Below are 72,089 nucleotides of genomic sequence, written 5' to 3'. Positions count from 1 at the left end.
TGTGTGTGTGTGTGTGTGTGTGTGTATATGTGTATGTATTGCCTGTATGTCCCTTGAGCACAATACTTCTTCCTTTCGCCTTCCTTATGTTCATTCCCTAGCTCTCTCCACCTCCTCTTCCATGACCATTTTTTAATATTATTTTTATTGCATTTCTGCTTTATTGGACATTATAGCTGAATATAATAAGCAAAGGGAGTGATAAAAGATAAGAAACAGGCTGAGACAGAGTAAAAGTGGAGAAAGAAGGAGCAAGAAGGTAACAAGATGTAACGGCATGCAGCACTGAAGCAAAGCATGATGAAAATCTTTTTTTTATTATTTTGATGTGCATTTGCTCTCTTTAAGGGGCAAATTTTATTCTTCTCTTCCCCCAGAAGTCAGGCTCAGCAGCCCTTGAGCTGATTGCAGCTTGTGCAGGTCAGCATCTCTAACAGCCACACTTCAAATATCTCTTTTTTCTGACCATGAAGCTGTGTTATTAAAGGCAGAGAAGTCAGAGAGCTCCCATCAAGCTCCAAAGCCGACTCCAGCTTGGAGAAGCTCTGTGGAGAACTGAGTATGTTATCTCGGCAAGCAGCAGCTGAGTTGGGGATAGGTCATGGTTTAAGGATTTAAAAATTGAATAACACAGTCATAACCTATGGTAGTCCTAACAGCTGAAAGATTTATTGGCCCCCTCATTCCAGAAGTATATAAGCAAACATTTACACTATTATCTTAAACTTTACATGCCCAAGAATATATAGATATGTGATCATTGAACATCTTATTCCCAAACCATGGTCATTAATGTACATCCTCCACTCCTTTGGCAAAGCTTTCCACAGGATTTGAGAACCTGGCTGCAGGGATTTTCTTCTGTTGGGAAACCAGGCTCACAGTCGCTTCCCAACTCATGCCAAAGGTGTTTTAAATGGGTTGAGGTCAGTCAGGCTTTTTCTCACCAAGCTTTAAAAACCATTTCTTTATGGATCTCACTGCTCGCATCGGGGCATTGTTGTGTTTAAACAGGACGAAGCTTTCTAAACCCAGAAAAAAGATCTGGGTCTTAAGCTGCCAGATGCTCCACCATGTTCACTTATTATATGCTAAATTTTTCTGTCATCTGGTGTTGGGCAGGCAGATCGCAGTAATTTTATCAAAGCTGTTTTTTTGTTTTTTTTTTTGGTTAAAACAGCAGCTGTGAGTTGTGAGCTGTGTGAATCTGTGGGTTGTAGAGCCAAAACAATGAGCAAAAGAGGCTGAAAAGGTGTGTAGAGCTGAGGGCATATAGTCTCTGAGTTTGAGGGAATTCCTATACATTAGTCTTAGCCTTTAAGTATACATAAAAAACAATGCACTGAATTATCTATTGTTTTTATTTGGATTTGTACATCATCCATATTATCCTTGAGCAACAAATATACACCAGTGAATACAAGAAAAAAAAAACACTGTACTGTGGTATTTTACTGCAATAGGATTATAGTAAATATTTTTTCATTGTACCACCTTCTACCAAATCTTATTCCTTTTCCTTCATAGGAGATGGATGGAAGCCTTTGGAATGAAGGATTTTATAGTGCGATGAAAAGATAGACTGGATAGCGGAAGGGACTGAGGGGTGGCAAGGTGCTAGAGAAGAGCCAGAAGGGACATACTGTATGATAGCAAGAGAAAGGACAGAAAGATACATTGTTATAGTTATGGAGGAGATGTCTCTGGGAAAAACTGCAGAGAAGTATAGAGAGACAATCGAATAGAAACAGAAGGGCACATGACATATTGATATAGTCTTGGAGAAGTGTCAAGAGAGAAAAGATTGTTCTGAAAAAGGACAAAAGCTAATGGAAAGAGGAAGAAGAGGTCAAGATAAAACTGAGATGTATCAAATACAAAAACCCATCAAACCAAGACAAATGACACAACAAACTTTATCTGTACTTTCTTGTGAAATCTGCTGGCAGCAGAACATTCGCGACTACCCAGGACTTACTAGCATTAAGCTTGGTTGCTGATTGGACAATAAATTTAACAATTAAACAGGACGTACATGCACCATGTTCTCTGAAGACCATGCTGCATCTGTTTTTGATGCAATTTACGGTCCAGCAACAGCAGATTGACAGGCATCATGGGATATATGTGAAGTATACAAAGAAAGATCATTAAGTCAGAAAGCCATTTTGAAGAAGAAAGAACAGGTTAAAATGCTATTGGTTGATGGAGAGCAGGGATGCTGCATGTATGAGCAGAGAATAAAATGAATGTATGCATGTAATATATGCACGGGGTATGTGTGGGAATGCATGATTGCGTTCTTAGCATTAAACGAAGAATAGTTAAGTTGTAAATATTCTTCCTGCATGCCCCTGTACATAAACACATATTCACAAATAGACAAATGAGTGTAGAGGACATTAGAGTGTCCTGGTTTGTCCTCTATAGAAAACCAACAGATCATAAAGAGAGAAAACAAGGTATGTTTACTGTATTATTGCTGAGTGCAAGATATCGTTAATAGTAAAATTGAAATAATAACCAAAACAAAAATTTGAAATATTGAAATATTTTCAATAAGGTCTTTATTATATTCAGCCACTTCAGATTTAGCAAGTTGCATATTTATAGGACATATTATACAGTTAGCACAATGCCCTTTTGTTTCCAAAAAGTTATCTACAAAAACCTCCTAAAAAATTCTTTGCAAAATCCAAATTGAGAAAAACCTTATATTATTATTATTTTTATTATGCTGACAGTTAAGCTGACTTATAACAGGCCTATAGTTCTTGGTGGAGGATGTGTCTAGGGGGATGGAAAGTATATTTGGGACCTGAGAATTAAGGTGTAAAAAGACTGAAAAAAAGCCAAGAAAACCAGAACAAAAGCACGGTATAAACGAACAAGGCAGTGAATGACCTGTTACAGAAAAAGAAGAATGATGGTGATATCCTCAAAAATGTTCTCAAACATGAAAATATCACTTCCAATTTTGCTCCACCTTCTTTTCAATTTTCTGACCCATTTCCAATTGTTCTGTCTCCCTGTGGCATCCAAATGAGATAGAAGCGAGTAAGGGGAGAAATAAGGTGTGAAGAGAGCTGTTTAACTCGACTGCTCCAATCTGTCTTAATGGGCTTAGAAACTGACTGGTTGACTAACTTGATAGTTGGCAGCAAATGTCTGCATGCTTTTAAGCCAGATGTTGGTGTGATTGATTTGCTAAGAGACTTGCGCCATAGGTTGGCTCTCAGCCTGTGTGTGGGTGATCTTGTTTGTTAGCCTCTTTTTTCCCAGTCCCATCCCCCTAAAGAACAGTTCATGTATATATAGATATATATCTATATATAACTTTTTTTTCCTTGCTGTGTACTGGTGAGAATAAAAGAGGAGCAAGGGATCATGGTTGGATGTGCGAAATTGAACATGAATGACTTTCTGCAGAGTGGCTACTTGCACACTGGGGAGAGAAGAGGAAGCCAACTGTGGACATACAGATACACACCCATGCACACCCATATAGAGCTAGTGGTGCTGAGGTGACCCTACACAATAAGGAAGCTAACACACATGTGCAGGTGCACACACTGCACCCTCAGACCTGATGTGACATCTGATGAAATTTAACAGTAATTTGCATTTACAGGGTGCACATACAGCATTAAGTATCATTATTCAGATTCAAATATATTTGTCTGTACAAGTTGATGACAGCATGACTGTGGGACATTAGGGCTGCTCTAAGCATGAGCAATGTTATTAACACAAAAACAACAAGTTAAACACTATTATTAGAATAGTTTTTGATTAGTAACGTCTTTGTTCACCTCAGCCCCAGTGTGACCAGTAACTATCCTGACAGATAAAAATCCAGGTGTCTGATAGAAAATAAAACCATAAGAGAAAAACATGAATCTATGAAATCTTAAAATATCCACAGGAATCTCTCCGGCAAGGCTGAAGACTAGATCGACGCTTTTTGCACACAAAATGTCAAGAATGTCATCTTTCTAGATAAGACACAGTGAGACCACCGGGCACGGCTGCTGCTGCCGCCTAGACTCAGGTGTATCCATCATGCTGTTCATCTACATAAATACCTGCAGCCTTTCATAGTCGGCCCCTGGGTTTCTGCTGCTGTTTATCTGTTGAGGTACCTCTGTCTCAATGTAATGTATTGCTGCTTGAATACCGTTTTTGTCTGTATAATACTTCCATCAGCGGCTGTTTATCTGCTGAGACATTCACCTCTGCAACAAAAAGGAGCTCAATAGGTTGATGCAGGAGCTGGGTCTGAATGGAGTTTATTTTTTATTTCAGCTGTGAAATAATAAGCTCCAAAATGTGATACTTTATTCAGATGATCTGTCAGCTAGTGCGAGCATACATTTTCATAACTATGCTTTATGAATAAATTTGCTGTTATGATATTGTCAGTGATATCCTCTATTAAAAAGAAATCAGAGCCTTGGGTTGTATCTTAATACTGCATCATTTCAGTGTAGACTTCAGGGTTACCAGAGCCTAACCTTTTAAACAATGAAAAAAAATATAGTTTTATTTCTCATTTACTTCCACTGGAAAAATAATATTCTTCAGCTGAATATACTGTAACTTAAGTACACATTCTGCTTTAGTAATTGTTCTTAAATCACATACTATTATTTATTTCTTAGTGTTTCACATTTGCAAATAGCGGATTTAACATATTTTGACGATCATCATCCTCTTATGCCTCTACCCGTTTCTTCTCTTCCATGTCACTATTGTGAAGGAGTTTAAGAAGAAATGGGAAAAGTTAGGGCAGAGAAGCCATAAAAAAAAAAACAGATGTAAAGATATTTTGAGAGAAGGGGAGTACTCTGAATTAAGCAAGCAGGAGAGGGGAGGAGAAGTGTGATGGACTGGAGTCCAGAGAGCAAAGAAAAATGAAGATGAAGAAGTTCAGGCATGTGTTTCAGTCCTGAGCCACCCCACACTCACACCCCCTGCATAATTTACACTCCCTGGGCAGGAGGAAAGGCAGTAAGTTCAGATACTGGAGATATAGTTTTTTTTTTTCTTATGTGTCTGCGAGGGCTCACAGGTGCAGTATGCATGTAGAAGTGTCTGTATGTCCATTTAACATTTGGTAAAACAAAAATAGGGACCACTTCTCTAATTTGAACAGGAACATTGTAAAGAAAAACTTTTTTCAGTCTAAATTGCTTTGTTGACCACCACCTTTAACCTCTGTCCTCTCCATTTCTCTTTCTTACCCTCTTTTCCTCCCTCTATATATATTCCTCCTCAGTTTTCTTATGTTCTTATGCCAGGTGACATTCCTCTCCCCCACTCTCCTCATCATTTACTCAAAGCCTCTGCTCTGCTGTCACTTCTAATCTCCTCTCTCCTCCCCTCTGTTCCTATATTAACCTCCCTCTTCAACCCTTTCCCTCTATCTTCCTGTGTTTCACACTATTTTCACCTCAGGCACTTCTTCTTTTTTTCTGTTTTTTCCCGTCTTCCTCTTCAGTAGATAACGGGATAGTCTTCTCTTCTGGAGACATTCGATGAGCAAATGAGACTGTGGTGTCAGCAGGACACTAACCATATGCCAGTACAACAATGCTGCAATGCCATTTATACACACTATAAAGTGCTGAGCTGTGATTATAGCAGTATGCTAATAAAACAGAGCTGGCAGAATTGCTCTATCGGAGAGGGCATAGAGAAGGGATAAAATGACCCAATAATTACAAGGGATATGAGAGTGTGTGTATGTGTGTGTGTGTGAGGAAGGCGTGTGTGCTGAACATGTGTGATTGAGGGACTAAATATGTGTGTGGGCCTTCATACATGTCAGTGCGGTTTTGAGAGTGTGTGTGACGAAGTGATCACATGTGTCTGTGTGTATTTCCGTGGTTTGGTGTGGGAGCCAGGTCTGTAAAGAGCCTCTCATCTGCTGCCCAGAGTTAGTCAATAACTGGCACCTTCTCTTGATAACGTGCTCAGTTAAAAAGTTTTAATTTACTCTCTCACCTTTTGCCTTTGTGCACACGGTGCTGTCGCGTTCTGTCACTCTGCATCTGGTTTCAATCAGTCTTTTTTTATGTCCTAACCATTGTCCATCTCTTCTTCTCATTCACACTTAGTCAAAATTATTATATCATTTTATTACATATAACCATCTCTTTTTACACACATATGTTCGGGTCTTGTTTTTGTAGTTTTGGACATCAGTTCTGTTGGTTACTACAACGCTGTTTTGCTGAAATCTGGGAAAACAGTAATGCATAAGGCAACAATGTATGATGACCAACCAGACAAGCCAACAGTCGAACCAAAATATATAAAAGCACTTTATTTCTGCCCCAACAGCAGCTAAAATGTGGTTATTGTTTATTGCATTGGAAAACAGTGGCCGATATGGTTGGTCAAAAATGTTTTCAATTGTTTCTTTTCAAAATTAGTTTGATGAAGCTGGAGATTTGTTTGTGCACATGCCCCATTGTATTGTCTTGAGAGTGTTCCTAGATGTCAGTAGTTGATTTAGTGAGCACTATGTCATAATAACTATCAGAAATAAATATAAAAAGTTATCTTTTTTATAATTTGTTATCTACTGCTTGCTTAATGCTGTTACCCTTAGCTCACCCAATTGCTATCTGCTGTTCTTACCCCTAAAGCCAAGTCTTTACCCTTAGATATTCTTGTGATGACCAGCCAAAATGTCCTCACTTTCAAAAAATGCCTTCTCGGTAAGGTCCTTGCAAAGACAGAAGTACAAGAACACACACACACATACAAATACCACAGACCCATTACTGAGTCATGCTCACTCCTATCATTAACTCTGAAAACTGTGATCAAACAAGTGTTTCACTAATGATCTGCACAGTTTTTCTCAACCACTATCATATGTGCACACCAGATTTACGCTCAGACCACAGCTGAATTCACTCCTCTGTGTAATCCATCACTTTCTGGATGTATGTTTGGACCCAAACGTCACACAGGTGTTATGCACAACAAAAACCCCAGTACAACGAAGTGCAATTAAGCACAATCCAATTTTATACTATTGTCTGCAACTGCTATTTATATGAATATACATTCACACACACACACACACATATATACTGTATATATAGCATAGTTAGTGTATGTATGTACATGAGAGAAACTAGTTGGAAAAATAAAACAGAACAAACACAACATGTTTCAGTGTTAGAAATGTGTTGTTATGCTGCATAGGAATTTGTATTTTTTTTGCACTCTATCCACACTGGTTTGATGATAAAAGAAATCTCTTGACTCAGCATTGGTATGACAAATGCTAGTGCACAATAGCTTCATGTCATTTTTTTTATTTTATACCAATATATGACAGAGACACACACACAACAGCAGTACCTCTCACATGGAGTTATAGTGTGACAGTGAAACTGCCACCTCTGTTCAGCACACTGATGTCATTTTAAAAATGATACTTTAAGTTGGACCTGAAACTTTTATTTCCCAAGTATGTGGCACCTTACTGAATAGGCTCACAGGCTGAACTGCCTGACACATTTGAGGAAAAAGGATGTCATATTTCCTACCATATCTTTGTGTCTGGTTGAGGGAACCATGGCTGTGTGTCTTATTTTGACCCTAATTTGTTAAAGATACATAGCAAGGAAGTGTTTGAAATGAAGTCATACTATTATGTCCTTAAAAATAGGAGATTTATGTTGATTCAGCTGCTGCGTAATTCAGACAGAGACTTGCATCATGAAAGATTTATGGCAGCACATGTTCGACTGCTGGAGTTGTTGTAAAGACCATGAACAGATTCAGAAAGTACCGACATGGTATTAAATAAGATATGGAAATACACAAATTCACAAGCAGGATGAGCCACTGAAAGAATTCTTAACAAAAATAGATCAGGTGGCAGTGGCAGATGTTACCATCAGTAGGGAGAGCACCAAACAATTGCTGTCACTCAGGTAGAAATAATTAGCAACTTACACCAGCAGGGAGTAAGAGTGAGAGCTTAACCTTTATTTTTACAATGAAGACCTCCTCACTGAGTTTTTTGCTGTAACTGCTGATTGACACACAGAAGGAACATGAACTGGAGGCACCAGAGACAAAATATGAGTGGCGGCGGTGGTCGAGCATACTATGTAGAATAAAATAAATGAAATGAGAGAAAACCTTCATTTGCTGGTAGTTTCATGCAGGCTATGTTCCAAAGCAGAGATAAATAACCATTATCATCAACACTTGTTAGTGTGGAGATGGGTGCTCTGAAGTAAATAACAGGATAACTCTGTGTTGTTTCTTCATGTGTGAAAATTGTGTTCCAAATGCGCTGTTGTTTTTTTTTTTTTTGCTCCGATGCGGATCTAATTTGCCTAATTTTCATGGTTCTTTAGATGTGGTGGAAATGCAAACGGAAATGCGCACCAGGGACTGAGATTAGTTCCTCTGGTTCCATAGTTTATTTCTTTGTCACAAATTAGTTTATCAAATTGGCTGTGGGTTTTCACATAATGCAAATCAAAACTGTAAATCTTAAATCAATTATAGTCTGGATGAGATTTGAGTGAGATGCAGCACTTCACAGCTACCCCCAAAATGAGCTCTAAGTGTCGGCATTTATTATAGCATTAAATAGTAAGATAGATAGTTTTGTTGATTATAAAAAAAATATTAGCAAGCAGAAATATCAACAGGTGGCCCGGTGGTGGAGTGGTTACACACCACCCAGAAGGTTCTGGATTTTAACCCCCATTTGGCCTGGGGCCATTCTGTGGGTTTTCTCCCACAGTCCAGACACATGCAGATTAGGGTAACTGGTAACTCTGAATTGTCCTAAGGTGTCAGTGAGAATTTTTCTCTCTTTGTTTGTCAGCCCTGTGACAGACTGGCAACCTGTTCTACCTCTCTCCTGAATTGGCTGGGATTGGCTCCAACCCTGTAAGTGATATAAATGATGGATGAATTGGAACACATTAACTATGAGAACTACTTTACGTCGCTATGGTCCACAGGACCTTCTGAAAATCTGATCCAACTCTTTGCTGAGCCTAAAATCAAACCCCCAGCCTACACCCTAAAATTGTCTGTAAAATAATGCACCACTTATGAAAACATCATTCATTCAAAGGTGTTACACAGAGCTAGTTTTCATTTGAATTTAAGAGCACATAAAGGTAGTATTGGTTAGTGCCCCTTGAGTGTCTCTGCCGTTAGAGGTGAAGACCCCGAGGCAGAGTCAGGGCACCAGTGAGTTTAGAGCTTCTAACTGCTGCTATAACTGCTAGTGAAAGAATTTCCCTGCTCACCGTGTAGTAATCACAGCTCCGAGTTGGATAAACAACCTGGGAAAAAAAAAAAAGATACATAGATGAAAAATGTCAGCTGCATTATCTGAAGTTTCATGCAACAAAACTGGCGATGCTATTTTTGTCTTTACAGCTTCTCTGCCTCTGGGGAAAATGTGCTTTAAGTTAAATTCCAGTCATTTGCTACTGTAAATCCGTCTGCAGAGTTTAAACATGTGCTTTAATAACAAGATCTCATCAAACTACTAATAAACTATTATCATTGTGAGTTATATTTGATTTAGGTAGTGTTTCCATAACATCTGGCTCAGGTTTGCTCTGAAACACTGTAGGTTTGTGTCAGGTTTGTGAAGTATCTCTTCATTTGTCATTTGCTGCAGAGGTAAAGGGAAGGAAAAAGACAAATATACATGCAACAAATAACAATGTTATTAATATCTTTTCATTTGACTTTTAGGTAACACTGCACATAGTTAAGAAAAAAAATTGGATTAACCCATACACAGGGAAAACTTTTTATATCTGAGCTTGTTATGTTTTGCAGCACAAGGACAAGGATCCATCTGTGTGCAGATAACAGGCCTTGAAAAGAAAATTATAATCAGTCTCAAGGGAGAAAAGAGGGCACTGCTCATGCATAGCAGCCAAATATCCTCATTTATAAAGAGTCGATTAAATATCTCAGAAGCAAAGTGGTTTCCCAGTCTCCTCACTGGTGATTAGTTTGAGGAATCTCTGTCTCCAAGCTGCCTAAGTCTCGTTCCCTCACTTTTCTCCACCCACTTATGTCATTCAGTCCATCTCACTTCTTCTTTTCATGTCATTTTTTTAATACCTTCATACCTTAAGTCTCCTCCCCAGCTTCTCTTTTCCTTGATTTTTTTTTCTTACCCTTTCCAAATTGTTTTTCACCTTTGCATTTCCATCCTTTTCAGCTCCTCCAACCTCTGTCAATTTAGTAGCTGAATCAATACTTGTTAATGTAGTTTTACCCTACAGCAGCTTCAAAACACACACACACATGCTTGTACTTCTATCTTTGTGAGGATACCCATTGACATAATGCATTCCCTGGACCCTTACTTAACCATCACTTAAATGCCTAACCCCAACCTTTGCCCTAACCCTAACGTAAACATAATTCTACCCCCAACCTTAAAACCAAGTCTTAACCCTCAAAAGGGAGTCTGAAAAAGTGAGGGACAATCAAAATGTCTTCACTTTGTCAAAATGTCCTCATTCTGACAGAATGATGCTCAACATGGTCCCCACAAAGATATAAGTACACACTGCAGAGTTTTTTTTATACGAACTGATTAGCTATATTAATGTCAAGGCCATTCACTAAATGCCCAAAACCAGGAACTGGACTGGTCAATACCCAGCGGCCTGGTCCTAATTGGTTGGCCTAGGAAAAAGAGCACTGGGACTTACTACTTCATTAAGAAGCAGTGAGATGCCAAGATTGGACCCACAATCACAGTCACAGAGTGTGTGTGTGTGTGTGTGTGCGTGCGTGCGCGTGTGTGCGTGTGTGCGTGTGTGAGCCTGCCCTGCTCTATTCAGCTCATTTCTGCCCTGCCAATAAATCCATACTTACACAGAGGCCTTGATATTTAATATCCTCACCCTGGAACACAGTGCTTCACATTTGGCTTCCATGAAAGTCATAGAACAGTCTTTTTTAACTCAAGCCAGCTTTTTAAATAAAGAACTAACATAAATTGAAAATAAAATAAAATGGATAACTTCCTTTTTTGGTGGAAAAACTAAGGACAGATACACAGATAGATGACTGTTTACACAGCTCTCTTATTAACTACTAAAATATGATGTAATCGAACTGACCTTTCCCAAATCCCTCAGCAGGTAAGCTTTCACACTGCACTGACAGTGCCTTATTCTTTTACCTCTGTCACTCATTTCCTTCCATCATCCCATCTACTCTATACCCTCTGTTCCTCTAGCTCCACTTTGTTTCTGTCTTTATCTCCAGCAAGACCTCAACCCCCCAGCACCTCCCTCACACTGTCATTCAAATGAGAGCATAAGTACTTCTTTATGTGAATGGACCCACTGAGTCAGAATTCACAAACCACACAGTCTAGAACAAGAAGTACCATTTTGACAGGCAGTGCCACAGCAGTTTTGGCACTATGAATGGGCCTACGCATATCTGTGTTAGGCACCTGTGTAGTTTTCCTTAGTGTGTGTGTGTGTGTGTGTGTGTAGTCGTCGTGGATGTTCATGCAAAGTAAGTGTATGTGTGTGTGGATGTAAAGGGTGTAGATATGTGAATCCACTCAGTAATGCCCTCTGTGTGTGTGCTTCATGTTTGCTCAGGTTTATTTGTGTGCTGAGGAGATAGGTGAAGGCAAGTAACAGCTGGAAAAAATAAACAGTGAGCTGTGATGTAATCACAATGACTACATACCAGCTTTTCTTGACAGAATTGTATTGAAAATATCACACAAACACACACTATACTAATTTGTAAAGATTCCACAAACACAGTTTTTTTGGTATTAGCTTGATGAATATTATTAAATTTAACCTACAAATAACAGACTATTTAATGTTTAGGTAAAGTAAATTAAATACATTGCATAGATGTTACTCTATTATTGCCAGTTGCTGAAAATATATCATACCTAATTAAAAGATAAAACTAATTTAAATACTATTACAGAAAGTGTACTGCTATATCAATAATTATATTATGGATGGGGACAACTGAAGTGTCTATTGGATAGTCTTTGAAAACAAAATTAATAAATAAGCAGTTGGGAAGAACTTAATATCTATTGAAATAAACTTTTGTCAACTCTCTTTACAGCTTTTAAACTCTAGGTTTGATATCCTGAACACTTGCAGGCATCTGATCAGGAAAGAGGCATTAATTACTATTTACTGTAGTAATTTTATTAAATGCTGTAATGACACACTCCAGTTTTCCTCTTGTTGGGTAGGACATAAAATAAACTTTTAATAATGGCCCACAATAGCTGCACAAACATCCATCCATCCATCCATCCATCCATCCATCCATCCATCCATCCATTCTCTATACCTGCTTATTCCTAACCAGGTTCACAGGGATCAGCTGGAGCCTATCCCAGCTCTCTTTGGGTGAAAGGCAGGGGTCCACCCTGGACAGGTCACCAGTCCATCACAGGGCCACATAGAGACAAACAGCCTATGGACAGTTTAGAGTCACCAATCAACCTGACATACATGTTTTTGGAAAATATGTAAAACACATTTTACCTCTTGCTCCTTTTGGCAGCAACACAAAGTACTAACAGGAAGGTTCTGTAAACTCCCTTTGAACTACCTCTACAGCTAGAGACTGAACTATTCTTATTCACTTCTTGCCAGCAGTTAGATTACTAGCTCAATTCTGCTCTCATGTCAGTACTGCTATGAAAGTCTCACGTTGGTGTCTTCTCAACGTGATCAATTTACTGATCTCTGATGGGATTTCTGGGAATTTCAAAATGCAAATTGTTACCTCTTTCTGCCATTTTAAACCACCCTTCAAATTGGAGTTTTAATCTTCTTTATTGCCCCTCTAAGCCTTGAGTCATCCAAATTCATGTCCATTCCACTGTGAAATGCTCAGTTAAAACTCTGCTCACAACAGCAGACTAATTTGGCTCATGATGAGAATGTACAGGATGATGAATCTAGGTGATGAATACCATATGCAGTCACTTTGTAATGCTGAGACATCACATAATATCTATCTATTATTAGCTATGACAATCTGAGTCTTAGGGTTTTCCTTATTTCATTCAATTGTTTACACCATTTTGATTTCCAAAATAAAAGCACAAATAATTGTGCCTCCCTTGGTTTTAATAATTTAACTACTGACTAATGTGTATTTGTAGTTGTGCAAAAAAAGAAGAGAAATTAGGCCGAGATATTAAACTTAAAAATTCAAACACAAGTGAAGAAAGAGGTAGACAAATTTATTACTGTTTAAGAGAAAGATCCTTCTTTCATGCTGTGATTGTATGTAAGCACTAAGTATTTTCATGAGGTTCATATACACATACAAACAGTAACTGAACCTTTCCTCTGGTGGTGACTATGAAATCCAGTAAATCTTGCATGGTGGTAGACATGGAGGCAGACACCACAAACGTGACTATGTATAGATGAAGGGAGATGGGTCTGTGTGTGTGTGTGTGAGTGTGTGTGTGTGTGTGTGTGTGTGTGAGAGAGACGGAATGACGTGACAGATTGATAGAAAGAAAGGAAGCGTATCTGTGTGCATGTGAGGTTAGGTGTCATGTTCCAAATGTGCATATATTGTACACACAATTGGGTGAGTTCACACTTTAGCTTATTCTTTCCCACATTAGATATTTCCATAACACATACTAATCAGTGTGAAAAGGAGGAATCAGCACAGACTTGCAGCTTATTATCAAGACAGCCAATTGTAAACAGCTAACTCAATTTACAGACTGCCCTCTGGAATCAACTTTGAAATACCATGCTTGTGGTACCGTGTGTGTATGTGTTTGCATGTTGGCAGTGGAGAATTATTTCCAACATTTTTAATGCACATGCTTCTTTTCTTTTTTTTCTTCAAAAAAGGGAGGTAGTTACTCTGACTAAGCTGTTGCTTTGTTTACAACCTATATGATGGTCTGACTGGTTGATTATCTATTGATTTATTTATTTTTTCCTGTTCGACTTTGGTGTGATGCTGTTACTGTGTACCCAATTACTGTTGTAAGTAGAAGGTTGTTATAACTAATTGAAACAGTGAACAAAACTATTGTAATAAAACCCCAGTTTATTGTTCAGCCTCTAGCTGTCTGTGTCTAACAGCCCAGGCTGTGGATTTACTAGGATGCTTCTAGGTATTGAAATTGTTAAGTCCCTGACACACCCGTCCCTGAGAACTGTCAGCACAAGACTGATATGTTGTCTCACATCACCTCATGTCTTCTGTCTAAAACTGTACTTGAAAACACTACAAAGACTGCAGCTGATAAACAGCTGAGCACCATTATGAACATATGTTCTGCACCTGCTTTACAAGTAATGAGCACTAGGCAGTATGAGTTCAAAAAGCCTTATCCCTTTTGTATGTGTTGGTGCAGCCACTTTGACATTCATCTTTCTGTTGATCTCTGTGTGCCCTTTTGTTTCTATGCACCGAAGAAGCTTTAATTTGCAATTTCACGTTTTGCAAGCAGAGACCTTCCATTTCTGACTTTTCATTTTCACTTTCAAACTGTGCAAGTATTCCCAGCTAGACACACAAATGACACTGGGTGTGTGCAGAGTTAGTGTGTGTGTGTGTCACTGTGTGTGTCACTGTGTGTGTCACTGTGTGTGTCACTGTGTGTGTCACTGTGTGTGTATCTCCGCACACAGACAGATTTTTCTGTTTATAGTTAAATAGATGCGGTGTCCAGTGATGGATAGAGTGTGTCCTGAGGTCATAGCTCATTCCTGAACATAACTAAGAACAGCGCTTAATCTACACACACACACACACACACACATACATATACAGCACATATACAGCACATACCAATAGAAACACATTTATACAGAAGCATACATGGTGGTTTTAGATATGGTCAAGTATATTAACTATTTTAATTTACTGGAAACTAAATGAAGTCCTGATGTCACCCAGGACGCAATTTACTAGAAACATATAAAACCCTTTATTTTAAATTAAAGTCACAAGGCAGAACAAAGGAATAATAAGTAGTGATACTAAGAAACACCTAGCCTTTTACAGTGAACTCTTACTAGCTCCAGAGGTGCTGTTTTGTAGGTCTTTACCCTGAAGCAGACCAAAAGACAAAAAGATCAATAAAGGTAATAACAGCATGTCTAATATATAAAATGTATTTTAGATTCTTGTTTCTGCACGTATAGAGTAGAGGGGTGAAATGAGGGCAAACAGAAATAGCTTTTCCTCCCAATTTCTGCAGCCTGGACTGGAACCATCTCTTTCAATCTGTAGATCATTTTGGCCACAAATTATCCAAGAATGTCCTCTTGTAAAAAAAGATTATATATTATTTTTGCAAACAGGTTGTTACAACCAACAATAAAGTGTTATAGTTAGTCAACCTCTAGGTGGCGTAGTACATTTAGTTACATATAGGCTGATGACCCTGACTTCTACTCTAGTGCAATCCTTTAATTTGCTGACTACTACACCTTTTCAAAATGGAGCACTTCATAGGCTTTTGTTTGGTAACGCTATCTGACCAAAATTCACACTTTTACACACACTGACACTCAAAAACCATGTGTCATACGTGCCATGTAATTTTGTGAGTACCTAAACCTGAAACCTCATGAATGATCCATCCATCCATTTTCTGTACCCGCTTATTCCTTGACCAGGGTCACAGGGATCAGCTGGAGCCTATCCCAGCTCTCTTTGGGTGAAAGGCAGGGGTACACCCTGGACAGGTCACCAGTCCATCACAGGGCCACATAGAGACAAACAACCTCACACACTCACACTCACTCCTATGGGCAATTTAGAGTCACCAATCAACCTGACATACATGTTTTTGGACTGTGGGAGGAAACCAGAGTACCTGGAGAAAACCCACACAAGCACAGGGAGAACATGCAAACTCCACACAGAAAGGCCAGGTTGTGAAACCAGGACCTTCTTGCTGTGAGGCAACAGTGCTAACCACTCATCCACCGTGCTGCCCCTGATGAAAGATGTCATCTAATAAATATAGGTTTCTCATCTTTGGAGAATTACATTTCTCAGAAGTGCACAAGTTTGACATTTTGGTGTTTTTGCACTGTGTAATCTGACAATACAGTATTTGATAATGTACTTCTCTTTTCAGTATACAGCTCAAAGTGTGTTGCACTGAGACTCTTTTATCCCCACCTACTTGTTTACGTAGCTTGTTTGTCCAAGCCTCGGCCGGCTTTGTATAGAGCACATCCAACCAGCCTTTGAAGGCAGTTAATGTAATCCACCATTTGTTACCATTGCTCTGTGGGTACTGAAAGTGTTTCTTTGCTTATGTGCTGCTGAAGATCACCTCTGCAGGGATGCAAACAGCATGGACTCCCTCCTACTGCCAGCAACTCATTTGTAGGAAAAATTCCACTGCTTCAAGAAAACAGGTTCACAGATACAAGGATAAGCAAATAAGTAAGTGACAGCACTCCAGTCAAACAAATAACAAGATTCTGTTAGAAATGTTTTAAAAGTGTTTGGTGTTCAGGAAGTGCTTTAGTTCTTCCAGTGATGAATGTAGATTGTGTCAGAGGTGATTTGTAATTAAGTGGAAAGACATTTTAGGGCGCCATTATCATTCATTCCAGTTGATTATGACTAGTGTGATTAATGTGGCAATCTATGCTGCAGACCTGACTTAATTCATTACATAGCCTTATTAATGAGAAAGAAAATTAAAATGTATAATTAAAACACAGTGGGGACATTAAAAGTTTTAAGCTGTGTAATTTGTTTATGGACAATAAAATCCCTCCACATTTTCAGCTGATATCAGCAGTGTCCTGTATGTATATAATTTGAAAAGGTTGTCAGAAAGGTCAAAATAGGAAGAACTGTGCTTTTAAGTGCTCTTATTGAACATTTGAAAAGATAGAAGGAAAATGGCACACTAGATAATCAGATCCTACTTAGCCCAGGAGTGATGTTTTAGATTTCCTAGTTTTTAGGCGATGGAAATAACTAAATGTCAATATCAAATATATATACATATGTTAAAAATACAATCAACCATCCATGACTCTTCCTCTGGCCTTCGTTGCTTTCGAATAATGTTGATAGATTATTCAGCAAATTTTGTCTTGATGTCAAAGATTATTCTAGTATATTAGCTCCTAACTCTTTATTGAGCACTATAATGAAAAATTGAAATGTATAATGAACTGTCATATTCAGTTTAGACTGTTGTAAATTCTTGTTTTCACATTGAGAGAAAGCATTTCTATGTCCCTGGATGAAGTTGACCTTAATAAAATCTGAGGATGTAGTGAAGAGTTTGGTTAAAAAAAATTAATCAAGTAAAATCATTTCAACACAATCATCGTTTTTTTTTTTTTTGAAAAACGAAGACAAATCGTAGGGTCCTGAGTCACAGATTATTGTATGCTCTTTTAACCCATACAGAAATGAATGAAGCAGTCCACAAATACTGAAAATGCTTGTACAAATGATAAGAGAAGCAGCAAAGAAAGACGTGTGTGCAGAGGCTTGGCAGACTATATGCAAGTCAGGAATTTCAATGTGATCTCAGACTCATGTCCTTCCTTCACAGACAGGCAAATCCCTCAGGAATTTCTGGCTTCATTCAAATAGTCTCAAACAGAAATGGTGGGAGGCACTTGAGGGAACAGGCTTTGTGTTAGTTCAGATCAGTTCTTCTCAAATCCAGTCAGTCGAAAACAGTTCACCTTCTGAACCATGCTCACTCACTGCAGTTGTAAATGAGAAAATAACACTCCTAAAATGTTACACCAACCACAGTAAAAAAATGTTCTCCATTTAGAGTACTATCACAGCTTAGCAGTAGTAGAAGGCGAAGGGGGCAGGTACAAGCCCCCAGTCGTCCTTTGATCTGACAGGAATCAATGCTCACTGGAATAACATATGATTATGTTGTGATTTGGCACTACTGTCAGCTACTAAGAGGCCAACATCATTTGTCTATGCCTTCCAAAACCACAACAAAAATGTATTTTTCAGTCTGTTAGTGGTACATTTAAGGTTTGATTGAGTTTGGACACAAAATCATTTTAGTTAGGGAAAGATCATTCTACTTTAAGGTTAAGAGCCTATGTCACCTTGCTTGTTTTTTTGTTTTTGTTTTTTTCAACCCATGTACTAAAAAGTTATTTCTTGAAAGTGTCATTTAAATGTTTGATTTAATGTATAAGGTAACTTTAAAGAAAAATATCAAATATTTTTTTTAAATAGCATTTAATAGAAATGCGTAGATGGTTTTAATATAAACCTCAAGAAACAGAAGTGTTTCTCTTGGTTAGACTGGTGCCATCAAAGATAAAACACAGATCAGTAGAAGTGAGTCCTCTTTGAAATAGTCATGCCAAAACTGAACATTTAAAAGTGTCCTTGGGTTGTTATAATTTATATACTGTAATTTTGTCACTCAGTGTGTGTTGTGGTTTGATGCGACTGGAATTTGAAAAGCACAACAAACTCTGATTTATAATTTGCAATATAGTATTTAATCACCTTAATAGTAGGTTGAATATTAGTTTTAGCCGCCCAGTGTGCAGTTAAAATCCAAACACAATCATTATCGAGAAGAATAAGTCCAGTCAAAAATAAGCAGACAGCAGCCCCTGTCATTCAATCCAAATGCCAGACCTGAATTTATAGAGCAAAGCAACTAAGAGATCATCCTGCCAATATTCATGGGAGTGTGCTGCTTTATGATCCCAAACAAGATAAAAGAGAGGTGATTTATCAACACAGATTGCATCTCTCATCAATGGAAGATCAATGGTTGATGTGAACTTGGCCAAACCACCAGTCACACAAGTGACTCCAGCCACCTCCAGTCTGGGAATGTGATTTATTCACCAGGATTATATTGCAGTTCAACACAAGATCAGTGGTGATCTTTAGCTTCCTCCCACATAAAGATGGATGACTGGTAGTTGCACAGAACTGATTTAGTAGACTGGTTTTACATTTTATTTCATGGGATTTATGAAGAGATATTTAGGACCCACGCCTATCATCTGGTCTTAATCAGTGTGGCTTGTGGTTAATAGAATCGGTTCGACCAAGTCCTTCACTTTTACCACAACATTTTGCATGGTAGTTAAACTGAAGTATGGGAAAGCGGGGGAATTGAAGTGTGCGACAGAAAGGAGAGAGAGGGTGTCTGTGTGTGTGTTAAAATGCTTTTCTGCATGTATGCCTGCATGTACTGTAAGTAACTGAACAAGAAAAAGTATGCCTTGAAGGGAAAAGGGCCCTGTCCATTCATAAAGACGCAAGTTGTGTTAAAATCATCCAAAATCCTTATGTGAATTGCACAACAGACCTTGGTGAACCATATCAATGATGGAGGTCAAAACTTCAACTTGTCTGACACGTCACCACTCAGATTAGTGCAGGACTGATTGTCTTTTTTACAAAATCTGTTTTAATTATAATTTTGAAGTTTATTTATCTTTGATTATTATCTGTTATCATTATTTAGTTCAGATGTACATTAAGACAAAAAAAAAAAAGCTATATTTTCCTAAAGTAAATGGATATCTAAGTGCTAAAAACTGCCATATTGCTCATAGCTTGAAGCTGGACAAAGCTCTAGTGTTCGCATATTATATCTGTGAAACTAATCAGACCTCTAAGTGCCATATAAAGGCATGAAAAGTGGCATTAAAAAGGTCACACAAAGCATTAAATTTAATTTGCTGGTGCCTGTAGATACCTGGTAGCACTAATTTAAAGATGCATGGACAGTGACTGTGACAAAGCTAATTGCTAGCAATCAGAAACACATTATTTATAGTAAAGTAAATGAGATTAATATATTCTGACACTGTAGTGTCCGCATATATATAGGCATATATGTAGATCATGTGGGGTGGGTGAATACAGGAGCTCAGGCTGTTGGAAGATCAGAAGAATGTCAATAATTTGATAAGAAGAGTAAGAAACAGTGTATGTCTAATCTGAAAGGACGGAGGTATGAATGTGTAAGAACCTCAGTCTGGAGAAAAACTTCCATGGGAGAAATGTGGGCAATACAATAAACCTACTAATAAGCTTCACATCTTCCTTCTGTTGGCTGTACAGGATATAGAAAAAATGATTGTAAATTCTGTTAATAGACTTTGCTTTAGTGCATGTTTCCCTCCCCGTTTGATTATTCATAATGAAAGAACATCATCCAAACATATATATTTATAAGCTTCACAAAGGTATTCACTACAGGGATATAACCATTATTTCACACAGGGGATTATGTTAATGAACTTGCAATTATGTATTACACACTGCCTATATAGTAATTATATCTATACCAAGTAGCAAATGTGTTGTTTGGTTATGCATGCTTCTATAGTAATATATCTGCAAAAACCTTTTATATGAAGCACACTTTATTATTCATATAAGTGCGAGTTTTTAATATTTGTAAATTACTGTAATTAAATATGTTTACTTTCTGCATAATTACTTTGTAGATTTGTTCTGTTCCCACTTACTATTTGTTCATTTTCAAAACTCAGTTGTGTCAGACTGTTTTTATTTTCTTTTTCCTCTGTGATCTGTCCTTTGCTGCTGCACTGACAAACTTGCACCACAGGGAACATCAACCTCCCCCCATTTCTTAATCGTAATTAATTTCATGTTTTTCTTAATGGAACAGGTTAGGTTAGGCTACTATACATTTGTATGGGTATTAGTATTCTTGTGTTTATGTGTGTGTGTGATCCCAGGTCACTCAGTTAACTCAGGCCAAACAAAACCAATGATCCGAGTTAATGCTGTGAAAATGACTGCTGTGAGATCAGCTAATCCTGGGGGCTAGTTGCCACACAAGACAGGTGACTTGACTAAAGGTGAGAATGGTAAGCATGTGTTTTGCTATATGAGGCATTTTGTTGTGAGCATGAGGTGTTAGATGTTTTAAACTGTGCACAAATGCATTTAGTGTAATAGCGTCTTCTCAGTTGTCTGTTGTCTTAACGTCACACAGTCTCAGAACCTTCTTGGTTCAGCAGCTCTTTTGTAACGATGCAGACCAAGCAGTAAACATTCTTTCTAACTATGCATAACACACTCATCTAGTTTCCACAATTCTATTCAATTTCCGTAAATGGCCTGATGGGAAAGTCAACAAAACTGCTGGCCAAGGACAGTTGGGCTCAGCTGCGCCTTTCATGGTCACAGCAGTGACAGCAAATCAGATTTCCACACTGTCATGTTTACCAACTGTTGTGACTTTGTTTTAGAAAGCAATGATGCAGTACTCAGTGGACAGGAAGCTGAGTGAAACCATTCAGAACTTTCCAACTCTGCATAACTTTTGTTTGAAAAATGATAGAGAGAAGAATTTTAAAAACATGTTATTATGGTCATATTTTCCCTCTTTTTTTATGCAATGCTTCCTGCTAGATCTGCTAACTGTGGAAAAACAAACAGGAACATACAAAAGGGAATTCAGTTTCTGGGGCTCCATCATTCCTGGAGTTCTTTGGCTGAAAAGTCACTTAAATCAGCTGAGGAAGACGACATAAGTCAGCTTTTTGAGAGAGCTACTCCTGACTCCTCTGACTTCACACCTCCTCACTTCACACTGTACTCCCTTGCTGTTTCAGAGTTACTGATCACCCAGAGTGCACAGCAACATCTGAGGCCCTTCCTGCAGAAATGATTTTTACTTTTAGTGAGATTTTCTTTCATTTCTTGTGTTCTATGTTTATGTTTTCTCATTTCATGTGTGCACTGTAGTCCAGCTTGTGTATATCTTATATTGTTATTTCTTCTCAAGACTCTGTACACAGCAGGGACATTTCTAATTCTCCTGGAAACATTCTTCCCATAGAAAGTTTGTATCAAAATGCAACACTGTCTTGCAATAGTACTTTCATATGGAAGTAATTTACTAGCATATACTTTTACAGCATGTTGGATGAGTTAAGGTACTGCAGGGGATCCAGTTTCTGATGCAGTAAATAATATATTTTCTTTAAAGTTACATTGTAGACATCCACAGAACTGACTGTAGGGCTCACCTCCATGCATCTCTTGCTGTCTCTGCAGACACTTGTAATGTCACATTTCTGTTTTACTTGTCATTCACCTTTTCCATCTCCTCTTCTCTGCACCCCGCCATGTCACCACCTCCCCTCTGGCACTTTCACTGACTTACTGACCGTCTCTAGGCTTATCCCAGATGCAGTCTGCATGTTGCCTTTCTTGTGCAATTCTTCAACTTATTTCTTCCTCCCTCATCGACTCCATTGCTCCTATCTACTGATGACCTGGTTAGCTCTCTGCTGGTTCATACCTTTGCCATAACTTAGTTTTTCTACAAATTAGCAATACCAAAGACCTTAAGATTGGCTTTAAGGTGAGAGCAAGGTTTAAATGTTTATTAATGAGACTGGGACTGCTAGAAAGGCACAGATCAGAAATTTGATTGAAAACATTTTGGTTTTAATATCTCATCCTCTGTTGCTCAAGGGATCTTTTTTCTCATTTTCCTGCCTTGTACATGCATCATCAGTCCAGTCTTGTAGCATTTCCTTGGCAGCAATTACATGTTACTTGTTTAATATGTTAGAATTACTTAACTGTCTTACAACCAAAATCAAAATAAGCACAATGTAGATTTCTGACAGGGTTTATACTGTCAGTGAGCATAATGATTTTATTTTAGGATGTACAGTGTCAAAATGATTTTGAGATTTTGAGATTACTATTGCAACAACACATCATCAGTAGGGTAAAACTAACCTGTATCACGACAGTCTAATCCCAGCTCACATTCCCTATTAGTGGGTCTCAAAATCTCAAAATGGTGGGTGAATTCAACTATAGGCCTATCACAGAAACTTTGTTGTTGAGCTAAGCATCTTGTTTTTGATGAGAAATTAATCCTAGTCATCAGACTTGGGGAGTTCAGAAAAAAAAGTAGGCCCCCGACCTAATCACTGCAACTTTTACTTTGAGAAAAACACTTGCTTTTTCATCCCACTTTCTGTACCTCGTCTAACTTAACCTTATGTCAAAAGTACTGATGCAATCTTGATAAGTTGTTGTGTTCACTCCATTTACAAAACCACAGATTGTTTGGGTGTCTACACTCTGACAGGTAAATTTTTCTGACAAATGTCTGTCTCTCTGTGCCCCTCTTCCTTGTAGATAAATATGTGTTCTGCCAGACTGCATCACATCAGACCTATTCACAACATCAATATCAATGTGACTATCTTCTATCACTCTGCTGTGTGTACTGTACAAAATATCCTCACTGCACCCTTATTCACTAATACTGGTCGTGGTCAAGTTCACATCAAACTTGTGAATTTATTACATGTGGCTAATAATGCCTTTTTCCTATAGCTACCCCATTATTAAGTTACATGGTGACTACACAGTCATTCAGAAAAAAACATTCAGGTTGTAAATAACAGCAGCAACATTGGAGGTGTTGCTCAGACCATGATTTTCTGGGAATATTTAACCCATGCATTTTTGTTTTCTTATAGGCAGATTTACTTATTATTAAAATCAGGCCTCTGCACAACAACATGTAAAGCTTATAGAAATTTTTTAGAAATGGTTGGTTATTATGGAAATGGTTGGCTGGAGTGGGACAAAAAAAATTGGCCCTGGCATTCTTCGTCCCAGAGAGCACACCACAACTAGTCATATACTGTTAACACCCAACCTGAATAATGAATACTGTCAGGAAATGTAAGTGCAAGAGTGTACTCCCTTTGCTCTTGACTGACTGAGTATTAAAAATGCACCCATATGTGTCTTTACTTCATGGGCCAGTTGTTGGAGAAAACATTTTTATTAATTTAAAAACATTAAATTAAATTATATTAGCCCCCATAGTGCATTGGCCTAACGAGATAACACCCGGTCTGCAGGATTACCAGTCCATTACTGGTTATCTGTTAATTACCACAACTTTGCTTGTAGTGTGATTTATAACCAATGTATTAATAATAAAATTCAATTAAATAACTATGTCATTGTGACGTCTTCCCCTCTGGTAGATTAAACTAAAGCTTTGCCCCCTTGTTTTAGAGAGCTCACTCATTCAGCAGCATGCTGCGTAGTTACAAACAATGAAGTCCAAAATATGACTTTTTATTCTCTGTTTAAGTTCCAGTGCCTGTCAACACATGGTGGGAAACTGTAAATACTCTATGATGGCGAAGGCTGGTGTGGTTAAACCGAGAGAAAGTTCAGATTTGTGTCATGGTTGTTTCATAATTCCTAGTGACAGTTTGCAAATTTGTTGTTTTCCAAAGGACATTTTTGTATTTTTGCCTGGAAAAATTGCTGCATTGTCAAGCAAAGCGTTATCTCTATATAGTGTGAAGTAAACTTAATTTTAATCAGACACCCACAAGGGTTTGCGCTGTATAAATATAGACATACACACACAGAATAATATACAATAAAAGTGTAAGGATCTTTCTTTCAGTCGTGCTTAAGTTTTTATGCTACCCTAAGGTGTATTTCATTGTGCTTACTGGCACCTTTTAAATTTTATCTGTCCTTAAGTTCTCTAGACTGGGACATTTCACCAGTGGCACATTTAAAAAAAAATGCATCCCATACTGACAGAAGCTCACATAAATACCCTCAATACCTATCTTTCAGCCATTTCTTATATTAGTTTCTCAGCAGGTGCCACTAAAGACCAATACTTGTTTCACCCACAATCACCTTGGTTGACAGTTTCATCAAAAAACATGTCACTTAATGGAACTAGCATCTAAGAGAACTAAAAGGACTCAGCCCTGTGTCTTAATAGTTATCCCTATAGTTATCTTATTCAGAAACATGTCTTTTATTGTGCATAAGTCCTTACATAGCCAAAATAGTGTTTTTCACCCTAATGGGCAATTTCATTGCAGCCTACTTACAAAGCAAGTCCCTCAGTGCAATAAGTTCACATCTGATCCAAAATATCTGTCTCAGTTTCATTCCCAGGACCATTTTGTAACTTATCCAATTTTCAAACAGGCATCAATGTAGATGCCTGAGATCAGACACAAAATGCCTGTCTGGAGAGATCAATCATGTTCAATGTCTCAGTCCATTCAAAGGCGAAATGACATTTATTGGGTCAGTCTATTCCCAGTGTCTCCTCTGCTTTCACTCGGCATCTTCTTTAACTTTGTGCCTCTCAGTGTACGTGGGTGCATGCACCAGTGTGTAATTGCTTGCCTGATGTCTAGCATCATCCTATTATCATATTTCATTCAGCTTACTGCCACTGTGTCCTATCTTTTTCCAGATTGCTTTAGTCGGATAAATGACTGTGTCAACCACCAAACATGAAAGAGGTACACAGACAAAGTTTGAATTTGCCACACTAGTGGTCAAAGGATCCACCACTTAAATAATTCATCAAATGTTAGATGGATTTTCATGAAATTTTGTACATTTTCTTGTCCCTGAGAGGATGTAGCCCATTGAGTTTGGTGATCCCTTGGTTTTAGTCAAAGTCTGATGGATGAATTTTCATTAAATTTGCTAAAACCCTTTATTGTTCCCAGATGAATCCCAATGACATGGATGATCATTAACTTTTCATTTCGTGTCAACTCAATTTTCTGTCTAGTATTCTGATTTATGCACAAACACCTCCCAAACTAATGACATTCCCATCACCCTCGGTACTTTGTATTTAATGCTAATTAGCAAATGTTGGCTAATGGCTAGCACATTAAAGTAAGTTGATGAACATAGTAAACATTTTTCCTCCTGAGTGTGGGAGGCACTGGTGCTGTGATTATGTCTGCATGATATTAATATGTAGCTCAAAGCACCCCTGTGCCTAGGAACAGCCTCACAGAGCTGCTCACAAGGCTGTAGTGTTAAATTGTGTTTTTGTCACTCTTCCCCCATTGTTGCACAGTACCACATTTCCTTTCTGTCCCTGCATGGCAAAGTGGGAGTTATTTGATGTCAATATAACATCTTCCCTTTTCTCAAACATTTGCCTCAGTGAAAGTCTAGTGTCCGAAAGCGTGTGCACAATGCCTTTTTTTTTTTTTTTTTTTTCTCACCATGCTTTGTGTTTCTGGCATGTCCGCACTTCTGTCTCCCTCAGTCTGCTTACCAAGCCCTGTTACCCTCTGTCTTCTGTCTCCTACTGAGATATTGTGAAATCAGTCATTTTCGTGTAATGGCCATATGGTTGCTGTCTTGATCATTTCCCTTTTTTCAGAGGTCATTTAGCTGGCAGTGATGTATAGCTCTGATTGTTAATTGAGTTTGGTGTACTCTCGCTCTCACCTCCTTTTTTCTTTCTCTTGGTCAGTTGCTGTCTCTCAGGCACACCCACAATCACTCATTTTAGTGCATCTGTCTGTGTCGCACAACCGCTGCCTCTCCGCTCCCATCATTTATTCACTGTTGCCTCAGTCGTCCTGCCTCTCTCTGTCTCTGACTGTGACCACCACACTGCAGGCCTTCATGCTGACTTTCCAAATTGTCCCTCAGAATTGATTTTTGGATAACTGCTCATACTTATTCCAGGATGTCACCCATATCCCATATCAATATGAAATGACAGAAATGTCAAAAAGGCCTCCATGCAAAGTTTGAATCACACCCATTACTTGTTTTTTCTTCTCCAACACATTTCAGTTGTGCCTTTTGAATTTGACTGAACACAGGAGACCCAAGTCTCCCCAAATACCAATCCAGGCAGATGTCCCACTTTTTTCCTTTGTCATCTTGTCTTGCGGTACTCCATGGTAACACTGACTCAGTTGAGCTGCTGTATTGCCAAATTTATGAAAAGTTGTCATTGTTTCCATAGAAATAAGTATCTCACCTAGCTTGGAAATTAAATTTTTATAGGCTTCAAGTCATAGTGCACATAGCTCCCCAATCAATTACCTTCTATCTTTGCCAGCCAAAAGGGCTTAAAAGTAAAGGGAAGACCCAGAGAGAAAGAGAGAAAGTGAACATCTTGTCAATTACTTAGTTTTTCTATCAAGGAGAAATTATATTTCCTGGTGTTTCAGTAATGCATTTTGCAAGTGAATAGAATGAAATAGACAAAGAGACTATGGGGACTGGAGACACAGGAATGAGTCTGACCACTTGATGATGACTTAAATCTGGTTTGTGTGTTTCTGTGGTGTGCTGCCCATTGGGGAAAAAAAAGAAAAATGAAAATGCAAATTAGGTTTTGATGAGATGAAACTTAGGACTCTAAACATTGTCTGGTTTTCCCCCATGGAGAATCTTACTCTACTTTCTTCCTCTGGAATTGACTTGTACTTTTCTACACTGTCTTCTACACACACACACACACACATACAGACTTACATTTTTCTCTATGCATGTCTTTCTACTTTCTTTGGAGTTCCACTTTTCTTTCTTTGCCTCATTATGTTAATGAAAGTTTAAAATAGAAAAGTTATTCATGGTTTGGCATGGACTGCCGTCACAACATTGTGACAGGAAACAATTGCACACACCAGAGCAGCAGACAGCAGGTACATCCCAATTCCCTTATTTGATTGTTCCTTGCTCGTTGATCGACCCAGAAATTGTTCCGGACTTCTATCTTGAAAGCTCCCAGAGCTCTTATTTCTGCACTGAAGACTGAGGAGGGATCTCAGAGGAGACATGAGCAATGATACACGAGACCATTCCTCACAGAACAAAAAAAAAAAAAAAGAACCAGTTTAAGGCTCTACAGTGGGCTTTTAAAATCTGTAATTTTACTCTTACTTAAAGATCCCCACCAGAGACATTTTAAGGTGTATAAAAGTACTCTGCTATGAGAAATATATTGTATAATGGAATGTTTCCATGAAAAAGTTTAATTAACCTCAGAAAAGGTCTTGAAAACCAGCCTGGTCTTTGTCCTTCACTGTGATATACAAGAAGCATAAATGCAAATTAGCCATGTCATTGCACTCTGCCCACCACCACTGCTCCCCCTCAGGTAGGCAGGTGAAACCACTGTGTAACATCAGGATATGGTGGCAGGAGGGAATATAATTTAGTCTTATACTGTATGTTTGAGCCTTAAACTGTTGAGGAGTTGTCAGGTGTGGTCGATGTCTTAGCCTGGTCATCTTGTATAAAATTGGCTGTAAGGTTTTATAAAGTTTGTACTATTACGTGTTTTCATGTTGTCATATTGTCGATATTAAGCAAAATGTGTAAATGTTTAACACTCTGTTAAAAAGTGCTATAGTTTCTCAGTATCTGTTTATTCAGTTAATGTTAAGAGGTAACTGTTATCTGAGAATCCTGAGACTGGTTGTTAACAGTAGGCTAACTGTCCATTAGCACACTCAGTTAGGTCACTACCAGGTAGTCAAAGGTAAAACTGGAGCATTACCTGTCTCATATGAACTAATGTTAAAAGGTAAATAAATAAACAGTGGAAAGAAGCTCCAGGGTCCGGTTTATATTGTAAAACTGTGCACTTCCGGCATATTTTGCTGTCAGCAGATAAAACTTTAGCTCCCATTCCTGGTGGCAGAAAAGTTAATTGTGGCTGCTCTGAGACCAGAGGTTTCAGGCTTAGCACAAAACTCATGAAGCCCATACCACAGGTGGTGCAGTTGCACTCTATCGACTACTGGAACTCAGGGAATGATGGGTGCCTGGTTTGCTCCTGACCTACGCACTGATTGGTTTAGATGTTAGATCAACAATGCAATGTTTTATAGAAACTTTGACATTTTGAGTTTTGTAAGTTGGAGAGATTTTGATTTCTTATGTCAGTTTTTGCTTTATGAGTGTTTATCCAGTTAAAGGTGAAATGTGTAAGATTTAGAGGCAAAATGCAACCTTCTTGGATCCAAATATTACAGATTATTTTTATTTTGGTTGATAGTGATTCTTTATTAGACAGCTTGAAACACTCATTGGTTATTAGTTAGGTCTCATTGAAATGTGTCACAAGCGTGGTCAGCTGATTTACAGTAGCAAGCTATTTTTTTAATGTAAAATATTTTACATTAAAAAAAAAGTTGGGATGAAACCATAAACACAGGTGACATAGTGTCATTAATGGGCATAGGTTAAGGTTAGCTATACCTTGTCATAAGTAGAAAGAAAAATTTGGATCTGCCTTGATGAAACATTGATTTAATGAACCACCCTGAGTGCATGCTAAGTGACCCAAGTCAAACTCACTGTTGCGTGAATTGCAAGTGCATGCTGTGGCTGCTAAAAGTCCAAAAATGCCCAGGATGACCTTCTGCACCTATGAGTTTGACTTTCAGAGGTGCGTGCACCACTTTGTCACTGTTTCTGATAATCCCCATAGTCCTGCAAACGTTGCTGAGTTAAGAGAGAGAAAGAGACGGATGTACTATATTCTGAAAATGAAGGACTTTGTGGAGCAGTGACACTAACAGCATGTCCTTTGAGATAGGTGAGCACGATCACCAAAAACTGACTGATAATTTAGTGCTAATAAAAATACACTACTCAGCAACAAGTGTCTTGTGTGCACGATGCTGTGTGCAGTAACAGTGCAGCTCCTTTGTTGCTTTAATATATTTGTGGTTTGGTGTCTGCAGACAGGAGACGTGGATAAAATGTTTCACATCTCTGAGCTGTCTGCCTTCTCTGTGATGCTTCGTTCTGTTAAGTTCATATGAAGTTGGATGCTTTACTGAACAGGTCTACTGGGCACAGCCCTGTGGACCTAAAGGGATCAGGGCGGCCCTAGACCAGAGAACCAAAAAAATAGAATGTAAAATAGATGTGAAACTATAGAAATTACTATAAAAGGAACAGAAAACAACACCAAAGATTAAAATTGTAAACACAAAACAAGTAAAATAAGTGGAAAATGACTAAAAAGATCTAAAGTCGACAAAAAGTGCACACACAATAACCACAAGGTTACAAAAACTGATTCCAAGTCATGTGGTTGCTCAATCAGTGAGTCTTGCCCAACCACTGAGTCTTGAGAAGTGTAGGAGAGGTGAGGGGCCCATTGACTTCTAATCTGTCCAAGCATACAAAGTGTCAGGCTGTTTGATTTATGTGGCTTCATAGTGGCAAGTAAAGTCTATGGGCACCTGCTGTGGTGTCCATTAGGCCTGTTTTTATTTATTTATTGTCGGTCATTTTTGTTTCCTGGTTTGAGGCTTGTCCTGTGTTTTGGGTAATTGTAGTAAGGCTGCATGTAGGTGGTTGTTTATTTGTAAATGATAATCACTTGTACACTCATGCTGCAGGATTCCTCTCTACAGAGATGGAAACGAGTGTTGCTTCTACACATGCAGGCGATGATAGACTAGAAAGCAGAGGAAATCTGACACAGAACAGCTACATACATTCTACAATAATTAATGACCTGACAAAATGCAGCTGGTCAGGTGAGCTGAAGCTCACTGGTCTGATGAGACAGCAGCCATCCACTGTGCAGAGCGGGGACCACAATGCCAGAGTGTAGCGGAGAGATGACTGAGCACAACACTCCCTAGAGACCGTGAGACAGAAAGGAACAAGTCTTTCAGATTAAATATCAAAATACGTCATTTGTATTTGTACCTTAGAGCTACAGATTTATTTCATGAGAACTTGGTACAAAATTTCAAGTGACATTCCTCTGTGTTAATAATTGCTGCAGTAATAGTTCATTGCTGAGATCTGGGAAGTGCTATAATAATGACTGATAGGCATGTCTAAATAGTAATTTATATTTAAGTCATGTAGTTTTTATTTCTTATATATATTCTTCATAATAACCTGATTCATCACTGTCCATACATTGTGTGTGTGTGTGTGTCTTGGTCTTCGGAAGTGTACAGTATTTCACTTGTACATCTGGCTTAAGTCTGGTGGCAGCATGGCAGCACTTTTGGAACACATCTCCTCGTGTCTTAACCTCTCATCCATCACACCACTCTTTAAGAAAGCTGATTAGAAAATCTGCTAAAATTGCAAATGGAACCCATTATGGCATAATGCAACCGCAAACCTCATTCCTGGTAATGAGTCGCATACCAATAAAACAGATGGACCTACCGCACTTTGAGCTCTGTTCAAGTTAAAAAACACACCCTAAAACTCTGAACTAACCCACCACAGAGGAAAAAAAAAAGTTTGTTGATAAAAGAATTTTAGGTCCAGGATTAGCTCTGGGATTTTAAGAATAAAGAGTTTGCTCACCTAAGTACATAACATAAAAAAAATGCACAGCATTAAAACTTTGCACTAGAAAGATCTGAATTATTGTAATTATTTATAAAGCATTTTAAACAAATTGGTATATGATAAAAGTGACATGATAAGAAAAAAGAAAAAAAGAAAAAATCATGGCATTATGACAGTTGAATAATTGCACTGTAACACTGGAGTTTAGATTCCTCTCCTATATCTGCTACTTGGCACTTAAGAAACCCCCCATGATGTCATGCTGGTGTCTATCTCTGGTTTGCCTCAATCTTTAATCTGGCAGCAAGGAATTATAGCAGGGACTTCCCCCTGACAGAGCATCACACACACTCCCGTAACCACAGAAAAATAGATGAGTACACTCAGAAACACCACGGCCTATGAGGGAGTTTCCTGATAGCAGATAATTACCAGTGTAATTTACAACGTTTGTGCACAAACTTGTTGAGAATGAGATCAAGAAAGAAGCTGATGGAACTAGAGGGCATGACTCATTTTTTTCCCCCTTTAGCAAAATATTTATCATCCATCAAACAAGAGAATAAAAAAAAATGGCAGCCACTGCAGATCTTAGTGTAAATGATGGGGCACTAAAACCCACAGTGGATTTATGACATTCAAATGTTTACATGCGTAGGAAGCACATGGACATTAGAGGCTTCAATTAGACCTCTGCCTGCAGTATGATGCAAATAGATAAAGGTTTATATTCGCACATACATTATAAGAACAGTTTGATTTTCAGATCCAAAAAATGAAAAGGTGACAAAAAATGTTGAAAAAAACAGAAATAAAGCCAATTGTGCAAAAATTATGTGTCTCAATCAAGGTCCTTTTTCCCTGATCCAATATTAAATATCTGCCAATACTGAGTTCTCATCCAATACTTGTATTTTCCTAGATAATACATTTACATATTGCACACTTCAAGTACACTGAAATTGTTCTAGTCAGTCAGTGTAGGTGCTTGATAACAGAATAGCTCTGCAGTGTATTTGGTATTTTTTTGTTTTTTTATTTTCAGCATCGTCACTGGTTGATTGCTTTTTAAGAAAAACAACTAAGTAAACAAACTAAAGTAGGCTATGTCTTTAATAACTCACTCCTGCTCTGTGCAATATTGTAATTAGGGCTGCAACAACTAATCGATAAATAATTCATCCATCCATCCAGTTGGTGCAAAAAAACTACTCGACTTTACTGGTACCGGAGCCTCATGTGGCTGCAGTGTGCACACAGTTCCTGGTTGATGAAGGCATTGATGCTATTAATTGGACCTCACATTCCCCTCATCTAATTCCAACTGAGGACCAATGGGACATTATGTCTCAGTGTATCTGATGTCACCAAGTACCACCACAGACTGTCCAGAAGAGATGCACTGATTTAGGTCTGGGAGGAGATCCCCTGGGACAAAACCAACCAAATCCTCAGGAGCCTGCCCTGAGTCTCATCAGGAGTTGCCGTGATAAAATTGAAGCAACTTGGATCAGCCTGTGGTTTCAATTTTTACTTTGACTTTTAGTGTGAATGCAACCCTTCATGGGTTGATGATTATGGTACAGTACAGTAAAAATTGTTAACTTCATTAATTCGTCCCTTGTTTATTTATTTATTTTCTGAGTAGTGTATACAGAGTCTAATTTCCTGCTTTGCTTGTGTCATAATTACTCTAGTCACTAGAGGTTGCCTAGCTGTTAAATGTGTTGCTGTTAGTTGTAATATTCTGACACAAACAGCATGTAGACTAATTTTTCACAGGACAATGTTGGACTCCATAGGCAGTGAACATAGCAGCAGAAACCAGTAGGCTTGGACGTAGTCAATTGTAATGATTTACCTTGTGTGGAGCCACAAGTAGCCAGTGAGTCCCCATAATGTCTTTGTGTAACATTAAATGATTAATACTTGTATAATAAGATCAGATGAACAAAAACAAGAATGTACACGCTGTCATTTTTACACAACCATGGTTTCCATAAATGCAGTGCAATAAAAGCACATCCACACAGTCACACACAGGCACAGAAAATAAGCTGCCTTCTTTGGAATTATGTCCAGTTTGGACCGTTCAGCAGCAAATGATTTACAAGTGTGTCATTTATATAGCACAGTAGAAGTACGAGTGTGGAGGTCAGGGTGATGAATGTGCATGTGATGTGTTGAACTTTTCTTATCTTAATCATGTACGGTAGTGTAAGACGTCTACAGCCCTCCTCTAGAAGTGTGTAACTCAAAGGTTTGGCAGCGAATGGACAAAAAACATCACGGAATGGAATTTTTTGCTGGATTGTCCAATATGAACATTTTGTTTGGCAAGTGGCTGGCAAAGGCAATCACATCACTCACAATGAAATCTTGTCAAACTCAAGTGGGAGAATAATCAAAATTAATTGCAGCTCACAATTACTCTTTTCATTTTGCTGTCTCAAAAGACTTCTCCTCACTTTACATACCCATCTTCCACACATACCCGCATCCACTAATTGCCAAAAAATAAACGTCTTCGTGGATGTGTGCTCCCCTGAAACAAATACCCACACACTGAGATAAATATTCGAACATCCGGATTCTTGATCTTGCTCAGTTGTTTATTTATTGTACTGCCACCCATCCATTAGCAAAACACTTTGACAGAATAACAGCCACATAATTATGTTAGCATCTTCAAGACTTTGCTACCACATCCCTCCGGTTGCCTGATTACCATAACAATTTGCATAATTTTTCCTTGATTACATAACATGAAGCTGTATCCAACGGCGTGCTATAAGAGCCAAGAAGTGATTATTCTATTTGATTACAATATCATTTAATGACGTTCATTTAACATCATGAACTTCTAACATTTACTTAATAAAACTAGTTAATATTGCTGGCAGATGAGGTGGAACCACGTTGTATTATGCTGCACATCAGAGTGGGGAGGCCTTTATTGTACTTTAGTTGTAATGTTGATTCCCTCAATACAATTTATTATACTTTAATTTAAGATGAGGTAGCCATTTTTTGAAAATGCAAATTTTATAATGGAACCATTTCATGCTTTGCCAACTATAATTGGTCTTAATTATTGCTGACAAGAACATGGAGCCCTCTGACTACATTTACACTCAGTAAGATTGATTTACTATGATTCACAATAGAAGAGAATGACATTAAAATGATTGTGCTTTCTGTAGATGTTGTCATGCATCACGTTGCATTACAATAAGAGAAAAAAAAAATGATTAAAAGAGGTAAAAACTCAAAAGATTAATTGTACAGTATATATCAGCTGCATTTTCATGTTGCAGACAGCCATCACAATACTGTACAATCAAACATATAGCCTGTAGAGTAAATTAATGTTCAAGCATGTAATTTATAGAGGAGGCAAAAGAGGCAGAAATGTAAAAGCACTCTGGCTGATTCACTAATGTGCCCAATGAGCTAAAATAATTTAATTCACACAGTTCAATAAAGATAATTTATCTTAGTGACAAAACACACTTTTAAACTACATACAATATTGATGTTTTGGGGCACAACATATCACCCCACCAGCTATTTATCAGTATGAACTACAGCATGGTCAGTGTTATATTAATGATTTTTTTTTTATTATACTATTGATTTGTTCCACAGTAACAAATGCACTTCTTGACTAAATATGGTGAGTTGGTTTTTAATTTATTTTTTATTTAGAGATTGCACAAGGTCTCAGTACTGTATGTGTCAAGTAGTAAGAAATGCAATGACAGTAATGGGGGGGGGGGAATCATATGCATAGTCTTAACCCTATTAATGCAGACAGGCTAAAAAAAATAATATACTCAAAATTTAAAAAAAAAAAAAGTTACTGTTTCCCAACTATTTTGATCATTCATAACCACCGTTTCTTTTAGGTAACTCTAAATTTTACAACCCAGAAAACAGAATGAGATTACAAGATACTGAACCACAAATATGCCATCAGTTTAAGTTTTGTTTGCCATATTAATGAGAGCCTAAGGCATAAAAAAATACATATTGTTTGGAGAACCCTTAGGAGCCACAAGTCAGAACCACTTTTGTGTCAAAGTTTTAATAATGGCATAGTTGGAAGAGTTTTCTGCAGGGTTTATAAAAATAGATAGAATCAAGAGACTTACAGGAAAAAAAAAACTTACTTAAAGACTAAAGTAGCTTTGATAAGGGCAAAGTGTCTCATGGATGGCGTCTTTTAAAGGGCTAACAAATGTGATAGAGACAAAAGCATATGAAAAAGCAGTGAAATGACAAGTTTCACAGTGCTGCTATTTATGGGAGATCTTTGATGAATGACTTTTGTAAATGAGGGACCAGATTATGTAGCATTCAGGGATCAACACCACCTATTCATAAGCCCTTTTCTCAAGGTGAAGCTTGAAAAGACTAAGCTTCTCAAACAGAACTTTTTTTTTTTTCCCCAAATGTGCAGGATATCTTAAGCTGTTAAGTGTGAATCTCATATTAGCTTGAATGTCACTATCATTGGGGAGCTCTTTGACTGATAGTTACAGTCCTTCCTTGAAATCAGCTCCTGATTCTACCAAAATGTTTGATGAATGATGAAGCAGTTCTAGAAATCACTCATTCTTTTTTTTTTCCTGTCCACAGTTTTCCAAGTTAAAAAAAAAAAAAAAAAAAAAAGAGCAGCCGTGACAGTTACTGTTTTCAAATCTGGCACAAAATTAAAAGCAGATGTCATCTTGTTTTTTTAACTGGAAACACATTGGATTTGACTGTTAATTCTTCTTGCCTGTAAGCAGTAATGAACTATGACAAAGAAGTTGTTCATAAGTTGTTTCTTTTATGAGAAAGGGTGCTGGAGGTTGAGGTTGTTTAAAACGGCTGATTAGATTAGGCTGATTTTCACATCAATTTAAGCTTAAATAAACAGTGTGTGGGCTACTTGGGAGTTTTCTGAATATGTGGGTTTCTGTGTAAATCATCACTACAGAGAATATTTGATCATAACACTATTTTGTAAATGGGGCTCCTGGTGTAAGTACCAAAAGTGTCTGTAATTGTTTTATTGTGTTAACAGATGCCTTAGATTAAACTGACTGTTTAAACAGGTTAGTGAAAGGCTTCAATAGCAGCCAAACATCTAAACTTTAGCATCTTCAGTGCTGTGTTTTACACATCTTACATAAAGTGATGGTTGTTTGTCGCCTAATACATTTGATTAAAAAACAGTCAAACCTACAAATCAATACTTAAGTGCATTGTGGGATCTATTACCAGGCCACTACAGCCTTGTTACAATCTCTCAATCTATCAAGCTCCATCCCTTGCACTCATCATGGATACCTGCAGATAAAAGTGACAGCCCAGGCTCTCACCCAGTGTGAATGTGAATGTAATCTGTTACTCTTCAGCCCTGGTGGTAATGCAGCTGCTGATCTGATCTTCAAATGTCAGCTGGTTCATTATTAAACCGAAGGGCTGTGATCCTACCTGTCATTTAGCTGCTTTTGAAGGTCAGCAGCTTAAAGAGTATTCAGCTCAATACCTGACACAAATGCAGCACACTCACACACCCACCCGCACACACTAATGCACACAAACACACACTTCCATACAAAAATACAAACACACTTCCATAACTTTAAATGTCTGCTGCCCATCACTTTCCTACCTATCATGCTTTCTATATTTGGCCTTTAATATGATTCTAATATCTGGAGACTTAAATATGCCGAAAGTTCACCTAACCTACTGTCCAATCATGCATGAGGTCAGGACTTGGTATATGATATGAAAAACCTCCACAAACAAATGATAAGCCATACATTCAAGCTCACACACCTAAACTCTTAGGCCCATATATCCCCAGGCCTCAGATTTAAAGCACTATGCATGCATTTTTAATCTCAAAGAAAGTGTTTTCTCTTTATCTGTCACTCTGTCTCTTCCTCCATTTCTTTCTCCATCCGATATTCATAATGGGAGCCAGTAGCCTTTAACCCCTCCACAATAAACCCCATTCTCCTTTCTTACTTCCTTTGTCTTGCATCATACAAAATTCAGCAGTGAGGAAGATCGTGGAAGGGAAGGGTCAAGGACTTTAGCTGTCATTAGCATTTAGATTTGAACTGGTATGAGGTTTGGGTATGAGGTGGAAAGATTTTCGAGTTGTGAAGAGGAGAGCAGATGGAAAGGAATGCAGGGAGACATGGCAGGAACTGCTTCAATATGAAAAGAGAGTCAGCAAGAGAGAAGAAGATAAGGCTGTGGCAAAACTTGTTTGAGAAAATCCAAACGGGAGGTGTGTGAGTGGTATAAAGACGAAAGCACTTTGAAAAATGAGAAGCGTGCGTGTGTGTGTGTGTGTGTGTGTGTGTGTGTGTGTGTGTGTGTGTAGCTGGGTGAGCAAGAGATTCAAGGAGAGATGTGCTGAAATGTGTATGGATGAGTGGAAAAGATTGTGATACAGGAGATAGACATATGGGGAGGAGAGAGACTGAGGACCCTTCATCATCCTCACTCTCATCCTCTTATTTCATGAAAAGAAATTAGTTGAGGCAGAGACATGGCTGGAAAAAACTCAAGCCAGAGCTGAAGGTAGAAGATTCAGCATACAGCTCTGTGGTCCTGTGTAGTTCAGGCGACACGGGACCTCTACTGGACACAAACTACGTTTTATGTAGTTTAGTTAACCATTCTCTAAAGTTATCCAATGCTATTTGTAGCAAAAGAGAGATGGCAATAGAAAATAATATTGGAAATGTGCACCACAGTGTCTACATTAGTACAATAGTGTATTAAAGATATTTATATATTTAGTCTTGAAATTGCCCAAATTCCAAGTTAACTTATTAAATGTCTTTTTAGTCCAGCCCCAAACCCAAGGAGTTTGCTGCCATACTAAACTAAAAAAAGAAGCAATAAACAGTAAAATATTTTGGACTTTTCAACTCATTACCAAAATGTTAACACTTACTGGATAGTGAGTTTTTTTTGCTTTTTGCTAAGCTTTTATTTTCTGAAAAAAAAAAATCTTTAACTTGGTGCTGAACAAAGAAAACATAAATATAAAAAATGAACTTTTGTTCTCTCATAGTGGATTAATGCTACACTAAAGGATTACAGTGAAGTCAGGTATAGGCACTAATATTTTTTTTTTTTTTGCACTGGCCTCATGGGCCACCAAGCCCCTAAATTTAGAGGCCCATCATGTACACAACTTCAGAGTGTGCAAATGCAACACAAAATCTTTATAACTTTTCTGTTTGCTGTGTTTGTAAAATGCTCAACTAAACAGATCAAGTGAATTCAGGATGTTTGTGCAATTTTATGGTTGAGCTGACGAAGTGCAGGAGGTTTTTATTTATTTATTTTTTTTTAATTATGGGTATTTATTTATTCTTAATAGAAATTTGATAAAAACTTATTGGCCACAGCGAGCCACCTACTGGGGATCAGTGGTGGCCACATAGTAGCTTTTTGTGGCCATTGGGCCATGATTCATGTCGAACCTTGAAAAGCATAAGTAACATACCTAACAGTGAAATAAATTAAGTAAACAATTTCCAAGTGGACGGGAGAGAAGGAAATTGGAGTTGAGAGGTAATGGAAAGAGGATATAATTTTCTCTTAGCCAGCTTTATGGCTCTCTCAGGGCTTCAAGTATGTTTGTGTCAGATGTGAGTATCTCCCTCTGGGATAAGGCTCAGTGTGTTACATTTACTCATCTCTTGCCCTTGTCTGCTCACACTTAAGGCCTCAACCTGACTTTATGTCTGGGTGCTTCCTCTGACACATGTTCTACCTTGTTTCCTTCTTTTTCTTTAATTTACTCGTTTTTTTTTTCCTTCCATTATTTCTTTCTCTCTTATGGTGCTCTAAAACTGATATATTTGGTATGAGTCCTATTATGTCTAAACCTAGCCCATTATCTCTATATATTTATATTCATTCCAAGACATTTTTAAATTCCTAAAGAGATATGGGGCATTTGGAGCAGGGTCCTTTACAAGGTTGGGAAGAAAAAAAGATAAGTGAGACTAATTTGAAACACTGTATCTCACTTAGCTGTGGTCTGACTTGAAGGCCATGTAATGGTTATAAAGCAATTTCCTGTCTGGAAAACAAGGACATCTACATCAAGGTCAGAGTTCAGAGATAATCTAATTTTCCTTAAATACAATTAACAGATTTGCAAGATAATGTCACACTGCAAATTAAGACATATGTCTGCGTGTGTGTGTGTGTGTGTGTGTGCGTGCGTGCGCATGTGTGCATGTGTCAGAGTAAGACAGACAGAATGGCTGCACCTGTTTCTGATTTAAATGTCCTGATACAGATCTCAGACTCATTTCTAAACTCTTGGACACTCTCAGAAGCATGAAGGAATGAGTTATCTGTTTGGCTTGCACGTCTGCAGTGGAAATACTGTGAGTGGCTACAAATGCATCACGGTATGTTTTTCCTGTGCATGTACATGCGCCTGTGAGCATGTTTGTACAGTTGCCTTTATTGTTTGGACACTTTTGCTTGCATGCTGCTTTAAGCGTACACATGTGTATGCAGACTGTGTGTCCCCTGGTGGGAAAGCTTCATATTGAATCACACACAGACAATTGTGTCTGCAGCAGCAAACACAGAAGTGTAAATCTACCTGTGTTCCCTCAGAAACTCAGAAACCCAGACAGATTTTTTTTTTTTTTTTTAATGTCTAGAGTTTTGATTAGTGTTCATGTGTTAAATGCCCACCAGTGTCAAGATGGAAAGATAGAGTATACTACAAAACAGAGTGGGCAAAGTGGGAATTTTACCCTTTCAGACTCCTGAAACATGGAGTGAGCACAAACACAACTCCATAATAAAACAGCATTCCAATTATTTGAACTTTAAAAAGCAGGCGACACTGAGATGTATTGGGCTCGCCTTGGCATTGCTTGAACTGCTTGGTGTTCAACTTTTTCAAGTGAAAAGTTAAATTGAGTGTATGTCACATTTTATTCCACACTGTCAAACTGTATCAAAGAATCCATTTGGCACAATGTACTGCATATCCATCTACCTGGAAGTCAGTTTGAGAGGTTTTGTGTTTTTGCTAGACTTTGTGTGTGTGTGTGTGTGTGTGTGTGTGTGCGTGCGTGCGTGCGTGCGTGCGTGCGTGCGTGCGTGCGTGCGTGTGTGTGTGTGCACCCATCGGTATGCACATGCATGCTCATACTGTGTCTTTTTTTTCTATACATAGAGTATTTTCACCTATTTGGTGAATTAGTGCATATGTGTCAATTGCTTTATGTAGGTATGCAAACTTGTGGGCAGGTGTGTGCATGATAATATGTTCTACTTACAAACTCAACTCCCCCAAGGCCAGTAAAGCGTAAATAGGGTGTCTGAGAGGAGATAAACACACAGCACAACGAGAGCACACCAATCTGTCTGAAAATACATGGTTGTTCTTGTACTTCTGTCTTTGAGAGGACCATTCAGTGTTTTTAGACTCTGAGAGTGAAGATAATGTATTCTCACCAGTTCTCACTTCTTCGCTGAACTATTGGATGATTAAGACCTGGTTTTAGGGGTTATTTGGAATTGGGTTAGGTTAAGTTAAGGTCTGTGGCTACATGTAGGCATTAAATTGAGATGGTTAAAACTACAGAAATATATCACAGTGTGCTCAGAAGTATAGGATCAAATATTATGTATTTTTCAAAAGGTTCATTCTTTCTGTCCAATGCAACAAAATGGACATATTTTATAGCTCAATATGAGACAAGTAAAAATGGACCACAAAATATGCAGTCCTGTCTTGTAGTGAGTTCTTACATTCGGGTCACAGGTTGTGCTTTTATGGTCAAGGCTAAACTTACAGTAGGCATGCACAGTGGTTTGACTTACTGCACACTGATAAGATCTTCTCACATCTAACATAATGATTTCATACATATGTGTCTGTGTGCACATGTGTGTTCAGCAAGAGGGCAGCCAGCTGTTTCATTCATCATACAGCTTAACTCCATATCTAATATCATCCATTTAAAAACATCCCTTCGAGCAAACTAAAGTTGTTTTTCCTGGAAAGAAATGATAGTCCATCTAAATAGAGGGAGCCCAAACTTTCATTATGACTTCAGATAAGCAGGCGGCTGAACCTGTAATGTAGTTTTGAGTTACAATGTGAGGGATGGGGGGCTATGGGAGCATTGTAAATAGCCTAGTAAATCACTAATATGTACTGTGGACTTTCAACACAGTCTGCCACAGCAGATAGCAGTATATTGGCAAAGTCGATTTAGCCGTAGGCCAGATATACATCCATTATCAATGGCATTGCTACAGTAGAGCTTAATGGACTTAGAGGTTGCAGACTTTCCCAGGTTAAATTGCGAAGTAAAATAGTGTGAAAAGAGTAAAGCAGATTTAGGTGACTAGAAAACTAGTAAACTAGAAAGTGGCATATGCTGCACCAAGTCGGTCACAGTTTATTATTAATGTAAGACTAACTAAACCTTATATCCAAGCTTAGTCTTATACGTTAATAATGAGAGTCACCAAATAATTAGACACACAGTTACAGAAGCACAGAAATAAAAACACCAAAATAGAGGAAAATAAACATTTTATTTTTGTGTTTGTACTAAAAATATTTTGGTAGTATTTGAAGTGCTTGTTTTGTATTATGCTGGCAACTAACATTTGTTTGACAGGCAGCACCAAAGGTCAACACACAGGTGGCATACAGTGTGATAGAGCTCAGTATAGTTGTAACCATTGTTCTCTATGCATGCTCACACACCAGTGCATCATTAACGTCCCATTTCCCAGCATCAACATGGGTAACCAGACAAGGACCAGTTTTATCACACTGACTCCCTTGATTGGTATCTTTTATTAATCTACCTGAACTACATCTTCTTCTAAAAGTATGAAGTGGCATCTAATACAAACCAACACTCCATCATTCAACCATTGTTAAACTAATGTTGTCACACCAGTAATAAATTAGTTTTTTTTTCATAAAGACACAATACACATTAATTGAAAAACAGTTTATATTGATGAGTAAATGTCTGACAGACTTTGTTGTAGGCTTAAAATTCGGTAAGCACGAAAACAAAACAGCATTTAGAGCTTGTTTTCCTAAATAAAATCCCATCTCAAATTCCAGTAAAGATATAGAACCCCAGGAACATGGTGATCTAATTCCTTTTGCGAAATCTAAACAAAACCAGGCAGGTACTTTTTTCTGTTAATGTGGAACCTGATCCCTTAATAGCTCCTGCGAAACTCTCTAATCTTGTCCAGCTCCTACTGTGTTTAAAAGCAGGTGATAATGTCCGTCTAACTGTTGTGGGAAGTCTGGAGCAGTTATCCACCTGACTTCCTGTCTTGGGAGGAAGTGGGATGTCAGATCTGATCATCTTCATGATGTTCCTTCTCTCTGAGGTCTCTGCTGGCCCGGCTGCGACCCCGACCAAGGGGTCAAAAGTCGCATGTTTCCCACAGTTCCATTGCACTGCAACCGTGCAGCCCTTCATGTTTTACAGTGTGCATGTGTGTGGAATAAAGAGAAAGCCCAAATTTCACTGTAGGAGTCAGGGATGTGGCTGAGGTCAAAGTGAAAACTAAATTTTATGGAAAATCTGTTTTTGGTTAAGAGACATGTTCGCTTGAGTGGCTTTTTTTTTTTTTCCTTTACTTGTTTTTTAACATGCCGTGAAGCAGTCGTCTTCAGGGCTACCTAAACTGGTGAACTCATGCAGGAAGCACGCCTGGTTTTTCAACTCTGACATTCATGCTATGTTGCTGCGTGGTTGTGATACTTGATATTTTAATCAGTCTCTTTAGTCTGTGAGTACTCAGCCAGGTGGATCTGAATTTATAGTCAAATTGCTGCAGTGCAATAGCCATGAATACAAAAGTACAATCATATGTAATGTTTAATCATCAATACAGGTGCATGTAACCCCTCAATGTTTTTATTCATGGTAAAACATAACTCATCTTGTCATTTGACTAGAATAATAATGACACTAAAGAAGAATAAGGTGAAGTGAACCAGTATAATCACTTTTCAAAACAAATTCCACTTATTCTCCACTAGTGATAACTGCATATAGCGAGAATATATAACAAAAGGGTATTACTCTCAGCATGTGAGACATTAAGTATTAAATCATTGTCATGGGCTGACATCATATCATTTTTAATGTTTGGATGCTGCTCCCTATATATTTTTTTTATAAAATAGGAACTAGGGATATTAGATGAATGTGACATTTACAATGTTTATTATTGATCTTCATTTTTTGATCAGTCCCTTTATTTACCAGTTAAAAAAAAAAAGACATTTCTGCCTCAACAAGTCTTCCATATTAAATCAGAAAATGTAACGTTTGTTTCTGCCTTTTAAAGCAATACATGGAAGCATTCAAACGTGCAAAAAAACCTAACATCAGCCACTGATGTGTAAAGGAGCACAAACATGTAGAGTTTAAATGAAAAGCCTGTTAGTTACATGGCTTGTTCTTGACAATTAAAAAGAAAAAAAACAAAACAAAACAACTGATCCGTTTCAACCTTGGCAACAATCTACCTGGCATGATTGTGTGTCATTCAGAGATTACCCCCAAGATTTAAAAAAAAAATAGCATAATATACTGTAAAAAAAGAAATGCTGTACTGAAGAAAATGACTTAGAAAAACAGGCCAGATATCAGTATTTATATTTAGTCGATATAAGGTGTCTATCCTATTGCAGCAGGTTTGAAAATAAAAAGTCTCCAACATGGAGACTTTGGGTCAGGTTTAGACACAAAAACCTGGTTAGGTTTAAGGCAATATCATGGTTTGGGTACTTAGTTGAGGTTAGGAAAATATTTGCTGACTGTTAGTAGGAAATAGGAAATGAACAGTAGTTCTGTATAGCTGAAGTTTTGTTGATCCAACCAGCATGCCCTCCCGAAAAACACAAGTCTTAATTTATGCAGCAGCTAGAGGGAATTGTCGCTTCAGGGGGATAAAAATTAAAACAACTGATTGTGTCATTTTTCTTGGAAGGGCAGTCTCTCACGGCCTGCATAGCAACTGTGCATGTTGTATACAGTTGTACTGCAGGTCTCTTTTAATATCTTTCTACATATGCTATCTTTCCTCTCTTGTCTCTGCTTACTTCTTATGTTATCTTTCTTTTTATTCCACTGTCATCCCACCCACAATATAAATGTCGTCTCTTTAAAGCATTTTGCTTCCCCCTCCCTCCTACTTCATCCCTTGCTTTCCTCTCTCCCTTACAATGTCTTCATCTCTTTCACCCCTCCCTCCGTCCCTACTCCAGCTAAACATTCTTACAAGTATGCATTTCACTCCATCAGCTTCTCCGTACGTAAGTTAATCTTGTGAGAAGCCATAAAAACGTTGTTTATGAACAGTTCAGTAAGTGCATTGTTGGCAAGATAAACCACCCTGATTTATGTTCTGATCCTAGGGAGTAATACAATGAGGAGAAAAATGGCTCTTTCTATTGCTCTATATGCATGTCTGTCTGACTATCATTCTCTCTTTTGACCTCCTTCTCATAGTTAGTTTCCCATCTAGCTATACATCTCTCTTTCTCACTCTTTCATTTTCTGTGCAAAAACAACCTCCCCCCTCCTGGCTCATACTTTGTCAATCATTCTCAGTTGCAGTCTCTCTCAGATGCATTGAAACGACTTAACTATGTTGTTTATTTTGCCTCCTACCTGCCTTTTTATGGCCACTTTAATTCATCTACGTGAGGCAGACTTTGATGCAAATACGCTCTGCAACCAACTGAGTCGTAGAGAATTTTTTTTTCTTCCAAAGTTGTAATATTGTTTTGTTTAGTGCAACCAATTGCCTGCCTAGCAGCTGGCTGCATGTAGTATTGGTATTGACAGGTGCTGACAGCAAGAGACTTCATAATTTGAACCAAGCACATCCAGGTGTGTTTCAACACAGCTTCAGTGGGGATTCAATGGGACCGCTGTGTTTAAATGCTAGGTAATGGCAAGACAATGACGCACAATGCAGGATGTCCTGCAGATTAATGCATTTAAAGGCTTATCAGATGCCAAAACTTTGCACAAGTGTTTGTAATACCCACTGACACAATTTTACAACCGCTTGGAACACTATTCCAATTTTATCTTCTGTCATAGCCGTTTTGTAATGCACAGTATTTGTCTAAGATTTCTTTCTGCTGTGTGAGAATGTAGCTGCAGATAAAAGGTCCCCAATCGAAGATGCTATCACATGTGATTGCTTGTTTTAAAATCTTTAAACCATGAAGTATATTTCTTTATATATATTGATGTTTTGCATTGATGCAGAATGAATCTAACAATCGGGGACAATAAATCTGTGTTAGCCAAAACGCACTGAACCATACCTCACATTGTTTTCTTCATAAACCTGCTGCTTTTCTCACCACACAACTCATACATTAAGACTTTTCAAAATGGTTTATGGCACTAAGGTTACAAACGTTAAATAATTTGAAAAAATGACAAGTATTGAATGTTTTTTTTTTTTAGTAATCTGATGCTTTGGTTAGAAAAAGTAGAGTTGGTTTGAAAATAAACTTGACGGAGAATAAGATAAAGAATCATCTGCTGTAGAAGTGAAGAACGACGAAAAGTACCAAATAGTGCTGGGATTGTAAATCAGACAGAATAGGGCTTAACAACTTCCCTGTGTCTTAGCCACCCATACTGACCATGTTTCAGATGACAATACGTATAAGCCCAGCCTATTGTACATTAGAAATCAGCAATCTGACCCAAGGAGAGGACTTCACATCAAAGTAAAAAACACTGAAAGTTAACAATTATCAGAAACTATCCTCATTTTAGAAACAGTGGTATACAGAAAAGAATGCTCAAGTCATTTCAAGTGCGGTGGTAACTGCTTCAGACTGACAAATTAAACATCATGCATATGCACAGTTATCTTTGTGAGGACATTGATCTATCGTATTCCTTAGTCCCTTACGCTAACTTAAACCTAAATGTTGCTGGATGTGAAACAGACCTGATTTCCGGTCCTTTTGAAAAGTATCAAGGAACAGGTGCATGTAAAAGAGTCCAAATACATCAGCAAGGTGGCCAAGGATATCATCATAGCAGATGATATACTGGGTGGACAGAAGGGGTTACAAAAAAAAGAGAGGTGACTCATGGAGGTGACTGAGAGGAGAAGGGTGACAAATTCGATAGAAGGGCACGGAGGAAGTGAAGGGCAGAGGTGGGGTAGAAATGAAAGTGTGCAGGTGAGTGATGAGACGAGAGAGAGGGTGTGGAGGTGAAGAATGTGGTAAGGACACAAAACAGGGATGGACGAGGGAAGAGGTGGAAAGAAATGTAGAAAAACCAGCAGGGGCAAGGAAAGTTCGAGAGAACAAGGGGAAGTGTTGGATTGAGAAGACAAGAGTGACAAAAAGTAGCAGGTAATGAGAGACAGATGTGAGGACTGAAGTGAAGAGGAAGAACGAAGAGACTGAAAGAGGAAAAGGGAGAGATTAAAATTACAGGGGTGATGAGAGACAGATGGAGGCATGTGATGGATGGAGGCGTGGAAGGATGAAGTGATGATAGTAACACATCTCAGTCTTGGCTGTTCCGTGCAAAAGTGAATTAGTTTGAGGTTTACAAGGGTTTCTTGTGCAGTTGAACTTTGATCTCATTAACATGCTTGGACTGACCCTGACATGCCGGAATGTGTGCGCACAGGGCAGCGACGGCAGCAAGACGGACATTATATACACCTGCTTCAATAAAACGTAAGATCAGAGCAGATGAAATCAGCAGTAACGGACACACACAGTACACTAACAAGCATATAAACAAAGAAACACGCAGAGAAGCAAGCATACATGCAGAAAAAAGAAAACATCAGCAACAGATGAGAGCCAGTTGTCTTATGGTAATTCAGCCCATATTTCAGCCTTGTAAAGTCAAGGCTGAATAACATATTCAAGACAGATGTGGTGTTTTGATGGGAGCTTTTATTGTTAAAATGATTGTTTTAACATGCTGATGGAGACTCTGTTGAAACATTTTTGTGATGGTATGTGAGAACTTTTAAATCTGTCACGTGAGAGCTAAATGGAGGCATGATTAGCTGGAAAATGTGAGGACCTGCATCACAGATATGTGGATGAATAGAGAGAGGGGCTAAGCAAGCTAAATAAAGATCTGTATATACGTTATCCTATGTATATTTCTGTGTGCATACATGTTTGCACCAAAGAAAGTCTCAGGTGTGCTACATTCTGTCATCGTAATCTCTTAAGTGCCAAATTCAAGATCTCACTGCTTTGCATTGTCTTGCTTTGAAGGAGGCCTGGCAGCCATCTGTTGGACTTATTTCAAAAAAGGAGACAGCACATGATTCCTTGTGTTATCAAACTTTAACACTCGTCATATAACACCAAGAGAGCCTTGAGGTGTCAGGCTGAGACCAACGGAAAGAGAACAACAAAAGCAGCTATAAACGGGGGGGTTAAAAAAACAACAAAAACAGCAGGGCAGACAGAATGAAACACTTGCGGTAAAGTGAGAGGGGAAGGAAGAACCGAGGCAGATGGATACAAACATCAGGAGAAGGATGGCACGACAACAAATTAGGGGATGAAAGAGAAGTCGAAGGAGAGCTAAACCAGAGAAGGAAATCTGTAAGGAAAAACAGTCTCTTTTATTGTGATAGAAAATTATATCCACTCCGGTTGCAGCTGGAGATAAAAAAGGCCTTAATATTTAAAACCCCAAACTTTTCATCCTTAATTCTATAGCAAGTATTTACAACTCCCAAAATCTAATAGGTTTTTACATAAAGCAATGAACCTTCCCTATTGTCAATTAAACATGTTGTTTTTAAATTACAATACAATCCTAACATTCCCTGAAGTACCTCAAGTAGCAGTTGCGTTGTGACCACATGTATCAGGTCGCAGCTATAGAGAGTGCAGGGGGATACAATTGAGGATGCCAGTTGAGGGAAGGTTTAAGAAGTTTTTAGCTTGTACGGCACAAGCAGGACGGTTACAAACAGCCAGACACACATCAATGAAAGAAGTAATATAACAGCAGAGAGGCACTTGGTCTCACACACACAGGCAACGCAGGCTTCAGGAGAACAATGCCAGCTTGATAATAAGAAGTTCACTGCTTGCCCACAGCAGTAATTAGGTTATGTGGTGCAGCTCAGCACACAAGCAGCAGGTCAGAAGGGCTGATTACGGGCTGAGCCACAGGTGTGCAGGGCGGCGAAGCAAAATGCAGGTCAGAAAAACAGAGAAAGGTTAAGACAGAGGCAGAGACTTCTACTCTGTATGATTCACAATAGGCAGCAAGGGATTGGTACATTTATCAAGGACACACGGTGTCATCATACAGGCCATTAGGCTGAATAGAGCAGTGACAGGAATTTTATCACGAGATCTAGAATGAGCTTGTTTGTTTTTCATTGCTACCTAGTAGGTAAGGCAGCTCTACCATGACCAGCTACAGTATTATTAATACATTATTTAAAAAGAAAAATCATTTGAACTTCTAATAATATAAAGTTCCTCTTTGATAGTTTTGTTAGGTATGTTTCCCCATGTTGGTGACCTACGTTTTATAAAGTACAAACTGGGATGCACAACTTCTGGTACAGAAAAGGATTTGGGTACGTGTTCAACCATTTGTCTTTCCCACCAAAATTTTAATTCATATGGTACTAAAGACAAGAATCTCCTGGAGCGACTAAAACACACAACACACCTGAGTCCATACAGATGCCCACATTGTGTCCTAGGAGTCAAAAAAACAACTGCACAGTTTTATAATAAGAAGTGGTAGAAGTACAGTAACTAAAGGGACCAACCACCCAACACCAGCTGTGCTGACTTGGGCATGCCATCAGCACGCCTCAGGATCTGTTGCCTTTCTGGATCCTGTCTATCCATTTACATAATGTCAGTGGTCAGAATTAGTTCAGAGAAACATTTCAAAGGCCAGCTGAAGGGAAGAAAGTGCAGAATCTCATCTGTGGACTTTGAAGACACAACTGTTGACTGTAACACCCACTGGCAGCTCTGGCTGCTAAAGGCTCAGAGGCTTCAGAAGGAGAAGGCACCCAAAAACATTGAATATGACACAGGAGAAACATAACCTGGGGCAGGGAGATGACACAGTGGGGAGAGGCTGTCCTACAGCCAAACATCCTGAGATCTAGCCCGAAGTATCAAATATCTCCCTTGTGGAAGTGCAAGGCAGTTAGGAGGTGATGAAATATATGTGTGTACATGCACAATATTTAATTGAAATGCGCATGAGACCTGGGATGATGTTTGCTGTTTGGTGTGCACATATGGTATATGAAGGAGTATGCAAATGGGTGTTTGAGTATGCATATGTGTGTGTGCCTGTTTATATGGCTGAGAGAGGCATGGATTGGGAACGAGGGAATGTTTAGTTGATTTTTGTGTGTGAGCTAAAATATTCAAATTAAAAATTTAAATGAAGGAATGAAAACAGTGACTAGTCATGTGAGAGGTGATTAAATTTATAACACAGCCATAGGGCTGAGAGAAGAAGAGAGAGGGAATTCTGAATTCATTTGCCTTACCTCATCATGTCTCATATGACTTGTTTAATCATTGTCTAGTTGTCATCTTTCATTATAATGTAGTGCAGTATGTTAAAACTGTTTTTTTTGCCAGTGCGCTATGAAAAAAGACACCATAGCTGTGTTGCAGTTGCAGATGACATACCACATTTACACTGGAGAAGGAATCGGATCAGCATTTATTTGCATACTTTATTTGATTTTTGAATGTGGTATTAAAAGACTGTTGCTATGCACAGAAACAAAGGATTTATTTATAACTGATCTGAAAAAAACTCAAATGTGTCAGATAAACAAATCCAAAAATGCCTTAGGTGGGAGAAAATATTATGAACTTTCTAAAAAAAAAAAAAAAATTAAAATCCAAAAATTTCAATTTCCTAAAACATTTTTCAGTGTGATATTTTCAAATTTTAATTTCAAAGTTGCACGTAGTTCATTAGTTTAGATTTGTGTTGCTTTTGCCAGTGAAATTATAAAAGCACATGTACTTTCACCTATCCTGGTCAAAGTCTTGGTTTAGTGAGTCTTGTTAAAAGGTGCAATGTGTAAAATGTGAAAGATTTAGCGGCATCTAATGGTGAGATTGTAGAATACAACCTTCTGAGCACCCCTTTACACCCACCCACTCGCTTCCAGACACCATGAAGTGGCCATCCCCTTTAAAACAAAACATGGTTTCCTGTTTAGAGCCGGTGTTTGGTTTGTCCATTCTGGGCTCCTGTAGAAACATGGCGACGCAGCATGGCCACCTTCACTAGGCAGACCTGACTTTAATTACCAATCTCTATGAAGATTTTAAAAACCTTTATATATTAACTAAACAGTGGCCTTGTTATTGTTCATCATCTGATAGTTCTGGCAACAGTGACAGCATTAAAATTAATTTATCCATTATCTATACCCCAATATTTCTATTTAGGGTCACAGGGATCGTAGGGCCTATGCCAGCGCTCTTTGGGTGAAAGGCAGGGGTACATTAATTCATGTAGAACAAATTAGAAAATTTTGAATTTGAATTGTGAGGAGGAAAGAGAGTTAGAGAGACAGAAAAAAATGGCCAGAGACATTCATTGTGTGTGCTGCCGTTTGTGCCAAATAGAGCCAAAAGTGAAAGACAGACAGAGGATAAACTGTCTCTGGAGTGACAAAACTCTCAGTAGAAAATTAAGAAGACATATTGAGTGAGAGAAGCAAAAATTGAATTGAAGGAAAATGGTGATTTAGGAGGACAAAAGCTGGAAATAAAGGTAGATATATAAAATAAAAACAAAATGTAAAGAAGCAGATGACCCCCCCCCACACACACACACGCACGCACGCACGCACGCACGCACGCACGCACACGCACGCACACACACACACACACACACACACACACACACACACACACACTATCCCTCCTGACCCTCCAATCATGTTCTAAACAAAGCTATAATCACACTGGCAGTGCTGAGATTAGATCAGGTGAGAGGACGAGAAAGAGAAAGGGGTCACAGGACGGATCAATAAGTATGGTGAGAGAAACCGAGGGTAAAGGAAGAGAAAGGAGGGGAGCAAAAAGGACAGAGTCTTGTATAAAGAGAGGAACAGAGAAGATGTAGAGATGTTATAGAAGTGTTGAGGGAGAAATAGAGGATAAAGAGATAAAAAAGAATAAAATGACCTGTCAGCATTTGCTCTTGCTGAGGTCACACACTCATTAAGTTATTTTGTTTTCATGCCAGTAATGCACTAAGAGAAGTAAGTCAAAGTGAGAAAAAAAACATTGTAATATATAGTTATGGTTAGATTTAATTGAATGTTTAATGTATAAGGATCCTTGCAGAGCCAGCCAAAATCTCTAAAGCTCAGTGGAGCTTGAGGTTGTATATTAAAGAGGACTTTTGTGTTTACTGTGTTTGCTTGTACAGTAAGTGTGTGTGTGTGTGTGTGTGTGTGTGTGTGTGTGTGTGAGAGAGAGAGAGAGAGAGAGAGAGCGAGGCCTTGGTGCTGACATTTAGATAATTTGATGGAAGTGTGTGAGTTTGTAGATGAGAGTTTGTGAGTGTAAGTGCAAGTATATGTGACCAGAGAGGTCCGTACATAGATGTGTGTACAAGCTAGAAAATGTGTTTTTTCTTGTGTTACTGCTTGATAAATCTTTGATCGACTTTGGGGTTTTTTTTTTCACCTGGTTTTGCCTCTTTCATAACACAATACACACAAACTACCTGATATATGCATCGTAATACACGTGTGCGTGCAAACACATGCATGCATCCAGGTCCTTGAAGGCGGTGTGGGTTGACAGGATTATGAAACATCCATGACTTATATGTACTCAATAAGTGCCCAAAGTGTCTATGACATTGAAAGAAATGATGTGGATTCATGTCCTGTGCACTTATCCAATATCTGTGTTTGTGTGTGAGCAAGGCCCAGTGAACCAGATGGGTACAGCAGCTGTTCTGCCAAGCCTATTTCATGACTGGATACCCAACAATAAATCCATACTAAATGCAAAAATGAACACCTGTAAAAATTCAAACTGTTCCACAGAGGCATTCACACACTTTCTGGTATTAATTTACCCTGGTAAACATTGTTGAGCTATCCTAATATCTATCAGCCTTGTATTGATTCTGCATCACTGCAGCAGAAACGACCAAGCTGCTCTGTTCTGTTCTGGGCTGATTGATCTAAGGGCTGTTGAGGACTTACTAAAAAAGATATTCTCTTCCTTTTCATAGAACAGTCTTTGCAAGAAGGTAAAGTCCACGGGGCATGAAGATGGACATGTCCTCTTCACTTTTCAAAAAAGTTTTTCTCCTTCCACTTCTATACTTCCAAATTAATTTGGTCAAACTGCACTTTGGCAAACTCCAGGCATGCAAATTTTGCTCCATGCAGCCATGGACCATGATTTGCATGTGATAGTCTCATAAACAGAGATGTTAACTCGCTTTAATGATTCTTCAGCTGTTATACTGGGCTTTTTACTTCACTGAGCATTTTGCTTTGTGCCTTTGAAGTCATCCAAGCTGGGTTTTTAAGGAGAGTATTCTCAGTACTAAATCCTCTCCCATTTATATACAGTTTATCTAAACGTGGAGTGATAAATATCTACAAGATTTGCTTTGGAACCTATTCCAGTTTTAGGGAAAGGGGAATCAGTTATTGACCATGGGTCTTCTGAAATCCCTTTTTCTGAGGCATGGTTCACATTGTGAATAGCAAACTTAACATGTTTGAGTTTGGTAAAAATCAAAGTGCCCCTAACTCACACTTCCAGTCTGGTTTCACTGATTGGACTTCACTGTAAGTTTTCTGACACCTGACTCTAATTAGCTTTTGTTGCTGTCATTCACTTAGGGACTCCTCACTTCAGTCTGCACTGTGAATATTTAAATGATGTATTGTATGAAGACAATACAATGTATGAAGAGAAATACAATCATTTGTTTTACTAGTTAAAACAGGCTGTGTAACTTTCCTTGTAACTAGACTATATGAGTCTCTCCTTCAAAGGATACTTTATCAACAGGAAATATACTTCCATTCTGTTGACAAAGTCAATACCATCTTTTTGACTTCCTGATTCAGTGAGAGTAGGCAGTATAATATACAGACACACTACTGCTCAATGAGACTGTTCTTGGCTTTGGAAGAAAATGGATAAACCTCTTTACAAGTCTTCAAGAACCTTTGCCATTGGTCTCCTTCAGAGAGGTCAAGATCTTTTGCATTAATCCTGAAGCCAGTGGACCTTCAGTATCGTGTGTGGACACTTACTTAGAACAGTCACTTACGCTCTATAACAGTCTCTTAGACAGATATTTGTGTGTAACCAGTGGTAATAAGTTGCATTTTAAGGGGAGGAATGTGTGAAAAGGCTAAGAAACAACACTATCAGGGGTATGTTGAGTATAGCCAGACCATGTTATGTACATCACGGAGCCGCCTGAAGTGCTATTCACTGCTTTGCGATGTAGTAAATTGTTTTTTGTTGTTGTCCCGCCTTCATAGTGACCATAACCCTGCACATGACCGCCACGAGGCCGGACCAGCTCAGAGTGCCTGCCAAGTAAATTAACTGCTATTGTTAATCTTTGTTGTCACAGGGAGCCCGCTAATTATAAAAATGTGAGCCTGAATACAAAATTATGCCAATATCATTTTCCCTTTTGTTTTAGAATCTGGTTTTCTGTGTCAACATGATGACCAGTTCACAGCTGTTCACACACATGTGCACACTTGCTCATGTGCACGCACACAAATTGATTCATGAATAACAAATGAATTCCGTGTATTTATTCTGATAGCCATGCAGTCCCTATTATGCGCATTGCCACATTCACAAAACTCTTGACATGCATTTGTTCTTAACATCTACCGTGTGTTAGAAATGTTGTCATCTGCTTTATTGTTCAGCTTGATACGTACCTACGTCCATACTCGGGATGGAACGTGCAAATGTTATTCACAAGCAGCGTAACAACACCAGCCAGCAGTAGCCTAGAGCACCTATTAATTTTGAGCATCTGCATCGGTTTTTACCGGTGAGTATACACAGACCTGCACACAAATATTTACTGCAAGTTTATCTCAGGGAAATCAAATTAAACAATGTAAATTTTTTCCCCTTAAGCAACCAAGACTAAGTGTGCACCAATTTCATCTTCTCACTGGAAACAGAGTATGAATGCTGACCCTTACATGCCTGCCAAAACCAAGTCTCAGTCCAAAGAATTATATTTACTGAGGAGAGGAGATATATTTCTAAACATCTGAATGCTTGTGTTGTATTTTTTTGACAAATTGAGCATCATAAAAGACTATAGTTTGGAAATGACCTACATATAAACCAGTTTCAAACATTGTTTACAAATGGAAAACAATAATTTATTCTTTCAACAACTTGACTTATTTGAGACCTGTGGCTAGCAAGTAGGATTTAGGAAACACCCACATGGCCAAGATACAGTACATTATTACATGAATACACAATTCCTTTTTTGTTTTTACATTATAAAAAATTCTCTGAAGTTGCATTTTAATGCTTCCTATTATACAAGTATTTGTTGAGATGAAGCAAATCCGTGTGTTTCCAAAGAGCAGCATTTCATTGAGTGAGCTGAGTGTGACTTTTTTTCTCACATACAAGTCAAACCAACCTTGAACTGTGCTGAACTTGCACTGCTGGTACAGTAAGTCACGTAAGCCTGTGGGGACAGGAGACAGTCTTGACCCAGCCACAACCCTCCTCTTCCTCCCCTCTCCCCTCACTCTTCCTCCATCTGTCCCTTCCTGTTTATCTTCATCACTTTGTCTCCTCTCGACATGTGGTACTAGTCTCAGCCCCCACCCTACCGTCCTATTTTTTACACTGTATGCAGTCACCTTCTCGTATTGCACTTGCTGCTTTCAGGGTCAGGGGAAATGATAGTGCGAGTAGTGCCATGCAACAGTCGTGAGTGTCTGCCAACTTAACCTATCACGGCACTTCTCATTTATGTTCACATTAGCTTATGTCTTTCCCCATTCCTGCTTTCGTTCCTCACCTCCACCCTTTCCTGTATCTCAACTATCTATTCAATTAAATTCAATTCAGTTTTATTTGTATAGCTGCAAATCACAATACAAATCTCAAGGCACTTTACAAAAAACAAAAAAACCAACAAATCCCTTATGAGCAAGCACTTGGCGACAGTGGAGAGGAAAAACTCCCTGTAACGGAAGAAAAAACCTCCAGCAGAACTGGGCTCAGTTTGGGCGGCCATCTGCCTCGAACGGTTGGGGTGAGTGGATAGAGAGGAGAGAAAAGAACAGAAACAATAAACAACAAATAGATACTGCAGTTTGGTGGGAACATTAACTGCACATCAGCGATATACAGCTCCAGGACCAGGGACATCTGCAGAAGGTACAGAGAGAGAGAACAGAGAGAGAGGACAGAGAGCACAAACTAGGGGAGAGAGAGAGCGCAAAGTTAGTGACATTTAATTGTGGAATATACATGTGAGGGGTAGAAGAGAGGAGGAGAGGGGAAGGGTAGAGGAGCTCAGTGCACCGATGGAGAGTCCTTGGGCAGTCTAGACCAATAGCAGCATAACTAAGGGATGGTTCAGGGTTACAGTCGTGGCCTAATGGACAGAGAGTTGGACTTGTCTCAGGACTGGCAGGAATTGTCGGTGGGGTGGAGTGAATAGCCAGTGCTCTCTCCAACTTCAATACCACCCTTGAGCAAGGCACCGAACCCCCAACTGCTCCCCGGGCTCTGCATTGGCTGCCCACTGTTCCGGGTGTGTGTTCACGGTGTGTGTTCACTGCTGTGTGTGTGCACTTTGGGTGGGTTAAATGCAGAGCACAAATTCCGAGTATGGGTCACCATACTTGGCCACAAAGTCTCTTTCACTTTCACTAAGCTTTGTCAAAAAGCATGTGTAAGCTGAGCTTAATAGCTAAAGGCTTTGCCTCCCATTCTAATTTTGAAACTCTGGGAACCACAAGTAGACCTGCACTCTGAGAACGAAGTGCTCTATTGGGATAATATGGTACTATGAGGTCTTTAAGGTATGAAGGAGCGCTTGATCATGAAGAGATTTCTATGTGAGGGGAAGGATTTTAAATTCTTTTCTGGATTTTACAGGAGAAATATGATCTCTTTTGCCAGATCCTGTCAGGACTCTGACTGCAGCATTCTGGATTAACTGGAGGCTTTTTATGGAGTTACTGCAACATCCTGATAATAATGAGCTACAGGAATCTAGCTTGAAGTAAGAAATGGATGGACTAGTTTTTCTGCATCATTTTAAGACAAGATGTCCCTAATTTTGGTAATATTGCGCAAGTGAAAGAAGGTAGTTCTAGCGATTCGTTTTATGTGTGAATTAAAGGACATATACTGGTCAAAATTAACTCCAAGGTTTTTCACAATAGTGCTGGAGGCCGGAGATATGTCATCTAAAGTAGCTATATTGTTAGAAAAGCTGTTTCTGAGGTTTTTATGCCCAAATACAGTAACTTCTGTTTTCTCTGAGTTTAAAAGTAGAAAGTTACTGGTCATCCAGGCCTTTATGTCCCTTAGACATGCCCGAGGTCTGACTAACTGATTTCTTTTATCAGGTTTCATAGATAGATACAGCTGACTGTCATCTGCATAGCAGTGGTAATTAGAAGTGCTTCCTAATAACATTGTCTAAAGGAAGCATGTATAAGGTCAACAGAATCGGTCCTAGCACAGAACCTGGTGGAACTCCATAACTAACTTTTGTGCACATGGATGGTTCATTATGAACATGAACAAATTGGAATCTGTCCAATAAATAAATAAGAAGACATTTTAACACTGTTCCATTCATTCCAATATCATGCTCCAATCTCTGTAATAAGATGCTGTGGTTGATGGTGGTCAAATGCAGCATTAAGGTCCAGCAGGATAAGTACAGAGATGAGTCCATTATCTGAGGCTAAGAGAAGATCATTGGTGACTTTTAACAGTGCTGTTTCTGTACTATGATGTGCTTTAAATCCTGACTGACGATCTTCAAATAGTTCATTTCTGTGTATTACATTACTGTGAGAGCTGTGTGTCTTTCTGACAATTATTCGGTTTTTTAGGAAGTGAAAAGATCTAGAGATTGAGGGAATCAGATTTAACTGTGTTTTTGAAGAGTTTATGAGGACACAGACCTTTCTATTTTGTAAGTAAAAAATAATACATATACATTTAGTCTAATTATAATCTTGTTTTCAGAAGTATCCAATTAAACCATGTAAGGTCATGATTGTATAAGGTCAAATGGTAACTATGATGTCAACATGGAGACACATGTCCAGTGTGTCAACAAAGTGTGAGCTTAAACAAAATATAAGATAAAGATGCAGCTTTAGCTGAAGCTCAGAGTGAGGTAGTAGGAAAGTAGCTGTTAGTACTACCACTCTCTCTACTAACTCCATTTTAGACTGCTTATTATTCTAAGTCATCAAAATATTAAAGGATTTTTTTTCTTGCTTTATAATTCCTTACAGAGTAGTTTGTGTTAACCTGTATATTGCGATACTGCAAAGAATAGTATGTATTGTAATCTAGAGGATAGCAGATTTTTGTTGTGACCACTTTGCATGTTGTTGGATTTATTTAAAATCCCAGACAATGTGAAAGAAAATTAAAAGTAGTAATGCAAATGTCCTGTAGGGATGTTTAAAGAGATTGAATAAATTCAAAAACCAATGCAAGGGTACTGGTACATATAATAATTTCAGGGAAAAAAAAGTCTCGATTCTGCATTATTCCTCTCTGGTGTCTATATTATTTCATAATAAAGTATGTTTTCTGAGAATATTTGTCATATAATTTAAAATAACCTGTGGCTGTAATTTCTTAGAAAGTGGTAGGGAACTTGTTTTATTCATGACTTCTGTATGCAGAGTTCTAGCTGCTCTCATAAGCAACACAGATTCACCATTATATTGTCAATCTGATGGGCCACATTTAATATCTTTTTATATCCAAGTGTCAGAGTTTTCATTTGGCCCTAAGCTTGTGTATTGGAGATAGTGCAGAACAGATGCAAGTGGAAACAGTGAGTGTCTTAACAGAAGGAAATGAGAGCAAAAGATATGGAGGTCTGGAGTATTGTACCCAGAGGAATTGCAGGTCACTGGGTGTAAGTGAGAGGAGAAGAGAGAAGGAAAGGAAAGTGAGAAAGAGAATGAAAGCCAGAGAGGGGCTTTGTTTAGTGTTGTCCAGGGAGGGACAGGTCTTTGTAGGTTTTTCTGTTGGACTGGAAAACTATTAATCTGTCTAGGCAGAGGAAAGGTGGAGGGAGAAAAAGAATGCAGGCAAAAGGGGAAGACAAAATGGAAGCTCCCTTCATGATGATGAGGAGGAGGATGTAGAGGCAAAAGTAACTGATGGAGTGCAAGACAGTAGGGGAGAATAGAGGATAAAGAAAAGGAGGTATGGAGTAGGAGTTCATGCCCAGAAGAAGCAAGGGAGAGACCGGGAGGAATGTGGAAAGGAGCATGGCCTCGCTGACCAGGGCCAGGCTTGTACACCATCAATCTGTCCCAAAACGTCACCCTGAGGAGCAATAGATCACACAGGACGACAAAAGAGAAGGTGAATAGAAGTGGAGAGAAGGGAGTAGGAGGTGAGTTGGGAGGGTTTAAGAGGGATGTGGATGGAAAGGGAGTGGGAAGACAGACATCAAGGGGATGGAGAAGATAGGTTTAGTCTTATTCCCAGGAATTTTTAAAGCACCATTAACATTAAATATTCCATGAACTGACAAATCTATTCAGGACAGAAAGCCAGCCAGAACTGTAAATTGTGGGAAATGAGTTGCCCTTTAATTAATGTCAGTCAACTAAAACATACTTACTTGCTCCTGCATACTCCTGGGAAATGATTTGCTCAATGGCACTTTGGTAGCAGTTGCTGAGGGGAAGGGAAGCATATCTCACTTACCATCTCCTCTTAACTGGACTCTAAGGAGGATCCTGTCATAGAACATGAGTAATGTCTTCCACATGATGTGTAATCATGTGTGGAGAAATAGATTAAGGCCCTAAAAGGATCACAGAGTGACTTCGTGAATACATAATACACACAAAGGTATGCCTGTCCATACTTATGGAAACCCTCACCACCCCTTAGCACTTCAACATTACAAGTAAATAACAACACTTAATCTAACCCTACCCTAAACCTAATTCAAACCTTAACTTTAAAATCAATGTCCCCCCACCCACTCACCCACCCACCACAACTCCACACACACACACATGCTGGTGTGTCTTCTCAGGTCTCAGACTGGATGTATGGATGTTTTCAAATAGAATGCATGGTAATCCTTCATCCGCTGAGAGTCCAAAGCATGTGTGCTTTTCTTTGACACTGACATTGCATCCATCTTACTATAAGTTCAAAGAAAAAGTGATCAAAGAAGGAAACCTTCAACATTTGAGAATCCAGTCAGATTTGTTTTTGTTTTGTTTTGTTTTTTTTTTTCCGTATTTCCCCCAAAACCTTCACAAGATGAATTGTATCATATTAAGGTAATTGTGAGTCTACCAGCATGGCATGCTTTGATCAAGCAACAGCATGTAAAACAAACCCTTTCTCTTTCCCAAAAATACACATCATGCAATTTTAATACATACAACATTAGTATTGCTACAACAGAATGCACATTACATGTGGGTAACTCATAGGACAAAGTAATGTTCATTCTGTTCAAGCTAGTTTATATGAAATTGGAAAAAAAAACTAAAGAACTTTTTACCCCTTAAAACTTCAAGCAATAAAATGTAAAAGCACACAGCATGAATTTTGCTTTTGCACGGTAATGAACTTACATCCAGCTCATTTCAAATAGCTTTTCCTGTGTAAAATTAAACAAGTGTTACAATGTGTAACATCTCTTATCGTGTGTAAATTACTGATACTGAAATTTTAAAAAAAGGCCTCAGTACATGCATGATCGTAGAAACCATTGAGAAAATTCACTGATTCTCTGTATGAGACTTCTTTTACGCTTCCTCACTTTTAAAAAAAAAACATACACACTCAGCCATGTTGCATTTCAATGACTCTGGGCTATAAAAGAGAGAGAACATCAGTTTTACATCTCAATCGTTCCTGATTTACGATGACGCCTCTCTCCGAGGGATTCTGCACCTGTGAGTAATAGCCTTTAAGTGTGTGTGTCTGTGTGTGCACACATATGAACTCGTGAGATATCCAGTCACAGCGGAGCAAAAGTCTCAGTCTGTAAAAGGGTTTGTCAGTATAAAACAAGAAGACAAGCTCCGCGTCTACCTCCCTTTCTCTTCCTTGCACTTCCTCTTGCACACACGGGCGTGCAGAAACACATACGCACTTCCACGTTTTTAAAAACCATGAAAGAAGGGATTGATTGAGTGAGCATCCAGAAGGCATTCGCTGGCTATGAATCACGCTGATGATGGAAAGTGTTGCCTTTGCAGTGCCAATGCACAAGTGGCCTGGACGATGCAGTTTGATTGGGCTGCATTCACTTGCTGCATCATCACCCTCAAAGCTGGAGGGAAGAAGAAATCAGCACTGCTTTTCAAGAATAGCTATAGATCCTGAGGGGCTGGAGGGTCCCTAGATGGGCAGAATATGAAAATGGACAAGAAGAAGCATGAATGAAAAAGTATAGGATATAGATTTATGAGAGTCAAAGTTTAGGGTTGTAAAGGACAAATATGGAAAGAGAATGTGGAAAGAGTTGTAGTATGTATAAAAATGTAAGGCTTGAGAGTAAAATGATATGAGCTGATTCATGGGTAAATGGATGGACAGAGCAGGAATGGTGGGATTTAGGAATCGGTGAAAGAAGACAGGCAATGAGGGAGACAAAAAATGACAAGGAAAGACTGACAGTTAAATGAGTAAGACCATTTTCCTCTAACTGTGCACTGGGAACGCCAACCATTTTTTACTTTTTTTTTCTCATTTTTCACTTCACAGGAGGTGAAGAAAAACAAAAGCTGCAAAGCATGTTCTTGCTGCTTTTGCATGATGGTCTTATTGTTTGTTTGTTTGTTTCTGGCTCCAAGACAAGTATTTCATGAACTGGTGACAAAAACAAAACATGTTTTGTTGGAAATTTTGTCAGCATTTTGTTAAATAAAAGGCTTTCTTATCCTCTGTTATAATTGCTTTTGCTCTGCAACCATTTGCATGTGATCCCTCTGAGTGGAGAAACTGACATTTGGTTGACGAGATAGAGCCCTGTATTATATCAGCTGATTAGAAACTCAGTGCTGAGGATTAGATTTTTAAATTAGGTATATTCATATTTCGTTTTTTCTTTTTCTTTTCTTTTTTTCCCCAATGGGAAAAAAGTCTGTCATCCCTAAGCATGGTATGACTTACTATAGCTGTAGCTACTTGCAAGTAGCTATATGTGTAAAAAAAAAGGGGAATGTCAAGCTTGTTTTTGTATTTATCATCTTTATATCTTATGTTCTGCTAACATCCTCACAATGACATGTTACCATCATGATGATCACCAAAGTCATGAGGAGTTCTTATCTAGGGTCCAGGTTAAAAAATTCCTAGCAGTCCACCCGCCTGGACCCAAAGTGGTGGATGCGACAGACTGACACTCAGTTATGTCACACTGCTAGGAATGGTTCTGCAGCATAATGCAACTGAGCACACGCTTGGTTTGCTATAAAATTTCTTTCTAACACCATATTCTGCTTCTAAAGTTTTGGACAAGGAGATTCCAAGGCATGCGTGTTTGCCAGTTTGGCAAGCTGAATTTGATTTTTGGAAAATCGTCCCGTTCTTGAACAGTGTGTTATTATTTCTGCTCCAGTTAACAATGCACCGTGGGGAGGAAAAAGTAACTTGGGGCATATTGTAGGACAGAAACTTGGTTTGAAGTAATATGCCTGATGCAGCTGTTCGAAAAAAGTCAGCCAGCCGCAATATTTTTTTTCGACATTTTATAGTTTATCTGGCTACAATCTGTTGACTTTGATAGTCTGATTTGAAATGTTTTAATTTTTCTGAACTGAATCATCTTGGAGAGAAACTGTACATGCTTCTGGTAAAGCGGTCATTTGCATCTGTGAGAGAAGGAAATGACAAAGAGTTGGTGAACTGGTGCCACTTGGTGGAGGTGAATATTGAACTTCTCCGTTTGTGAGAAATTGTCTACATGACAGCATGCCCATAACAGTTCTTGTTGTCACTGTGTGCTGAGCATTTGTCAGCTTGGCAGACTTCCTCTTGGGCTGCTCCCTCCAACTCGGCATTGTTTTGGAGAATTATTTTTGACACTTTTGCTTTAGTATGCACTGGGGAGTTTATAGGAGATGAAATATGGCAAAGGCAGTTCAGAGAAGAGTGCAAAAGTGATTAGGGATGCCATTGCTAAAATGTCTTTGGGCAAAACTGTGAATTCCTACCAGTTGTAGTCACGCTGCTCTGTTGCTGAGCAGCGTGACTACAACTATGGAATGAGAAAAGTAAATTGCCAGTTGGGGATTTTTATAAGAACATTCATGCTGGGTGTCCAAAACATTACAAACAATAGCTAAGCTTTATTTATTTCTTTTTTCTGCAGCATTAACAAAATGTACTGGCGTTCACCAGCACTGCTTATGAGACATGATGACAGCAAGTTGACTTTCAATTCCCTTTTTTTTCCCACAAAAAAGGGATACAAATAAAGTCTGACAAAGATTTTCCTGGATACAGAAAATAACTTTTCCTCTTTGAAAAACAGAACAAGGAAATCAGATCATATATGGCTTAATGCCCCCAAAAATTTTCATATCTTTCACAGCTTCATGATATCGGCCTTAACCTGTTGTCCATCCATGGTGTACTGTGTTTGATGTCAAGCATGATGTGTTAATATAGAGTGTACAGGTGTTTTACTTTGTACTGTTTGTTGCTCTCCATCCAGGATCAATATGGCCTTTTCAGAAAAGTAGCCTGAAATCTAAATGTGTCCTGTGTAAAAAGCCTTCTCAGAGCTAAGGACGATCTTAGCTAAGTTGTCATAACTTTTTGAATCCGATGTTTGTCCACAACAGTACTTGGCTCCTTATATTTCAGACATGTGTCACTTCTCACCAGCCCTATTGTTGTTTTCAGCCAGAGTGGACAGAAGAGAGAATATTTCAAATGGCAGACAGCAGTAAAAAGTGCCTATTCTATTACACTATGATTGCACAGAGCCTTTTGCTACAAGAAACAGTATGCTGGTTTAGGCAAGCAAAAGCACACAGAAGGGACACAATCTATATTTCAAATGGTGATGCTGCCAAGATATGTTGTGTAAGCCCCAGGCCACTTTAACATAGAAAGATGAGGAGGAAAATTCTCAGCTACAGCCTGTGCACTCACACGAGATATTAAGTCATGAGTGAATCATCTGCAAGCAATCTGCTCTATCTAAATTGACCATGTTAAATTCATGACCAAGATGAATCCTTAAGGTGTGTGTGTGTCATTAGAGATGGCAGTCATTGGATTCTTCATGGGAGAAAAGGGTTTGACCAATTTAGACCCAGAGCCACATTAGGTTTGTTGGCAAGCTTGATCTCTTCTTGCTTATTCAAACTTCAGCTTTTCCTCTCAGTCATTTTCTGTTTTACTGTTTGTTCTTTTTCTCTGTAACTTACCCTTTTCTCTGTCAGTCAGTCTCCAGCTTATAATTGCTACTATACTATTACTATTACTACTATTACTATAATTACTACCTCTTTGTCATATTGTTGTAGGTGATTTCAAATGTAATTTTCTACACAAGTGATTTGCACAGAACCTGTGCAGAAAAGCTGTGCAACTAGATCTGGCTGACTGTACCAGAAGCATTTGAGAAATGAATATATCCCAGAGCACTATAGAAATGGTTAAATGGTTTACTCTTCAAACCTCTTCTGTGAGCAATATAAAAGCTATTTTCTGTAAAATGATACAATAGGACAAATAATGGAAATATAAATTCATAATTAATTGAAAATTTGTGCAAAAATTTTAAGGGTTGGTTTCCACATCAGTTAAATGGGAAAGTTTGTTCTAACTTTAGGTTCATAGAATATGTTTTCTTAAGCCTGACTTTTTAAAGCTTTGAGACAGATATTTCAAAACATGTGCAATTAAAACCCAAAGTGCACACTACTAAGGGAGAAAAAATATTCATTATATCCCACAGCAAGACTGTCTGAATGTATACTGTACATAGTGATGGAGACACCAGCAGTTTGCAGGCTGGTTTACTTGTGCATGTGAGTAAAGTTGTATTGTAATTTGTTCAGGCACAGGGCATGATTTATTCCAAGATCTGGGCATCAAAGATCTGACCGTTGAGATCAGTATAAACCATATAAAAGGAACATAAAACAAGCATCTTTTTTTTTTGCTGTTTTTGTGAGTGCATGAAATATGGACACACCTCTCTCCTTTACCACTTAAAGGTGAAATGACTGTTTTGTCTCAACAACAAAAGCAATAAAATATCTTTTGCCTTTTGTGAGCCCAAGAATGAATTCTCGACTCTTATTGCTGAAGAATAAATTCAAAAGCCAGACAAGTCATTTGCCTTCTTACCACTATTTTGGCAGGGAAATACAAATTGTACCCAGCTCTCACACTGAGTGCGAATTCACCCCCCACACCTCTCATGTGATGAGATGGTGCTGCATATTAGTTTGGATCAGAATAGATGTAAAAACCTGTGCACTGAAATGTTCCTTCAACACACATCCCCCTGTTTGATTGGATCCTCTTTACGCTGGCAGTGCTCTACCTTTGGCTCTATCAGTGGGAATTATTATGCATTGCTTTCATCATCTTTAATCTTTCATCCATTTAACAAGTATTTATTATGTAACCAATTCAACTTTCAGTAACACATGGGTTGTCCTCTGTTGTAGTGTGGCCTCTTGCAATGGAAATGCACCATTTGAATGCAAATGGTGGTATCTGGTGTCCAATCCACTTAGCACTCAGCTAGGAGGAAGTGGTCACAGATGAACTATGTCATGAAATAACTCCCCTAGTGACAGCTTGAAAATCAGCATGCCTTGATCAGAGCTGCAAATTTCCTCATTACTTACTGAGATGTCAGAGACAGCAAAGGGACTCCCCAGATTCTGTTATAATGGTCTGTTTATGGTCAGGCCAGCAGCCAACAGTACTTCATATAAGAAATGGAAATGAAAATCGCCACAAAAGAGAGAAGAGTAGAAAACATTTTTTTTGTTGGAAATTATGTTTTGATCACTGTTGAGAAGCTGTTGCCACTGTTGTTAATGGGAATCTTGGCATAAATACCTGCAGTGCAGAATTAGATTGTTTTTGTCCAGCAATGGATTTCACCTGCTGACAGCATCACAACACTAGGCAGACACCAAAACAGAAGTGCATATGTGAGAAGACAGTGTGATTCTTTACTTATGCTTCCCGCAGTGCCTTTGTTTTTTCATTCATTTTGTAATATAGGGTGCTGCGCATGGGCAGCACGGTGGTTGAGTGGTTAGCACTGTTGCCTCACAGCAAGAAGGTTCCTGGTTTGAAACCCATCAGGGGCCTTTCTGTGTGGAGTTTGCATGTTCTCCCTGTGCTTGTGTGGGTTTTCTCCAGGTACTCTGGTTTCCTCCCACAGTCCAAAAACATGTATGTCAGGTTGATTGGTGACTCTAAATTGCCCATAGGAGTGAGTGTGAGTGTGTGAGGTTGTTTGTCTCTATGTGGCCCTGTGATGGACTGGTGACCTGTCCAGGGTGGACCCCTGCCTTTCACCCAAAGAGAGCTGGGATAGGCTCCAGCAGGTCCCATATATAGGAATAAGCGGGTATAGATAATGGATGGATGGATTGATGGAAGGCTGCTGTGCATGTATTCGTGAAACAGAAGTTAACATTACATAGAAGTGTCTATTAGCCTATATAAGTGTCTATAGCCTGGTCTCATTACTGTTTAGAAAATAATAACCATGAAATTGGAGAACGTACAGGCAACAAGGATGTGCCAGCATTGACAGGGACTATCCTGAAGCCCCAAGCAAAGAAGTTCAAAGTAACATGTTGAATATTAATTTCAAGAAACACCAACTGCTGTGGTATGTTGAAAAATGGGGGTTCTTGTATTTCTCATGCTTTGACTCCCACGCTTTTACACAAAAGCAATAATGCAGCCGTCCAGAAAATATATTAAGAACCAAATTAAAGCAAACTCTTATAAATTCCTTAAGCCTTCTTTGGTACCCAGGGAGGATGTGGGAGGCCATGAGAGAAGGGTGAAAAAAGAGACAGAGGGGATCGGGAAGGGAGTGACAGAGGTAATATATGTATGTGTGTGTGTGTCTGTGTGTGTGTGTGTGTCTATGTGTGTGTCTGTGCATGAAAGTGAGAGGAGGAGGAAAAACATTTCCTGTTCTTTACTGTCCAAAGACTGGAGGTAATAAACACACTTACAGGCTCTGGCTGTAGACTGTGAGTGTGTGTTGGGAGTTGGCATCTGGCATCCAGCACCAGAACATAAAAAATGTACAAAAGGGAGGCATAATCTTTTTCACTGGTGCACACACACACAAACGCACACACACACAAGGATAGTACTTGAGGTCAGACTGCAGGACACAGAGAGCAAGTGGTGTGTTAAGGCCCTGCCTTCTAAGCTCCAAGCACCAGACTTCAAAAGACCCATGCTGATGATTTGCATGCTTTAGCCCATTTACTTCCACTCACCCATGCTTTACATTATGACTGACCATTTTCCAAAGCATTCCATACTGTTTTCAAGTTTGATTAGGTCATTTTTTCCAATCTGCTGGGCAACTACTGGTTTCAGGTCATGTCAGTACAGGATTAAAATATTCCTGCACAGACCTGAAACCTAGTGCAGGTCAAAGCTTCAAATAATGTCATTGTCAGAACATAAATGCAAGTATTTTGTCATAAGATTTTGTTAGAACACTTAGGAACAATGACTAGCATGTGCTGTGTGTTTAGAGTGAGCTGTTTTGATCAATCAGTCAGGTGCTGTTTTCTCCCAAAGTATATTAAATTATAATTGACTTTTTACAAACTGTTGAATTTTTTCATATTTCATTCGGATGACATATTTGAATGCACTAAAGTTGATTGTTATTTTTATGTGTTTATCTACAGTACCTATCCATCAATCCATCTATCTAGGCCTGTACTTTGATTATATGTCACTGGACACTTGTTTTTCTTCACATTTTCTAAACTGCCCTGAGGTGCAGCAGGTAGCTCATTGGGGGGTGCGAGGTGTTCATGGCCTTTCTGCTGCTTTTGAAAATCCCCGTCACAGTTGTGATTATTGAGTGCTCATTCAACAAGCTGAAAGTGATTAAACACTATTTGAGGGGCACAGCGGGTCTTTGTTTCAGATGACAGACCTGTTTGTTGTCTGCCTTGGTGATGCTTTAGTCTATACTGCGAGGCTGCTTGATTTACTTAGCCCTTTCTTATTTATTGTTGATATGTTTTTTGTTTTTTTTTAGGGCAGCATGGTGGATGAGTGGTTAGCACTGTTGCCTCACAGCAAGAAGGTCCTGGGTTTGCAAACCAGCCTTTCTGTGTGGAGTTTGCATGTTCTCCCTGTGCTTGTGTGGGTTTTCTCCAGGTACTCCTGTTTCCTCCCACAGTCCAAAAACATGTATGTCAGGTTGATTGGTGACTCTAAATTGCCCATAGGAGTGAGTGTGAGTGTGTGAGGTTGTTTGTCTCTATGTGGCCCTGTGATGGACTGGTGACCTGTCCAGGGTGGACCCCTGCCTTTCACCCAAAGAGAGCTGGGATAGGCTCCAGCAGATCCCTGTGACCCTGGTCAAGGAGTAAGCAGATATAGAAAATGGATGAATGTAGTTTTTATTTATTTTTGTTAGCCTGTTTCAAATTGCATTGCAATTCTAGAAAACCAAATACCCATACAATTAAGAATTGATATTTGGTTTTCACATCAGCCCTCCACAAGTGGCCTCAAAAGGTTAAATAATACATGATGTCATTGCTTAAGACTTTCACTGTAAAGTCTTTTATGTTGAGTCCACCCTCAGTTGTCTGGGTTATGTCCTTTGTGGGCTCTTCTTTTCTGTTTTATCTTCTGCTTTCTATGTTGTATAAAAAAAATTCTCTGCACTCACTCACCAACAGTATGTGGAACCAATGGAGTGTGACAATCAAGAGAGAAAAATGACCTGCGGTGCCCAGAAATGTTTATTGAAGCATGGACAATATTCCTACAGAGAATACATCTATAAATGATTTCCTGCACAATTGCTGTCTATGTAAAAATGTGTTCCTTAAACAGAATGACCTTCACTGCAATGATGCTTCAGCGTGATAACCGCGGATCCTGTATCATTACAAAAACACACCCATTCTCAATATGCTGTGACATATAACCTCAGGATTTCCTTGCAAATTTGAAATCACCCTTTGAATGTAACTAATCACACAATTACTGATTCATATCATGAGGACATACCTCACACATAAAACTGTGGATCAGATGTGTTATGGGTTTTCCTCCAAAGTTTGGTCAGCCAGCCATTTTGGCGAAAAGTGGGCCTATAATCTGAATCTATTTGAAGTACCCTCTCTCTTTTGGTGTACTTTATATTGCTACTGCTAGTACTATAAAATCTTTCCCCACTAAGATTCTTGCTGTCCTCAAGGGAACCACTGGCTCTTGATTTTAAGTTAATAAAGCTGACCATATAAAAGATGCTAGTATGATGGTAGTAAAAGTGGAGGAGGGTGGGGGAAATCCTGTTTTATGTGATGCTGTCTTTTTTTTTTTTTTCTTTATCTGCATTCTGGCTGAAGTGACTTTGTTACAGGGATGGAAAAGATGCAGTTTCTAGATGGGGAATGGCAAAGTTGTGACTGTTAGAAAGCAAAAAAACAAAAAAAAAAACAAAAAACATGTTTCTAAAGCAAAAACGCAGAAAAATGGAGCACTTTATCTCACTATAGGAACTGTCAGTAGCAAAACACAATTTGCATTTTAATCTTTTATTACATATAAATGATCAAAATTAAATCTTATCCCAGGTTTTGTCTAGCAGCATCAAATTAAATTGAATTTCACATTTGCAGCAGCAACTGTAATGTCAATAAGCTAGTAATGCTTACTGTACTTGTTATTTATTTTATTAAAAAATGCATATGTAATTTATGAAACTAAACTGGGCACAAATAATAAATGAGTTTTAGAGGTGCTGGTCAACAGATTTTATAACCTTTTGACAAATGATACCTTTAGGGGTTTCATGTTCATTTCTAACATTGACTTATATGTTTATTGATACTGATGAGCTGCTCTACGTCCATATTAGCTTATTACATATATATATATATATATATATATATATATATATATAATAGTATCAACATATATGGTGGCTGATAAGTAGAGATACATTTTAGTGCTATCAAACAGGTACAGATTATTAACAGTTATTTCTCAAAATATAAATGTTTACTTTTCAGAGTAGCTTAAAAAGACTTTTACTTCATTTAAGCTCATGTAAGTGAGTATTGTTTTAGTATTTCCCACTGTAGCAATCCCACTGATGACTAATTTTAGAAATCACTGTTCAACTTTGCTTCTGGGTATCCACAGTGTTTTTTTAATCACACAAGTCTGCCTCAAAATGAGCGAATTGCTCTGTTTTGGTGCCTCTGCTGAGATCCTCAGAACATGTTTCTGTGTCAAATAAATTGCTCTAAAGATTGCCCAGGGTGTCATTGCTCTCTGTCTTTGTCTTTATAGCTGTCTGGCACTGTCTTATTGTGTTGATGTTTCTTTTTATTCAGTCCTGTCATTTTCACTCTGTATTTCTCACTGTCTTCCTTCCACTGGGATGTTTGTCTTTTTAATTCATTTGACATTTCACTTCTTCCACTCAATATGTAACATACATCTAAGAATATATGTTTTGTAATTATTCATTCTTTTTAGTATTGTGTTTCTTCGGATCATATATTACTTAGCGTATACTAATATTCAGTTGTGTAAATGTATGTATCACACTTAATGTACAACAGTAGCAGTAATTTTCTTTGATAGTTTGAGTATATACTATAGCCAGTTAGGACAAGTAGGAATAAAGCTTTCTTTTTATCTTCTTAAGCAGCTTGTACGTATATTGCTTGTTACCTCCTCTTCCTCCTCCACTGGAAAATACTTCGACATGTTAAACAGCACAGTCCAAAATAATTTGGCTCGATACTGAAGGCTCCCCGTGCAGCTTTGAATGAAAGCAGTGGAATCATCTTTTTTAGCTGTCCGTTCACTTTTACCAGCCCCTCTCTCACTGTTGTAGCCTTTGACGGTGAGAGAAAACCAACACAGAATTCTCAAAACTAATCTAAAATTTGTATCTGTATTTAATTGTATTACCAGAAGCGCAGAGGTTTTTAATTATTCTGAGCAGCAGCATCTTACAACAGCACAAGTTTACTAAAAAACTACTAAAAATCTGCCCAAGCTGCTCTGATTAGTTTTCTTTGGAAAATCAGTAAAACGAACAATGAAATGATTTTTGATTCACTTGCTTTTAGCTCTTTCATCGAGAGCTTTAAGCGCCAGACACAAAGAGGCACAGACGGATTTCGATGTGTGTATGGAGACATACAGAAACACACACACATGCACCTTATTACTCAAATGGATAGATCCTGACAGGCATATCTTTGTCCTCTCAACTCTCCAGAAAGCTGCTAATCTGCTCAAACCATCAGCTTGCAGTGGCTGTTAATTAGCTGCCTTTCCAGTATTCGCTGATTATCTCGGCATCCAGCCAGTGGGGTTGGTCCTCGATTGTCATTTGCTGTGGAACAAGTGTGTGTCTGTTTGTGTGTGTGTGATTGTCAGTGTGTGATGTGACTTTTTTATAGCTTTTCAAGGACCAAGTGGAACATTTCAGAAAAGCCTGTTAATAAGCTTGTGACTTTTTACAGATTTTCATAAAACACAAATTAAAAAAAACATGCACATATATTTTTTGAGGAATGATTTCCATCTGTCTCTGTCAAACATGATTTTACAGCTCATTCTAACTGGTCAACTTCAATCTGCGTTCTTAGTCGACTCAGTCTGTGCATTGTGGTAGTATGTTTGCTATACTTGATTCCCTCCCTCATTCCTTTTCTCACACTTTATGGGCTTTAATTAATAATTTAATTTTCACCACGCAGGCACAGGGAGAACATGCAAACTCCACATAGAAAGGTCCCTGCTGGGTTTCAAACCAGGAACCTTCTAGCTGTGAGGCAATGGTGCTAACCACCTATTCACCGTGAGGCCCCTGAAGTAGTAGTTCATGTAATTTAAAAAAATAATAAATAAACAGCACAATAGATGTACAAGAATGCGACTAATATTGGCCCAGAGATATTGGCTTGCGTGGGAGACTCAACTGACAAGCTAGCAAACTGCAGACATGTGGGAAATGCTAAACAGTCATGCTGTCTCACTAAGGCCCATTGCTTTTAACTTTAACTACCACACACCAACTGAGATGCAAATGATTCTACAACACCAGGGGGGCACCTAATTTGCCACCCCAGTTGTCAAGACTAACTGGTGCAAAAGCTGCCTTTTTTAATCATCATAATGTTATGTGTTTTTTCCCTTTTTTTTTTTTAGCTTGAATTGATTACTTCCACATCCTTCATGTCTCCCCATTACAGCACAAAACATATTAGGCCTGATCTTCCTCCTTGTTTTTAGGCTGGGAGTAAAACAGGACATGTGTAACATATCTGAACTTTATTTTAATCCA

This window comes from Mastacembelus armatus, chromosome 12 (assembly GCF_900324485.2).
Source record: "Mastacembelus armatus chromosome 12, fMasArm1.2, whole genome shotgun sequence".
Classification (NCBI taxonomy): domain Eukaryota; kingdom Metazoa; phylum Chordata; class Actinopteri; order Synbranchiformes; family Mastacembelidae; genus Mastacembelus; species Mastacembelus armatus.
The sequence above is the reverse complement of the archived record's forward strand: the minus strand, read 5'-3'. Positions refer to the sequence as shown.